Raw genomic sequence first — 72,089 nt, forward strand, 5'->3', positions numbered from 1 at the left:
CGTTAAAATTTTGCATTGATAAGCGTGATAAAAAAAACAGATCAAGTAAAAAAGAATGGAGGAAGTAATATGTCAACAATTCTAAAAATTAAATGTATTAATTAACTTTAAAATTTGCAATATTTAAATAAGTCACTTTGACCCTAATATTTTAATATAAAATCAAATATTAGTACTTCCTCTGTTTCTTTAAAATAAGTGCAACATGTTGACTTTAATAGTGTTCATATAAAATTGTTCGACCATCATTTGTGACTTTCAAATTATGAATAACATAGTCATGCGTGGTCTTGTCTCGACATGTGCTTTCCAAATATCAAAAATTATAAACTTTCAATCAATCAATATATCTATATTTGTAACTATAATAATAATTCTTTGGGGTTTTACCCTTCTCATACATACAAATGAGAATGGAGATAACAAATGGCCATACCAAAAGCCGACACCTGGCATCCGACTCGGTTGTAAAAAAAAAAAACAATTTGAGCATAACACGTGGCCTAAGAGAGGCATCAAATAACGAAAGGCTCAAAAGCCCATAAAGCAATAAATCACATATAACGGCGCACTTCGAAGATGATGGAAATAGAGAGCTAAGATGACAAATAGTTGCAAAATTCCTAAAAGAGAATGACATTACAAGTTGAAAATGCAAAATTAGAGAATGAAGACCTAAAGAAATTTCAGGGTAAGAGTGAGGAGGGAGAGAGAGACCAAGAATTTATGAAGGTATTAAAATAGAGCAAGGATAGGAGGAAAAAAAGAAAAAAAAAAAAAAAAAAAAAAAAGTGTTTGGGGAAATAAAGGAAGTTCCTTTGCATGTATGCACCTTGTACAAATACTATTTGAAAAAGGAAAATCACATTGCTACAATAACACCGACTCTTGATAACTTCCAATAAACATATCAATAATCACTCTCATCTCTTTAGCTCTAATCTTTTTAATGTTGTTTACTTAATCAACCCTTTTATAACCAACCTCTATTAGCATTACGATTTTCATTAATTGCTCAAGAAATACTATGTTGTTATTGCATATAGTGATTACCAAAGACAACCGCAATTAAATTCCTAGAAATTAATTTGGCCAAATTGGGGGAGGGGGTAGCGCACTCCCACAACTAGTTCAAAAGAAAAGTGAGTTACAAAGCATCATAGCAAGACAGCGTTGAACCCCTACCTTGTTTGATACACAGCAGAAAAACCAACTGTTATTTGTTCATGAGAGCTTCAACATACTCAAAGAAAAAGAATGTGAGACATTGCAGATATGCAAGCAAAATTTGTACCTCTTAGCAAAGGGCCTTTAGAGAATAACCTAATTGCAATTATCTAAAACCAAGCTGCCCTAAATAAAAAGATTAGTTGATGCTTTATCATACTTAACTATGAGCCAGATGCGTCGGATAGGAGTGTTGATGGCTGTAGAGAAGGCATCACCTCCTTATCGCGTTGTTGACCAACAAGACAACAAATGAAACACCTTTTGACCTTCAGTATGTTCACACCATTCTTATTACAAAGATTTTTTATGAAGTGATTACTCCATAGCAAGGGTAACATAAGTTGAGAGGGAAAGGCCAATGAGATGCAGTACCTGCATGGCATACAAAGGGGTGTGAAATTGTTATCACCAGATAGCACTAACTATTACAAGTATAAACTCAATTAAACTTACTGAAGCCCAAGTCATAAATAAGAAACTAGATTTATTCATTAACATATAGGCTTCATTTGTTTTGACGGAAAACAATTTCCAAGAAAGTCATTTTCTGTGGAAAATAATTTTCAAGGGAAAACACAACTGTAAGAATTATTTCCTTTGTTTTCCTCACAAAAAATATATAGCGGAAGAGAAAAAAGAGAGTAGAAGGATGAAGATGGAAGGGAGAAGATGGAAGAGAGAAGAGGCAAAGGATGTTAGGGGCAAGGAGGAAATGTCTTCTACTCTAGGGATAACAATTTTCCACCTATGGGAAAATTATTTTCCACACTTTCCCAACCTAACACTGGAAAATGGAAAAATGATTTCCGGAAAATGTCTTCCATCAAAACAAACGGAGCCATAGCCACCACTATGATACATAATTATAGTAAGCTAAAATGAATATCTAGAAAACAAAATTTTAACAACTAAATAGTAAAGGTAACCCTGAAGGAATGAATAAGAGACAGGTAAAAAACTTAACAAGTATAAACAGACTTAGTGATAAACGTTAAGCCTTTATTGGGAAAGCAAGGTTATACATTAAAAAATAAAAAAAGAAAAAAAATCTATATCCATGTACAAAACCCCAAGAGCAGAATTTGCAACCCTAGACAAATGGTAAGCAAGAAAGCTAATCCTAAAATCAGGCAGATAAGTAAGCTGCAATCAGATACAACAGTAGAAAGCTACAATTTGTAGATAGTTTCAAGGCTTATCAACAAATTAATCTAGAAGTTACATTTCATATTATGGTGGTTCTTCAGTTAAAAACCCTTCCCCACCATTTTCATCTTCAATTGAGTTCACATATCCTGAAACTAACCTAAGACATGATAGATACGTCCTCTTTTCCACAAATATTGCAACATTTGGATTTTTACACTATTCACACTCTCCTTTGACCATCTATTGTAATGTATAAATAAGAAAATATTTAGTCATGTCTCAAATTCGTCTTGGATTATACTTTTTTAAATACCTGGATATTATAATTACTTATTGGGAAAAATATATTAATTTTTAAAACTGTGCGATGGGAAGCATAAAGCTCTGATGCTGCAATATTTATAGAATGAAGAAGCGTGTAAAAATATTGATTGCACATTTTGTTTTGTTTTTTTTTTTTTTTTTTTAAATGCCATAATACGCCTATGATAAACAATATAAAACACAAGAATCAATTAGAAAAGAAGAATCCTTAGTCTAAGAAACATGGAGGGTGGAGGACAATTATAGTCTCATAGAACCCTTAAAATGTTTGTGAATGGTCTTTATCTAGGCCACTACTACATGTATATTTATTTTCAATCATATAACTGTGGTTTGTCGTTATATACTGAATTTAATTTGATCAGGATTCGATTTTTATTGGAGCCTGTTAGAGAAAATGTGGAATTCTGAGATTCAATATCATGCATTAACTCAATGCATCAAAGGAGCTCAGACATACAAGTGGAAACATACTAAAAGGTCAGAAATTGAAGCTAAAGCCATAATGATAATACATAATCACTGATGTAAGGCTACAGAGTTCAGTTAGAAATTTAGAATATTATTATATTTTCACAAAAAAATATGCAAAAAAAAAAAAAAAAAAGAAGCAAATTGTGATGTGAATAATCAACAGAATAAATAAAATAAAGGGACAAGTTGTCAAATGTCTCTCCGTCACTTGAATACTTTTCACCAAGATTCCAAGGAATAGAATTTCAAGCTTAATGAAGAAAAAAGATGCAGGACTCAAGAATGTGGGTAAGATTGAGTATTAAATAAACTCTAGAATGAAGTTTAGGAAGATAGGCATGTCTAAGAACTTTTAAATCGATGAGAACAATAAAATGCACCTACCTCCACCCCCATACAAAAAATAAAATAAAATAAAATCCCCATGAGTGTCCATAATATGTGAGAGAGCCTCATTAGAGCTATTCGTCAAGGGAGTTTATATGAGTAATTGACAACAACAGGATTTCATTTAGTTTGTTGAAATAGCACAAGTCTTCTCAACCAATGGTCTCATTACAGTACAATACAACCATCCAAATACGAGGTTCAAAATTATAAACATAAAACCCTGGACTTGTAAGGAGTGATGGAAGAGGCACTAGGATAATGCATAGCAGAAAGCTTTGCCCTACAAATCAGATTGACCGAAATGCCAATCCTCTGAACAAACCGAACTTGAGGGTATCACAAGAACCCGGGTGAAAAAAAATATATGTGTCCTATCGTAATTGGCTTTTGTATGTTGTGAACAACTTAATTAACAAGTGGTAATTCAATGAATGTTGAACTTCATGATAGGCTATGTTACTCAAACATAAAGTACCAGGTCAAATCCTTGAAAATCCTACATGTGTTTGGACACTTAACAAATTCATTTAGAACCAAAAACATGAAATTATCTGAGTCTGACAATCATACATATACTCGTAAATGAATTAACAGGTCTGAGGTTATATCTTACATGTCAGGAACTCTTGAAGCTGATCATACAGATTAGACTGCTAATGTGCATTGCAAAAAACCACTCGAAGACAAATCAGGACTACCAACCCAATAATCATCTCACCTCATGCTGATGGATGACAAAGTTTTACGCTACCCCAAGTCCCCAACCCTCTCCCTTACCCGAATGAAGCTTAGACAGCCAATGAGTTAAAATATCGGTACAGAGCACTCATAGGCTGACCAGTAGCCCAGTAATGCAAACTTCAAATTTTCTTTAAAACATAGAGATTTCATGACCACTTAACACCAAATTAACAATTTCAAAACACACTCTTCTTTACGTAACTGACAGGAACAAATCATAAAAAGGCCCAACCGCACAATCTACACATTATGAAAGCCAGTATGGATATTTTCACACTGACTGGCACTTTTCTTTTTCTCTATGCAACATTATAAGAAAATCAAAAAGAAATGAATACAAGAGGGTGAAATTTACCATGTATACTCCAGCCATAAAGCAGCTGAACAAAAACTAGATTAATATGTTCGCCGCATCATATTTTTTGGCTTCTTTACGTAGCTCAAATGAAGCTTCCTGAGGTTTTTCCTTTTCAATGCCATCTTCTGAGGCAATGTCAAACGCTTCTTCCCTTTTTTGATAACCTTTGGCTTCTTTTCAAATCTGGGATCCACCTTGTAAACCTTAGGCTCAATTGGAACTCCATTACGAACAGCTTCATTGAAAAGAGCCTTAGCTTTTTCAGCATGATTATGAGCATACAACTTTTCAATCAATAGGTCATAAGTCTGGACCCCTGGTTTACACCCATCCACTTTCATCTTAGAAAAGACATTTAAAGCAGGATCAATCCTCTCTATTCCACAAAGGATCTTCAAAAACCCATAGTAAGCCTTCTTATCAAGAGCATCACCATACCCTGCCGATTTCATCCTATCAATCATCTCGTCTCCCTCCCCAACCCTCGCAGCCTGATACAAACTCCTAGTGAGGATAAGAAACGTCTTTGCATCAGGATGACACCCCCACTCACCCATCCTATGAAACAACATCATAGCATCCTCTGTATTACGGATTTTACACAAATTCGACATCAACACATTAAAAGTCTCAGTGTTACGGGGCACACCAGCCGCATCCATGTCAACCAAAATGCTATCAGCCTCAGACTGAACCCTAGAAGGATCCTTCTCCCTACAAAGCTTACAAACACAATCAAGGATTGCATTATACGCCACCGTACCAATCTCAAATCCGCCCCTATACATCTCCCTAGCTAACCTCCTAGCCTCCTCAAGTTTCCCATCAACACACCACCCTTTAATCAACACATCACACACATACTCATTAGGGAAAAACTCATTAGCAAGATTCTTAACCATTTTCTCAGCATAACTAGCATACCCATGATCACAAAGCTTAGTAACAATATACTCTAACGATTGCCTATCCCTAGAAATTCCATATTCATTTTCCATTCTATCGAAAAACGACACCGCCTGCGTCGCTCGACCGGCCCGAACAAGACGGTCGATCGACGCAGCGAATGTTTTAGCTCTAACAACACCATTCCCATCAACAAGAACATCATGAATAATCTTAAAATCCTTCCTTCGACCGAAATAATCAACAAAATAAGAGAATACCTCATCAGTGAGCTGAAAATGATCGGATTTGGAAGAAACCCATTTGAAGAAATCGAAAGCAGAGCGACCAGCATCAGGAGAATTGTTGAGAATCTGAAGAATCAAGTGAGAAGAGAGAGTAATGTGGGAGAAAGAGAGGTCAAGGCGTTGAGAGAGGGAAAGAGAGTCGGGTTGTTGAGAGGGTTTAAGGAGTTCAGAGGAGAGAGAAAGGGCAATTTCGTCATTGTTGTGGGAGGGTTCAGAGGAGAAGGATCTGAGGGGGAAAGGGAAGAGAGAAGGAAGATGGTGGTTGTGGTGGTGGGGGGTTAGTGAGGGAGATGAGAAATGGGGTTGAAGGGAGGTGAGAGAAGGTGGAGGAGAGAGAAATGGTGAAGAGGAGAAGTGGCGGAGGTGGAGGAGACGCCGGAGATGCGGGGGGATGTGCATTGTTGGTGGTGGGGGAGTGGGCGGACTGCGGAGGAGGATTTGAGTGAAGCAAAGCAGTGTTTCTGGGGTTGGGCCGTTGGGGGTTCTGTAATTGTTCTGAATGAAAGATAACTCAGTCAAATGTCAGAAACCCTAAAACAAAAAAAACGAGTTAATACATGTTACTTTGAGCCGGCCCCCATTGATCTTCAAGATTAACATATTATGTTTATCTTCTGTACACTTCGGCAGTCCTTCGTCCACTTGTTATTCTTTGGTGGAAGAAGTTGCGCTATTGTGTTGAAACATTTATGTAATAAATGTGCTTATAAATATTTTACATGTTTATGTTGTTCGGTGTTGTATAGTTAAAACGACATAGTATAATTATCTAATGTACTTAATAAGTTATAAGTTGTGTAACTTAAGTATATTATTGCCTATTGATGGTATTAAACGTTTATGTTTTAAAAGTAATGTTTTTTAGAAACATATCTTTTAATGAATATTAAATGTTTAGGTGCATGTTAAAAACAATGTATTTATCTTGAAAAAAAACTTATCTATAAATAGAGAATGTCGCATTTGTGAAATGTATGTCATGGAAAGTATGTCATTCTCTTGCTTCTCTCTTATAAGTTATTCTCGAGTTTTCTTCTAAGAGATTTGTGATAAGCATAAAACACAAACCATTGTTAAACTAGCCTTGTAAGAACAACCAAGCCTAGTTGGTCTTCTTTGTATCTCAATAGTATTACCGTGTTAACTCCGTTGTTCCAAGTGGGTCGGTAAATTACTATTAGGAAAGCGGCATTCAGTTACGTGCCTAGAAGAACATACCTGGTTCACCCCACGTTACTTTTCTAACATGTTAGCGGCAAGTGGTATAATTAACGCCAGCTATATGTTAACTCTGTTTGTGGCTTATGTGACGCTGTGATGATACAACAGTTTACTATAGTTTACGCTGTTTGTTAACCATGTTTGTCATTATCGTCACATTTATTACTCACCCTCATGTACTGGTGGGGCTGGTCTTGGGTTCAAACTTCAAACAGCACACCATGAACATCTGAATCCGATTCCTTGGTAATCTGAAGGTCACAAATTAAAGGACAGAGGCAAGACAAGGTTGTAGCTCCTCGTCGTGGTGTGGTTTCAGGTACGTTATACATAGATCTTTGTAATTTTAGTTTAATATCTGTAAAACTATACTATGGATTGATCTATTACGTCTATCTTTGTAATTTTAGTTTAACATCAGTAAAACTATATTATGGATTGATCTATTGCATCGAATGGAAGCTTTTTCTATGAATGATGCTTTTTTTCATATGGGCTACATAATTCTTTATATTATGCATGTAGTTTATGCTTGGATCACGTGTAATTACAAATTCTTGGATCTAGAAGGATGTTGTAATTTTAGTTCAGCATACGAGGGTCGATTGAAAGATGTTTTGTGGGTCGATGCTCATTGTTTAGGGTAAAAATACCCTATGCCACGTGGCCCAATAGCATGATGACACGTGGTAGCCCACCAGAGGCCCACCGGGATCCAATTGGATGCTGACACGTGGCATCGTACCCTCAATGGGGGAGCAGATCCTCATCTGCTATAAATAGAGGAAAATCCTCATTTATTACACATTCATAAATACATACACAAAACTCGAGCAATATTAATTGTTGAATCTCTCTGAATCAGTGAGAAAAACCCATTTACTTTTCGCACGTTTACTCATCCGGAATCGTACTAACTTGGTCGTCGGAGGCGAAACTCCACCCAACCGGAGTTTCGTGGTTTTGCAGGTACAAAAGTCAGGCGCGCATACTCAGTATTGTAACTCTCCCGAGGGACTAAAAACACCCGAAACATTTGGCGCCGTCTGTGGGGAGAGCACTACTAAGATGGCTTCCGACACTGTACCGAATACAGAGGGTAGCCGGCCTACGACTGACCCTGAGGTCCATACGGACCATGAAAGTGGCAGTGGTGACGACTACGAAGTCGAAACCTACATGGCCCCAGACAGGTCATTTCGTTCCAGGCGCACCCGTTCCAAAAAAAAGAAGGAACGGGGCCAAGGCAAAATTGGACCCAGCAACCCAGGCGGCAAGCCTGCTGGGCAACCTCAGGCGGCGGAGGGTAGTGCCCCCGTCACCAGAGACGAACTCATGAAATTCATGACGAGTTTCAAGGGGGAGATAAAAGACATAATCAAGAAGTCAACTAGCCCCAGCAAGGGTCAGTCGGCAAAGAAGGCTTCTGGGAAGAAACAAATAAAAGACCGGGTGCCTACTCCTCACCCCAAGCCTAAGGGGACGGATGGGCCCCTGATCGACCTTTTAAAACTTTTTTTTCCTGAATTAGGGCAACGAAAAGCCATCCGGCATACACAGCCGAATGGGTCCAAGAAGACTTTCTCTGACGCCCGGATGTTCATCCAGGAGAAGAGAAGTCAGAGCATGTCTCAGTCGGCGTTAACGTCGACCTACCCAGACAGTTTCCAAAATGCTTCAATGAAGCATTCGGAGACGCAACAAGGGAGTCAGTCATGCGGTGTGTCTGCGCGTACTGGCCCTCACGTGATTCAGCAGGCTCCGTATGTGCCCCAACAGCAATACGCCCCGTATGGATCTCCATTTCATGCAGTCGGCTCCCTTTGGGGGTCAGGCGGCATATCAGGTCCAGCTTATGGACTGGCAGCTCCGGTTGCTAAACCTTGGGGAACAGCCTTCGGCTTCCTCCCGGGAAATAACCGAGGCGGTACAGCCGGCCAAGGTTAAAAACGTGTTGGTTGGTGCCTACGACGGTACCACCAACCCTAAAGACCACCTAATGGCATACACCAACCTCATGTACCTACAGGGGTTGGATGATGTCGCCTGGTGCAGATGTTTCCCGGCTACGTTGAAGGGCATAGCCCAATGATGGTTTGGCAACCTGCCAGCCGGGTGCATCAATAATTTCAAGACGCTTGCATACCTGTTCGCGTCCAACTTCTCCATGAACATCCCTGCCAAAAAGACAAGTCTCGACTTAGGGGCTATTCAGCAGGGTGACAAGGAGGGACTTCGGTCCTATGTCAAGCGGTTCAATCTGATGAGAATTCAGATTCAAGGGCTGTTTGAAAAAGTTGCATACACATAATTCTTCAAGGGTCTGAAGGACGGGTCAACTTTCAAGTTTGACCTGGTCCGCAAGAGGGTTGCTACCCTCCAGGAGGCGCTGATGGAGGCCGAAGCCTATATACAAGCGACGGAGCTCTGTGCCGTCAAGCACTCGTCAGAACCCAAGAGGTCCGACAGGAGAGACAGCCGACCTTACCAGCCGGCCAAAAAGGAAGAAAAGAAAAGAAAAGAAGTCTGGGCAGCGGACCGCTCTGGTCAGCCGTCCCAGAAAAAACAGAGGAAGTTGGAACTGTACGTCCCCAAGTACGAGTTCAACAAGGACTGCTCCTCCATCCTCATGGAGATAAAAGACCGGTTGACCCTTAAAAATTGGCTGCCATGAAAAGCTCTGTCAAGAATAGGGACAAGAGCAAGTACTGTCAGTTCCATGAGAATGTCGGCCACGACACCAATGGTTGTTATAACCTCAGGCGACTATTGGACCGCCTGGCTGACGAGGGGGAATTGAAATCCTACCTGGTGAAGTCCAAGGGCAACCCCAAGTCAAATGGGGGACAAATGTCAAAGAAGCCGACTACCAGCTCTGAAACTGATGAAGAGCACATCTTCACCATAGCAGGCGGTTTCGCAGGCGGAGGTTCTACCATCCGGGGTACTAAGGATAACATCCGGAAACTGTCTAACCCAGAGGATGAGGGCCAGGCGTTGAAAGATACCTTCCCTAAGGTCTTCATCTCTGAGAAGGCTTGGGGCATGGTCAGGCGGCCCCACGATGACCCTATTGTCATCGAATGCAAGGTTGCCAATCAACGAGTTGGCCGGATCTTAATTGATACCGGGAGCGATAGGGAGTGATACCTCTCAGACGTCAAGCCAACTGCTATTGCAGCCGGCCACAATGAGGAGCCCGTCGACCTTGACAACGAGGAAGCCGCGCCTGCTCCCAAGGCTGCCGGTAAAAAGCGAAAGGCGGACCAATTGGCCCCCGCCAGAAAAACAAAATAGAAATCACTAGCCAGGGGAAGGTCGGATGACTCCCGACCCCAGCCAGCTAGTGAGAGTGTTGATGTCGTCCTGGATGACAGCCGCCCTGACAAAACAGTCAAGGTTGGGACGGTTGCTTTTGAAAAGTTGGGGGCAGACTTGCTCCAACTTCTGAGAGAGTTCAAAGACATATTTTCCTTTGAAGTGGAGGAGATTCCAGGCGTCAGCCCGGATCTAGCCGTCCACAAGTTGGCCGTTGATCCCAAAATAAAACCGGTTAGGAAAAAGAAGAAGGATCATGGCGAGGAGAGGTCTTAGGTGGCAGTCGCTGAGGTCAAAAAGCTCCTGGATGCCAGGTTAATTCGGCAATGCTACTACCCGGATTGGGTAGCAAATGTTGTTCTTGTCAAGAAGCCGAATGGTACTTGGCGGATGTGTGTAGTTTACACAGATCTGAACAAGGCATGTCCGAAGGATAGCTACCCACTTTCTAAGATCGACAGCCTGGTCGACTCTACAGCCGGCCATGCCTTGATGAGCTTCATGGACGCCTACTCAGGCTTCCATCAGATCCCCCTATGGAAGAAGGATCAGGAGAAGACGACATTTGTCACTGATCAGGGGTTGTACTGCTACACGGTGATGTCGTTTGGGTTGAAGAATGCGCCTGCTACCTTCCAACGAATGATTAACACGGTTTTCATCAATTAAATCGGAAGGAATGTAGAGGCGTATATCGATGACATGATAGTCAAATCCAAACTACAGGCGGATCACCTAGCCGACCTCCAAGAGACCTTCACCACCCTAAGGCGGCACAAGGTTATGCTTAATCCCAAGAAGTGTGTTTTTGGTGTTGAGTCTGGGAAGTTTCTCGGATTTCTGATTGATCAAAGAGGCATAGAGGCCAATCCGGAAAAGGTACAGGCGGTGATTGACATGAAGTCACCCCGCACTGTCAAGGAGGCCCAGAAGCTAACCGGTTGCCTGGCGGAATTAGGAAGATTCCTTAGCCGGTTAGGTGACAAGTGCCTTTATTTCTTCCAAGCAATCAGAAAGAGGTCTAGATTTGAATGGGCAGAAGAAGCTGAGGTGGCATTTCAGAGGTTAAAGCAACACTTGCACTCTTTGCCAAGGCTAGTAAGTCCCCTGCCTAAGGAGGTTCTCTACATGTACCTAGCTGTCTCAGATCACTCCCTTAGTGCTGCTCTCCTTGCTGAGAGAGACGGAAAACAGCTCCCGGTGTATTTCATCAGCCATATACTCAGAAATGCTGAGCTCTGGTACCCAATGATCGAAAAATTTGGGCTAGCTCTTTACAAAGCAGTCAAGCAGTTGAAGCCCTACTTCTTGGCTCATCCGGTGATTGTCTATACTGATCAGCCACTCAAGCGTCCAATGACTACTATAGAGTCATCCGGCAGAATGATCAAGTGGGTTGTTGAAATGCAAAGCCTGGAGATAACTTTCGAACCCAGGAGAGCAGTGAAAGGTCAGGCGTTTGCCGACTTCATTGTTGAAATGACTAGGCCGTCACAGCTGGAGAATACCGATCAGGTCTGGAAGTTATTCGTAGATGGAAGTTCTACCTTGAACGGCTGTGGTGCAGGCGTAATTTGCAAGTCTCCGGAAGGAGACACATACGAGTATGCACTACGGTTCAAGTTTCAAGCTTCAAATAATGAAGCTGAGTATGAGGCCCTGTTAGCCGGTATACGCATGTGTAAGGCGGCAAGGGCAAGAAAGGTTGACGTCTGCTCTGATTCTCAACTGATCGTTAGTTAATTCAATGGTGACTGCGAGGCCACCCATCCGGCAATAATCAAATACCTGCAGGCAGTCAAAGATGAGGCGGGGACATTTGACGAATTTCATCTAAGTCAGGTGCCGCGGTCAGAAAACAATCAGGCGGATGCGTTATCCAAACTAGCCTCATACGCCACTTGTGATACGCCTAGGTCAGTCTTCTGGGATGTCATGGAAAAAAGAAGTATTGAACATGATCCCATTGGAATTCTTGACCGAAGCTCTACCTGGATGGACCCCATCCGGGATTATTTGGTAGACGGTACTCAGCCGGATGCCCCTTCAGCAGCGGCAGCACTGAAAAAGCGAGCTCTGAGCATCGAAATGTACAAGGGGGAACTCTTTAGAAAGGGTTACCTCCAGCCGTTGCTGAAGTGTGTTACCCCAGAAAGGGGAAAAGAGGTGCTAGAGGACCTGCATGCAGGCTTTTGTGCATCACATATAGGCGGCAGGACTCTAGCAAAGAGGGCTAGGCGGCAAGGCTACTTTTGGCCCACCCTTGAGGCAGACGCCATGGAAATGGTGAAGAAGTGTGACAAGTGCCAGAGGTTTGGCCGACTCATTCACCGTCCGGCAACAAACTTGACGGCTATCTACAGCCCGGTTCCATTTGCAAAATGGGGCATGGACATCTTAGGTCCCTATACGCCTGCCACAGGCGGTAGAAGATATATTCTAGTGGCTGTAGACTACTTCACCAAATGGGTAGAGGCAGAGGCGGTCAAAGGTATTAAGACAAAGGATGTCATCTCCTTCATTTGGAGGAACATCATCACCCGGTTTGGGGTTCCTATGTCTATGGTGTTTGACAATGGTCCTCAGTTTGAAACGTCTACCCTCAATAGTTGGTTGGGAGATCAGGGGATCTCACATTGTTTTGCATCCGTTGGTCGGCCCCAAGCAAACGGTCAAGTTGAAGCCTTCAACAAACTCATCTCAGACGACATAAAAAAGAAGATTAAAAGAGCTGGCGGTCTTTGGGCGGATGAGTTACCTCACGTCCTTTAGGCCACCAGAACAACTGAAAAGGGGGCAACCGGAGAAACCCCGTTTCTCATGACATATGGCACTGAAGTTTTCCTGCCAATTGAACTTTATGAGCCAACACTCCGAGTCATGCTCTATGACGAAGAGGCTAACTTGGAGGCCATGCGTCTTGCATTGGATTCACTCCCGGAACGCAGGGGCAATGCCGCCTTGCGTCATGAGATATACCATCTGAGAATGACAAGGGCTTACAACAAAAGAGTACACAAGCGGCCCCTCAAAGTGGGGGACTTTGTGCTACGTAAAATGGAAGCAAACGGTAGGGAAAATGAACAAGGAAAGCTAACCCCCAATTGGGAAGTCCCTTACCGAATTTTTGAAGAAGTTAGAGGCGGCACCTACCGCTTGGAAACACTAGATGGAAGGCAGTAAGCCAGAACATGGAATGTAGATAACTTGAAAAAGTACTACTTCTAAGGAGATTGTAAATACTTTTTGTAAAGAGTAAATGAATGAAAGGAATACCTTATTTCAATTTTTTGTATTAAGTCCCATGTGCAGTGCACAACAGGGCATCTTCTAAGTCCCCTGTGCAATGCACAACCAGACATCTAACAAGACCTAACTGTGCAATGCGCAACCGGGCACCCGTTTGCTCAAAATGAGAAAAGCTAAGTACCTAACTTAGCTATTTAAAGGCCCAAAGCCAACATATTTTAAACCCCTTGCTTTAGCCATAAGCAGTTATCCGGCGACGCCCATCCGGGTGAATTCGTCGAAGAGAACATCTCCCTTTCGGGTGGTACATTGTTCTATGCGTCATGAACTCAAACGGCTTTAACCGGTTAGGTTAAAGATCACCCATGGCTGTTCGAATGACCTATCGCAAAAAACATACACCCGGCTATTGCCCCAAGGCAATACATATGGTGAATTAAATCTTGATTAAGTAGCCGACTTTGCCCAAAAGCACTACAGTCGGCCCCCGCTTCTATCCTGAAGTTCAATCCTAATTAACATCAAAATCGTATCTTAAAAATTGTAACCGGATATTGCCCCAAGGCAATACAATCGGTAAATTTTGTCATATACTACAACTGGCCATTGCCCCAAGGTAAAACAGACGGAGAAATCAGTCGCCAGCCGCAGCCGGCCGTTGCCAAAAAGCAATACAGCCGGCAATAATTTCCATAAATAATTTCCATAAATATGGATTAAACCCTGTCTAGATTAAGAGATACCCGGTTATTGCCCTAAGGCAGTACAGGCGGTAATCTATATTTTTGTACGCATCCGGCTCTTACAAAGAGACATTCAGCCGGATACAATTTGAAGCGCATACGTCCGGCACGTGGCCGTTTGCATGCCACCATAGGCATTGACAGGTACCAAGTGGTAAACTGTAGTCGGGCGAGCGTCAGATTAATTCGGCCGGCGCAGCCAGCAGATTCAACTTGAATCCATCCTGTTGTATAACGGTCAAGGACCGCCTAATCGTTTATCCGGATGCTTATGGATGCCTGTCTGCTTAGAGTTGGTAACTATAAGTAAACAACCATCCAGGGGCAATGAGAGCCAGTGCATTCGGCATATCACAAGATTTCATGCAAAGCAAAGTGCAAAAATTGAAAAGAATCGAGAATATGCAAAGTAAACCGACACAGTCGGTATATACATATATTGAAATTTTAAATTCAAATGTTAACCGGACCCCCGTCTGGGAAAGTGATACAAAAATTCACGGCTCGCAGGCCGGTAAAAAGAAAGAATTTTAAAGATCCTACTGCTGAGGTTGCTGTTGCTGCTGCTCCGGCTGCTGGCCCTGACCGGCATTAGGGGCATCCTGGGTCTGTTGGGGTTGAGTTTTCTCACCCAGCACTTCTCCCTCTGCTTGCTAATCCCCAATGCCAGCCCACTCCTCGAAGGGCGCCAGTTTCTTAAGCCCGAGTACTTGAGCAACAAATACTTCTGTTGCGTATTTGTACCTCAAGTCGAAGAAAGCGTAGTCGGTGTCCGGGTGGATCATGGACCATGCCATCTTCATGCGTGCTTCGCAGTCACGCTCATTCTCGGTGACCAGCCGGGTCTGCTCAGCCGACAGTTGGTCCAGAGCTTCTTTCTTGGACTTAACCAGCTCGTTCTTAGTTTTTTCCAGCTCCTCCCTCAGCCGGGTGACCTCATTCCTCAACCCGACTCTCTCCTTCTCAGCATCCTTCAGAGCCTGGATGTCGGCTTTGAGCTGGTCAATTTGGAGCTGCCGGTCGGCAGCCGTCTTGTTGGCTGTATCAGCAGCAGCCGTCAACTCCTGGATGAGTTCCTCCTCTTTCATCTCCCGGGCTTTAGTTTGGATTTCAAGAATTAGGGAGTTGTATTGACAGACATCAATTAATTCGGCTGCCCTTTACCTTCTCTTGCTTCTTCCGCAAGTGGGTTTTCAACCCATCAACTCTCAGCAACGCCTGCAAGGTCAACCGGAAAAGGAGTTAGTAAAAGTCTTAACAATCTTGCATAAGAATACCTCAACTGGCAAATACGCAAATTGCGTAAAAGTACCCCATCCGGTAACTTACCTCAGCTAGCAGCGAGGTGATCCGGTCAAGGTTGACCTGGCTGATACCCGACACAGCCTCCCTCTCGGATCGGGTTAGGGTCCTTAGCATTCTCTTGGCGTAGTTTTGCATATCCGGCCAACGAGAAGCGGTATCTGCATCATGAGAGATATCGGTTAAGTGTTGGGCATAAACGGCTCCTATATTCAGCCGGTTGCCGACTGAGTCCCTTGACTGAGAAGCAAGAGACTTGACTTGAACTGGCCCAAGCGGCCAGGGGGGTCAAAAGTGAAGTCCATACCTTGGTTATCAGGCTAAGGGGTGCCACCACCCCCAGCCGCATTTGAGCCGGATGCAATAGCAGGCACCCGGCTAGAAGGAGCCTCAGCAGGCTCTGAGCTTAAGCCCAGGCTTTGTAGACTTTTGCCTGCAGTTGTGGGCCTTTCAAGAGCCGGTGTTCTGCCGGCTGAAGTTGGTGCAGGGCCTCTTGAGACCCTGCGCCTCTGCGAAGGTGGTTGGGGGAGTTCCTCACTCGGCCTCCTCACCATCTGGCGTAGGGAGCGAGGAATGTTCTGACTTCCCGTCTATAAAAGACAATCAACAAGTCAGTATCAAAGTTATTTGCTAGATATACAGACAACATAAGATCAGCCGGTGCTTACCCCGCTCGTTCGAGCCGCAAGTTGGGCTCGTTTTTGTTCAAGCTGCTCCTTCCTTATCTCCGCAGCTGACTTAGTCGGAGTCATTTCCGAAGGAGTCATCTCGAGCCCTTTCTCTGCAAAATAACAAAAGGAAAATGTTAACAGCATTCAAACACCATACAGGCGGCATAAATAGCCGGTTAAGCAGTAAACCTTTGTCCCAAAAGGTGCTAAGACCACAGGCAGAAAGGAACGCCTCGTCTTTGAACTAGTCCGGATGAGGGACCCAGAATTTGGGGACAATGATTTGTGTTCCATCATCCAGTGGCTGAGTGGTTTTCTTAAATAGCCCCGGCTCCATAATGGCATCCCAAGCCTCAGCCGACACCCTTTGTAGGGCGCATTTCTTTCCCAGTAGAGCCGGGTTCTTATTATAACGGCGCAGCCAGTGATTAGCAGCTGTAGAAGGGGAAGAGACAAAATAAAACTTTCTCTTCCAGCTCGTCCACTTGGAGGGCTTCTCCAAGGTCATCATAAATTCTGGATGCGTGGTGAGTGTGTACCATGCATTCCAGCCGCCTAGGGCGCGGCTTAAGTAGTGCATGTGCGCGAACGCCTCCCAGCTAGGCGTCACGTCCTGCATCTCGCAGGCGGCAATGTATCCAATGATGTTCACCCAAGAGTTGGGTGTGAGCTGCCAGACACCAAGGTCATAACCCCGAAGAATGGCCTTAATTGTTCTATGGAGTGGGAACCGGAGGTCGGCTTTGAATGCCGCCTCATAGCAGCCGAAATAATTATCGGCATGTTCCATGTCGTCCTCCCAGACGACTGTTGCGCTAGCAGACGGGACGCCAACCTCCCAGGCGGCCCCTACCGGGCGCTTCTCCAAAAATGCCGGGAGGGTTGCGTTTAATGTCACCACATCCCGGGCGCTCATGTGCGCCTCCATTGGATTATTTATTGCAGGCCAGTTATATGCCTCCTCATCATCTTGAGGGGCATCCGACGTCATAGTGGAATTAGAAGATCCGGTTTCTTGATCAGTTCCCATTCCGCCTGAGCTACCGGATTCTTCCATAATCTCATCACCAGGCGTACTCGGAACACCCGGTTGATCAAAGGGATCATCTTCAACCGGAGTTCCGGCTGAATCATCTGACTTGTACTCGGGGTCAACAACCGTCTTCCTTGTCCGAGCCATTCTGTCCTGCACATGAACAAAGACGGTCGGATTCGCAGAAAAGTAAGGGTGTTCCAAACACCCCCAGACGGCATCCCCAGTCCTAGATTCAGCCGTATCCGGTGACCGGTTGACAACTGCCTTAGGCCGTGCCGTGTGTGTATTGGGAGAGTCCATTACTCTAACAACCTATACAACCGGTAAACTCAAAAGGTTACAAGGGGGCAAATGTGATACCTTGAATTTGTGAAGGCTTGCTGAAATTCCAAAATGTGGCTTGAAGAGGCCACAGGCGGAGCAATCCGTTTGTGTGTTAAAATCTGAAGCATAAAGACATACAGTAAGGAATTTTAGAGAAAAATCACCCAAAGATACCCCAAGTGGTATAATAAAAGCTTGCCCAAAGACCCAGACGGTATTAGAGGAATTTGCTCAAAGATACCCCAGGCGGTATCGATGAAGATTGCTCAGAAGCCCCCCTGACGGCGATAAGACCGACTGAGGGTCTTACGAAGCCAAATTAAAAATAAAATAAAATAATTTTTACTCAGAAATGCCCCAGGCGGAACATTTCCTCCTGAGGGTCAATTGAATGGTTTAAAAGAACGACGAGGATACCACAAGCGGTTTCCATGAAAAATTGCTCAAAGACCCCCTAGGCGGTCTAAGAACCGGCTGAGGGTCTCACAAGAGCAGATCATGAGTGAGTTATTAAGAAAATTGCTCGAGCATACCCCAGACGGCATATGTCCGGCTGAGGGTATGATAGATCCCAGTTGGAAGAACAATTGTTTGAAGATATCCAAGACGGTCCATAACCGTCTGTAGGTTTAGTTTTGAAGAGCAATTGTCCGAAGATACCCCAGACGGTCCAAAACCGTCTGTGGGTTTATATGTGGAGATCCTTTGTTTCAAGGAGCCCTAGACGGTTCCTAGCCGACTGAGGGTCTATGAAATGCAAGTTATGATGAGCAATTGTTTGAAGATGACCCAGGCGGAATATTTCCGGTTGGGGGTCTATTGTATGCAAAATATTAAGACTAGTGTCTGAAGATTTCCCAGACGGCATGTAGCCGTCTGTGGGTCTTTTGAATGCAATCACTTGAAGACAAGTGTTCAGAGATGCCACGGGCGTTATATTACTGTCTGTGGGCCTATGGAATGCATTATTGGAAGTCCATTGTTTGAAGATACCTCAAACGGTCCTTTACCGTCCGAGGGTTTGCTTTTGAAGACCATGGTTTGAAGAAACCCCAGACGATCCAAACCGTCTGTGGGTCTACCAAATGCAAGGAGTGAAAGAAAGGGCTTAAGGTGCCTTACACGGTGTAGGACCGTCTGTAGTTCTACTTAAATCAAGAGAAAATCAAGGGTTAGACGGTACCTAAATGGGTGATTGAAGAAGCACTCAACCGGTATCCGGATGCGTTCGAAAGAGGAAGCTGGTTGCACAAGTAAGCAGCCGGTATCAGAGCTCTTAAGAAATTTTTGCAAAATTTGTAATGTGAATACGAGAGAGGGGGTGTGTCTCTATTTATAAACAAACCCCGAAGGCGAATCGCCACCTTCTGCCTCAATCATTTGAATTCGAACTTAAAGAAAAAAGGCGGGAAGCCGACCAACCGTCGCCTCCCGTGTGCTTGACACCTGTCACAGGTCACACGTGGCTAAGCCACGTCACACTTATGAGGGGCAAATGTTTAGGGTAAAAATACCCTATGCCACGTGGCCCCATAGCAAGATGACACGTGGTAGCCCACCAGAGGCCCACCGGGATCCAATTGGATGCTAACACGTGGCATCGTACCCCCAATGGGGGAGCAGATCCTCATCTGCTATAAATAGAGGAAAATCCTCATTTATTACACATTCATAAATACATACACAAAACCCGAGCAATATTAATCACGGAATCTCTCTGAATCAATGAGAAAAACCCATTTACTTTCCGCACGTTTACCCATCCGAAATCGTACTAACTTGATCGTTGGAGGCGGAACTCCACATAACCGGAGTTTTGTGGTTTTGCAGGTACAGAAGTCAGGCGCGCATACTCAGAATTGTAACTCTCCCAAGGGACTAAAAACACCCGAAACACTCGTAGTTGGGTCGCATATGAAGAGTTTGGAGGTGTTGTATGTTTTGATGCAACCTATTTAATTATGAAAAAATCATTTAGGCATCGTTTTATTTTATGTGTTATGAATCAAAAATTTGTGTACATTGTTGGGACTTTCTATGTCAATGTTTGTGACCTTTTGTAATGTTTTGGTATAATGAATTACGAAGCACTTCCTTTATTGTATATTTATGTTTAATATATTGTATTTTATTTTAATTTCGAAATCGATAGTGGGATTATATATTATTGATGCTAAAGTATAAGTTTGTCATTTTTCAAACCATAAAAAAATAAAAATAAATAAAAACTTGCCCATCAGTTTACTGCACCTAAAAATCATTGTCACTTCCGATATCAACACTTATGGGGAATTGATCCCTAGACCATCAAGTATGATATTGTGTGCTTTGATATATGCCATATTACCATTGGGATGGTGCCTCAACCGTGTTCATATTGCTGGAGTAATTTTAATTAATACTCCCTCCGTCCCTAAAAGAATGACCATTTTGGTCTAATTTTAGTCCCAAAATGTTCATCCCATTTGTTTTTCCTAACAACTATTAATACCATAAACTTACCCATATATCCTCAATTTTTTTTGTCTTTTAGCTCATTCTCCCTATTTTACCCTCATAATTTTTTCAGATGTTTGTGCTAAGTACTCCCTAAATTTCTACACTTTTTTTTTTCTCTTCTGCCATTATATTTTCCTGTCCCCTCTTACTCTCTCTTCATATTTTCTCTAGTTTTGGGTTTTTTCTCTTGAAGAACCCTAGTTTATCTTCTTCTCTCTCCTTAATTTAGCCACTTCTGTTGACAAATTAGGGAAAAAAAATCCAGATCGGTGCTCGCATAATCCTTGCGGATCAAAGCCCCAAAAAATTGCTAAAAAAGATCCGGTTTATAGCACTTAGTATGCATATCTTACCCTCTACCCCTGATTTTAATTTTTTTTTTGTTTTTGCTTTCTTTAATTATCTTAGTTTCATAATTTTGTAATCAATGATAATGATTTTCATTTTGATATGATTATTTTTTAGGTTAGGGTTTTGAATTTTAATTATATGGGTCAGGGTTTTGAATGTAATTTCATTGATCTTGATTTTCATTTTGATATGATGATTTTCTGGTTAGGGTTAATTTTTTCTGGAAACGATTTGTTTGTTGAAAACAGAAATGAAGCTAGGCTTCAACAACAACATTCAAATCGAAGAATTTGGCATGATGATGGTGGATTAATTTTCAAGCTATTTATTTTAGGGTGTTATGAAATGTTTACAAATATTTTTAGTGGGAATGAAATTGCCAAGTTTGCAATCTCTGTACTTTGATTTTATTGGATGTTGTAAAAAAAAAACACTCAAATCTTAGTGTTAATACCATTTCACATGGATTAGTCCCTTCTTATTGCATTTTGATTGTACATGGAATAAAGATAAAAATAAAAATAAAAAACCCAATTCCCAAGGAAGCCCACCTTTCCTAGGTTTCCGTAACCTAGGATGGCGGCACACATTTCGAGACCTATAAATAGGGAGATGTTCCCATCATGGGACACATTCAGAAATATTCACAAAAAACAGAGCAATCATTAATTGCAGATATTCTCTCGGAATCCGAGAAGATACTTTACTTTCCGCACTTTTTACATACTCCTTACACGTTCTAACTTGATCGTCAAAGGAGGAACTCCACCGAATCGGAGTCTCCGTTGTTTTGCAGGTACAAGCGTTCAGAGACCAGTCTTGGAATTGTAACTCTCCCGCAAAACATTAAAAAACCTCGAAACATTTGGTGCCGTCTGTGGGGAGAGTACTTCTAAGATGGCTTCGCATGAGTCTGTACTGCCTGCTAATGAGAAATGGCCTTTGGCCGGAGTAGAGGTCTATACAGACCTAGACAGTAGTTATGACCTCGATGCCGACACCTATGTGGCCCCAGACGGGTCACTCAGAGCAAGACGCACCCGTTCCAAGGAAACAAGGGAACGGGGCGAGGACAAAGCTGGTCCAAGCAACCTAACCGTCAGGCCGGTTGGACAACCCCAGGCGGTGGATGGTGTTGTCCCCGTTACAAGTGACGAACCCATGAAATTCATGACAAGTTTCAAAGGGGAAATCAGGGACCTGATAAACAAGAAGACGACTGGCACCAACAGGGGTCAGTCGGCCAAGAAGCATTCTCCCTCAAGGAAGAAGCATGTGAAGGATCGTGTGCCTACCCCTCACCCTAAGCCAAAGGGGACGGATGGGCCCATGATTGATTTATCCAAACTCCATTTCCCTGAAGCAGGAAAAAGGAAAGCCATCCGATAAATTCAGCCGAATGGATCAAAGAAGACTTATTGGGATGCCTAGATGCTAATCCAACGAAAGAAAAGTCAACAGCTATCTGAGTCGGCCTCAACGTTGACTTACCTAGACAGCTTTCAGAATACTTTAATGAGGTATTCGCAATCAAACCGAGAGGGTTAGTCCGGCGGCCTGTCCGTTCACTCTGGCCCTCAGATAATCCATTCGGCTCAGTATGTGCCTCAGCAGCCATACATGCCGTATGGGCAACAATATATGCAGCCGGCTCTCTTTGGGGGTCAGGTGGCACAGAATGTCCAACCTTTGGACTGACAGCTTCGTCTGCTCAAACTTGGGGAACAACCTTCTGCGTTCTCCAAGGAAATAACCGAGGCGGCCCAGCCGACCAAGGTTAAAAATGTGTTGGTGGGTACTTATGATGGTACCACCAACCCTGAAGACCACCTGATGGCCTACACCAACCTCATGTACCAACAGGGGTTGGACGATGCCACTTGGTGCAGGTGCTTCCCGGCTACATTGAAGGACATTGCCCAGCGATGGTTTGGAAACCTGCTAGCTGGGTGCATAAACAACTTCAAGACGCTGGCGTACTTGTTTGCTTCCAACTTCTCTATGAACATCCCTGCAAAGAAAACAAGCCTAGACTTAGGTGATATACGGCAAGGAGATAGAGAAGAGCTAAGATCCTATGTCAGGCGGTTCAATTTGATGAGAATTCAGATTCAAGGGCTGTTTGATGAAGTGGCTTACACAGACTTCTTCAAAGGTTTAAAAGACGGGTCGACCTTTAAGTTCAACCTTGTTAGAAAGAGGGTTTCCATCCTCTAAGAGGCTCTGATGGAGGTGGAAGCCTATATACAGGCGATTGAGCTTTGTGCCATCAAAAAGCCGTCGGACTCTAAAAAGTCCTACAAAAAAGAGAGTTGGTCTGCTAAGCCGACTAAAAAAGAAGAGTGCAAGGAAAGAAAAGAAGTCTGGGTGGCGGACAATTCTGGTCAGCCATCCTAGAAGAAGAAGAAGAAAGAGTTGAAACCATACGTTTCTAAGTACGAGTTCAACAAGGACTGTTACTCCATCCTCATCGAGATCAAAGACCAGGTGACTATTAAGAAACCGGCTGCAATTAAAAGTCCTGTCAAAAGTTGGGACAAGGACAAATATTGTCACTTCCATGAGGATATAGGCCATGACACCAATGACTGCTATAGCCTCAAGCGGTCGTTGGACCGTCTTGCTAACAAAGGGGTACTGAAGTCCTACGTTCTAAAGTCCAAGGTGACCCTAGAGACTAACGGTGGACAGCCGTCCAAAAAAGCAGACCAACTTGCTATTAGTTCGGACACTGACGAAGAGCAGATCTATACTATAGCAGGCGGTTTTGCTGGAGGGGGTCCAACCATCTGGGCCACCAAAGACTATATCAGGCGGCTGGAAGTCAATTCATCATCACTTATGAGAAGGACAGGGGTAAGGTCAGGCGGCCACATGATGACCCCATAGTCATTGAATGCAAGGTCGCCAACCAAAGAGTGGGCCGGATCCTTATTGACACCGGGAGCTCGTCTGAGCTTATCAGCTGTAAGTGGTTGGCGAAGCTCAAGTACAAGCCCAGCAGCATGCACAAAGTCTCTCACCCTTTGGTTGGTTTTGGGGGTGGAGTAGTGCATCCGGTGGGGAGGATTGACCTACCCATCCGACTAGGAGAGAAGGGGGAAGGATGCCATATGGTCATCAAGTTCTTGGTTGTTGAAGAATTGACTACCTATAACCTGATATTAGGTCATCCTGCCCTCAATGAATCCAAGGCTGTCATCATCCCATTCCAAATACTTCTGAAATTTGAGAGGGATGACGGGTCAGTGGGATCACTGAATGGGGATCAGAAGACGGCAAGGGAATGTTATCTCTCAGATGTCAAGCCTACTGTGGCCTCATCCGGCCAAGGCGAAGAGCCCTCTGACCTGGATGACTTCATGGAAACTGCGCCTGCTCCTAAGGCAGCCTGCAAAAAGAGAAAGGCGGACCAGTTGGTGGCTGTCAAAAAAGAAAAGCAATAGCAATCACTGATCAGGGAACGGTCAGATGATCTCCGTCCCCAGCCGGCTGGTGAAAATATTGACATCGCCCTCGATGATACACGTCCGAAGCGAACTGTCAAGGTGGGAACGGTTGCTCTTGCGAAGTTGGGTGCGGGCTTGCACCAACTGTTGAAAGAATTCAAAGACATTTTTGCCTTTGAAGTGGAAGAGATGCTAGGCATCAGCCCGAATCTTGCTGTCTACAAACTCGTCGTGGACCCAAAAAAGAAGCTGATTAGGCAAAAGAAGAGAAATCACGGTGAGGAGAGGTCTTAGGCGGCTGCCGCCGAGGACAAGAAGCTGATGGACGCTTAGTTCATTCGGCAATGTTACTACCCGGATTGGGTAGCAAACGTTGTTCTTGTGAAAAAGCCGAATGGTACATGGCGTATGTGTGTTGATTACACAGATCTAAACAAGGCATGTCCGAAGGATAGCTATCCACTTCCAAAGATCGACAATCTGGTCGACTCTAGAGCTGGTCATGCCTTGATGAGCTTTATGGACACCTACTCAGGTTTTCATCAGATACCCTTTTGGAAAAAAGATCAAGAAAAGACGACATTCTTCACTGATCAGGGGTTATTCTGTTACACTATGATGTCGTTTGGCTTGAAGAATGCGCCTGCTACTTTCCAACAAATGATTAACACAGTCTTCATTAATCAAATTGGGAGGAATGTAGAGGCATACATAGATGACATGATAGTCAAATCCAAGCAACAAGCAGATCATCTTACTAACCTCCGAGAAATGTGCACCACACTCAGGCGGCACAAGGTCATGCTCAATCCCAAGAAGTGTGTCTTTGGTGTTGAGTCTGGGAAGTTTCTCGGATTTCTGATTGATCAAAGGGGGATAGAAGCCAACCCAAAATAGGTACATGCGCTAATTGACATGAAGTCACCCCGCACTGTCAAAGAAGTTCAAAAGTTAACCGGTTGTCTGGCGGCATTGGGGAGGTTCCTCAGCCGGTCAGGTGACAAGTGCCTTTATTTCTTCCAAGCAATCAAAAAGAAAACAAGATTTGAATGGGAAGAGGATGCTGAGGCGGCATTTTAGAAGTTAAAGGAGCACTTGCATTCATTGCCAAGGATGGTAAGCCCCCTACCACAGGAGGTGCTTTACATGTATTTGGCCGTCTCGGACCATGCCATCAGTGCCGTACTCTTGGCTGAAAGAGACAGTGTTTAACTTCCGATTTATTTCATTAGCCATGTTCTTCGAAATGCTGCACTACGGTACCCCATGGTTGAAAAATTTAGGCTCGAACTTTTCATGGCAGTCAAGAGGTTAAAACCTTACTTCCTGACACATTCGGTTGTGGTCTATACAGATCAACCTCTCAAGCGGCCAATGACAACTTTGGAGTCATCCGGTAGGATGCTCAAATGGGCTATTTAAATGCAAAGTCTTGAAATCACTTTCAAACCTAGGAAGGCAATGAAAGATCAGGCGTTTGCTGACTTCATTGTCGAAATGACAAGGTCGGCTGAGCCGGAGAATCTCGACCAGGTTTGGAAAGTGTATGTAGACGGGAGCTCTACTATTCATGGATGTGGTGCAGGAGTTATATGTCAGTCCTCAGAAGGGGACAAGTATGAATATGCGCTACGGTTCAAGTTTCAAGCCTCAAATAATGAGGCAGAATATGAGGCCCTGCTAGCTGGTATTCGAATGTGTAAGGCGGTAGGGGCAAGAAAGGTTGACGCCTGTTCTGATTCACAACTGATTGTTAGCCAATACCATGGTGACTATGAGGCCACCTATCGGGCTATGATCAAATACTTGCAGGCGGTCAAAGATGAGGCTGGATACTTGACGAACTTCACCTGAGTCAGGTGCCCAGGTCAGAACACAATCAGGCGGATGCTCTTTCTAAACTGGCATCATCCGCCTCTTGTGATACGCCTAGGTTAGTCTTTTGGGAAGTCATGGAAAAGAGAAGTATTGAACATGATCCCATAGGAATTCTTGACCGAAGCCTGACCTGGATGGATAGCATCTGGGCTTATGTGACAGACGAAACTTTGCCGGATGCCAATTCAGAAGCGGCTACAATGAAGAAACGGGCAACAAGTTTTGAAATCCATAATGGAGAACTCTTCAAGAGGGGTTACCTCCAGCCGTTGCTGAAATGTGTTACCCCAGAAAGGGGGAAAGAGGTTCTAGAAGATCTGCACTCGGGCTTTTTTGCATCACATATAGGCGGCAAGACTCTAGCAAAAAGGGCCAGGCGGCAAGGCTACTTTTGGACCACTCTAGAGGCAGATGCCATGGAAATGGTGAAGAAGTGTGATAAGTGTCAAAAATTCGGTAAACTCATACACCGTCCTGCTACTGATCTGATGAGCGGCATTTATGCCACCGTTTCACCCTCTTTCATTAGAGAATTCCCCCGATTTGCCACTTGTTTATGCCTCTTCTTAGCACTTTTTATTCTATTTTAGTTACTTTAGCTCCTTCTCGTGTTTCTCCCTTCGCTTTTATCTTTTCTTCCACTTTTTACCTTTTATTTGTGTGTTTTGATAGCTCCTAGAACTCGTGCGCGAATTATGGATTGCCAGATGGAGTGGAGATGCTAAGGAAGATTGCCAAGGAAGTGGAGATGCCAAAAGGGAGAGGGCGCGCTGATATGCAAGGCCGCGGGCGCGGACAGGGATGTCTAGATCAAACGCGAGTTTCTGGAGATGGCGAGCCGCGGGCGCGGCGCAGAGGCCCGCGAGCGCGGAGTTAATGGCCGCGGGCACGGTAGAGAATACCCGCGGGCGCGGCAACCTGGGTCTGGCGAACCTCCTACCCAGCTTGGAGAGGGTGCATCAGCCTGTTTGGAGAGCCCTCTCCCTTGCCCATTTTCCTCATTATAATAGAAGACTATAAATAGTCTTTAGCTAGAGTTTTCAAGGGGATTCACTATTCCATTGGCATCAAAAACATTTGTAGAGAGAGAAAATCCATGTCTTTTAGAGAGAGAAAACATTAGTCTTCAAGATTCAATCTTTGTAATCAAATATTCAAGCTTTCTTCTAGATTGTTGCAATAACTTTGATGATTGGGTAATCCTTTAACTTTTATAATAGTAATCTTTTCTCTTATTTCCCTAATACTTAGTTTTATTGTTTTTACTCATGTTTTCCTCATAAATATTCATGCTTTATTAGTTTCTTTGATTTCTCTTTGACTTAGAATCATGCTAGGTTGCATTAGGATTGAATACTTATTTAGCTTGGTTGTCATGGGTATTTTCCTTTCTCTAGCTTAGATTTTTAGCTAGGGAAGGGGGTCAAAATCATGTTTATTTGAGTTCCTATTGATTATTGATTGGATTCTACCTTGAGTTGATGATTTGTGCTTAAGTATGCTTGGAGTTATTGTGTACACCTATAACCCCATTGTTTAGTCCTAGATTAGATGCATGAGAATGATCTAGTTTAGGGTTGATTGATTTCATCAAATTGCTTTAAGTAGTTGCATGAGAATTAGTTGCTTTGAGTAGAGTTTGAACTCCTTGGTGTATTTCCTTATTGATTTTCATTAGTGTCTTGTTGGTCATGATTGGAACCCCCTCTCCCTAGTGCTTTTTGCCATTGATATCGCTATAATCTTGTCCTTTGTTTTCATTTAGAGTTCCTAGTTCAATCCCTTCGTCTTTAGTTTAACTCAGTTCCTGTTTTTGGTAATTAGTTTGGTCATAGAAGTCTTAAACATCAACCCATAATACCCCTTTTTCTTGTCACTAGCAACTTGTCCTAGATATCGTATTGATTGTGCTCAACCCCCCGTTTCCTTGGGAATCGACCCTAGCTTGCCCCACTATCTTAAGTGAAATTGATAGAGTTGAGTTAGGAGATAAAAATTGTAAATTTGATCTAGGATAGTAGACCAACGACTTATTGTCCACCGATCATGATCTAACGGCTATCTACAGCGCAGTGCCATTCACCAAATGGGGCATGGATATTCTGGGTTCATATACGCCTGCTTCAGGCAGACGGAGGTACATTCTAGTTGCCGTCGATTACTTCACCAAATGGGTAGAGGCAACGACGCTCAAGGGCATAAAGACAAAGGATGTCATCTCCTTCATTTGGAGGAACATTATCACCCGGTTTGGGGTACCTATCTCTATGGTTTTTTTTACAATGGCCTTCAGTTTGAAACTCCTACCCTCAAGAGCTGGTTGGGGGGATCAAGGGATCTCACATTACTTTGCCTCAATCGCCCGTCCCCAAGAAAACGACCAAGTTGAAGCCTTCAACAAACTCATCTCAGACGACATTAAGAAGAAAATTGAAAGGGCTGACGATATATGGGCAGATGAGTTGCCTCATGTCTTATGGGCCATCAGAACAACTGGTGAAACCCTGTTTCTCATGACATACGGTACAGACGTCGTCTTGCCTATTAAGCATCATGAACCAACTCCTCAAATCATGCTCTATGATGAAGAGGAAAATTGGGAGGCCATGCGGCTAACATTGGACTCACTTCCTGAACGCAGGGGCAATGCTGCCTTGCGTCATGAGATTTACCGTCTGAGAATGACAAGAGCATACAACAAAAGAGTACCCAAACGACCCTTAAAAGTGGGGGTCTTTGTGTTATGAAAAATGGAGGCAACTGGTAGGGCTAATGAGCAAGGGAAGTTGACTCCCAACTGGGAAGGCCCCTACCGGATCTACGAAGAAGTAAGAGGCGGCACCTACCGCCTGGAAACTCCAGAAGGCACGCAGCTAGCCAGAACTTGAAACGTAGACAACTTGAAAAAGTAATACTTCTGAGACTTGTAAATTTTTTGTAAATAAAGTTTATCAATGAAAAGAAGCTTTATTTTCACTCGTTTGTTGCTTTCTGCATATTTACCATTTGTACAATGCACAGACGGACTTGTATAAATTCTTTACGTGTGCTCCAACATGAGTGGATAAGCTAAGTCAAATACTTAGCAGCTACTGATGAGGCCAATGGCCAGACATCCTTGAAACCGTCACTTGCTCCAACATGAGCAAGCAACCGGCGACGCCCATTCGGGTGAATTCGTCGAAGAGGACATCTCCCATTTGGGTGGTACATTGTTCTATAAACTATAACACAAACGGCCCTACCGATTGTCTAGATTTAAGATAACTCGCAGTCGTTTGAATGATCAATTGAGACCTGGATATAACCGGTTATTGCTCTAAGGCGATACAAACGGTAACTAATATCTTGGTTGGATGTAACCGGTCATTGTTCAGTAGCAATACAAATAGTTATCATAATTGAAAATTTACGTTAAGTCAAAACCTTAGCAGCTAAAACATAACTTAGTTATGACACCTACACACGGTCAATGGCCACTTGCTATTAGATAATTGGAAAAGACTGACAAACCCAAGAGGTAAGTCATAGCTGGTTGATTAAAAAAATTCAAAGTTGGAACCCAGGCGCCATAGAGAAAACCGCCTCTTATTATGAATATTGAGAATTGATTCGGAGACAGTCAGTGACCGCTTGGCGTCGATCCAGATGTTTATTGGACGACTGTTCGCTTGGGTCGGGACAATTACCAAGCAAACACCCGTCTAGGGGCAAAATACACCTGTTGTATCTGATGAGCCGCATGCATTATGGTACTTAACAAAAATGCCAGAAAACAAAGTGCGCATCCGTCCAGGGGCAAATTAGCCTGGTGCAACCGGTTAACCGCATGCATTCTGGTACTTAACAAAAAATGCTAAAAAACAAAAACCCGCATGCATTCGGATACTTAGCAAAATTGCAAGAATTGAAAGATTGACGCAAGATTTGACAAATACCGACATAGCAGCCAGTAGAAAATTTCATTAAAAGTAGGCCAAAAGGACAGGAGTGAAATTGTTAATCGGATCTGCATCCGGTGAAAAAATATAAAATACATGGCACGTAGGTCGGAAGTACAAGTAGCTTAATCAGTGAGCTGGGGTAAAGGTCGCATCCTTGGCAGGTGGGACCAGGGTAGAGGTCTCCTGAACTTCCTCATGATCCTTCTCCTCTTTTTCAGAGTCCGCCTCCTCCTCCTCCTTGACGGCTGCGGATTCCTTCTTCAGCCAGTCCTGGAAGGGCTCGGGCTCCGGCTGGTTTTCTTCCTTAGCCAGAATAGCGAGATCGGCATATTTGTATGCAAGTTCCCAGGTGCTGTACTCCGCCTCTGGACTCAGGAGGGACCAGGCCATCCTCATGCGGTTTTTCACAGTCGTGCTCATTCTCCTCGATGAGCCGGCTATGATCAGCCTGCAATGTGGCTCTGAAGTTTTTCTCAGTTGTGGCCCTTTCCTTCAGCAGGCAGTCATTGTCAGCTTTTAAAGAGGTGTTCTCCTTCTTGGTTTCATCCAAGGACTTGAGAGCATCATCTTTCTTTTTCAGCTCGAGCTCAGCGTTGTCAACTGCCGCCTGCAGATTATGGATTTTGGTGTTAGCCTCATTGAGGGATTTTAATTTCAAGCCGCTTGAGGGATTCCACCTATTGCAAAAGCTCGGACTTAGTCATGAGGTCATGAATAATCATTTGATATTGAGCAACATCAGACGTGTCAATAGTGGCTCTTTTTGCCCGCCTTACCTCTTCCTGTTTTCGAGCATACGACTTCTTCAACCCCTCCACCCTCAGCATCGTCTGTACATTAAAAGTGTTAAAGTGCAGCCGGCTAATACTAAGAAGTCAGTAAAACTAAAAGTGAAACATTCATACCTCAGCCAGTTGGGCTAGGATGCGGTCAACATTGAACGCATATATGCCTGGGATGGCCTCCTTGTCTTCCTTGGAGACGGCTTTCAGCATGGCCTTAGAAAATTGTTGTACATCCGACCATCGGGGAGACATATTTGCACCAGAAAGAGACGGTGAGAAAGCAGCGTAACCGCCTCCAATAGATTGTCGGTTGCCAGGGGAACCTTCTGACTAAAGACGAGAATGTGACTTGACCCGCATGGGTCAGCCAAGCTCAAGGGAGTTGAAGAATTCAGTAATACCTTGGTGAGGCGGCTGAAGGCTCAGATCGCCTACATCCTTAGGAGGCAGGACACCAGACGGCGCTGCAACAACATCCAACTAGGAGGCAAGGTCTAAGCATATTTGTAGACTCTTTCCTCCAACAGATACCCGGGAAGCCGTTTGAGCAGACGAGGTCTTCCTGGATTTCTTGCCAGAAGTCTCCTCACCAAACCTCGGTCTGATGACCCTGGAAAGGGATCTAGGAGCCTTGTCTCCCTCCTAGAAAACAAGTGAGAAATTAGGCATGAAGCTGGGACCAGGCACAAGCTATACAAACGGTTTACCACCGTTTGCACACAGAGAACTAAAGCAATAAATTGGAAGTTAGTTCAGGCGGTTAATACCTTGTTTTTAGCCGCCTGCGCGGCTCTCTTCTTCTCCGCATTCTCCCTGCGGATGTCTGCGGCGGACTTAGCAGGCGTTTTGTCCACCAGAAGCATGTTTAATGCAGTTACTACAAAAGAAAACCGTCTGTTAGATCATCGAGCAAGAAAAATACAAGTCACAAAAGATAGAGACGGAAAAATCATAGCCGGAAAAATAATCTACATACGTCTGTTAAATTAGGTGCTCAACCCACAAGTAGACAAAAACGCCTCGTCCCTAAAAAATTCATGTTAAGGTACCCAGTTTTTGGGTACACTAATTAATTCTCCGGTTGAGAGAGTGGTGGTTGTAAGTTCAAAAAAACCCCGCCTCTATTATTTTTTGGTAATCCTCATCCGGGATTTGAGGCAACTTGCACTTCTGTCCGAGAAGGTCTAGTTTCCGGTTGTATGTGCGAAGTTCAAAGTTTTCTTGCTTAGTAGGGGCAGAAACCAGATAGAAGTGGTTTTCTAGTCTGACCACTTAGACGGTTTGTCTAGGGTCATCAGGTATTTTGGGTAAGTGGTTAAGGTGTACCATGCCCTCCACCCGCCTGGACTTTGGCTTAGATAGTGCATCTTGGCAAAGGCCCCCCAGCCGGGATGAAGACCCTGCATCTCGCAGGCGGCGATGTAGCCCAAAATGTTAACCCAGGAGTTTGGGGTTAACTGCCACACGCTAGGCCATACCCTCTAAGGATAGCCTTTATTGCATTATGAAGGGGGAAGCGAAGCCCAGCCAAAAATGCCGCCTCATAGCAGCCGAAGCATTTATTGGCGCCTTGCTGGTCGGCATTCCAGGCTATGGTCCCCAACTCAGGCGACACCCGGATGGTATATCCCGTACCCAGAGGACGCTTGAGTTTAACCGTCTCTAGGTGCCTCTCCATATTTGCCCTATCTTTGGCTAAAATATGGATTTGAAGTGGATCCCCTTTATTATTCCATGTTGGCCTCTCTTTTTCCTCACTATCCACATCTAGAGTTAGAGAGCTGCTTGAGGCTACAGAGCCAGACCTAGAGGCGGATTCACTCCCTCCTCTCTCAAAGGCACTCCCATCCGCCTCCTCCTGACCAGATATGGAGGCGGCCTCTCCCCCGTCTCCATTTTTGGACTCTAGAATCCCATCACTGGGTGTGCTGGGTGTGCCCATGGAGGATCTCCATCTCAGCCTGATCTCCCTTAGGCGGCTTTTCTTTGGTGCTCTCCTCCCTATACTCCGGATCTATAGCCGTCTTCCTAGTCGTGGCCATACTGTCCTGCACAGACATGGAGACGGTCGGATTGGGAGATGAGCAAGAGTGATCCAGGCACCCAGAGGCGGCTCCCCTGGTTCTAGACTCAGCTGTACCAGGGGATCGACTGCCCTCTAAACTATGTTGTGCCGTGTGTGCTATTGGTGAATCCATTAATGGAGCAAAATGTACACAAACGGAAATATTTAAAAGGGTTGAGAAGAGGTGAAGTGGTACCTATGAGATGAGCTGCGAAGTAGTCTAGCGGTGACCGGCTGAACTAACAGGCGGAAACTGAATAATAGCTTGCAAGATGCCCAGGTGGGGGACCGGTTGTACCCGCTTGAAATGCCAAAGCTTGCTTGAAGGGTACACAGGCGGTTCTAAAGAAGAGATAACCGGATTTACCCCTTGGAAAAAGAATAACTGTTTGCAAACTACCCAGACGGTGTACCGGCTGTGAGTAGTGAAATGAAAGCAACTGCTTGCAAGGTATACAGGCGGTTGGCAGAGTTTATCTCTCTAAAAAACGGATGTCTCTCTCTAAGTTTTGGAAATATCCAAAAAAGGGAGAGGTAAAAAATCTATTTAATTAAAGTCCTTTTTCGATAAAACATAAAACGATAAAACATAAAACATTGATAAAAATAAAAAGGTATAATCATAACACTGATAAATGAGGTTTGAAGCGAACAAAGTGAAGTATATATGAAATTATTATTCTTAATTGCGCCCCTAATACTTCGTGATATCTAATTCATATTGTGATATTTGAGTAAATTATCGAAAAGAACCAACAAAATGATGACACATTATATTAATTATGTGCAATTGTTATTTATCAACAAGCTTGATGAAATTTGGTGATTAACTTTCGATATCATTTGGTTAAAACACCGCAAAAAAAATATTATGCTGCACTAAAAAACACTGTTTACTTCATACTTACAAATAATCATGTATTATGTTTGAATTTGTTTAAAATTACGTGTCTGCTCAACAAGATATTTCTTACTTTTTATTTTTCAAAGTTCTATTTTATGTTTGTATTCATTAGTGGTTTATTCACATTTCAAAACAATTGTGATGTACAAACAACATAGGAATTTGAATTAAATCCATTTAAAGTGTCATTCAAACGTGTAGCTAAAATATTTATTAGTTAAATAGTCGTTTTTCGTTGATAAATAATATCAAGATGATAAACTATTTTGTTGTTTGCTTCACAATTTAATTTAGTTGTTTGGCTCACTAAGCTTTAATAGTTCAATGTGACTCTGGACAAAAAAGGAAACATTAAACATACATTAATATATGTCACCAAACCATAGAATACAAACTTAAAACATAATATTTGTATCCAATTAACACATTAGGTTTGGCGTACATTTGTTCACATATAAAAACAACTTATAATTTAAAACATAAACATTTATCATGTAGTACTTAAACACGTAGTACTTGTTGAACATAAACATTTATCACTTAGTAATTAAACAACTATTTATTCTAATACTGACTACTATTAAGCAATCATCAAGCAGGCATCATCACTTGATACATCTTAGTTGTTATCAACCATTTGATTCTTCACCCCTTCCTTGAACTTGGCCCAGCAGCTTCATGCTACATTATTTAATTATCATAAACATGTTATAATATTTTGAATCAAATTAAAACATAATATTATATTAAATCAAGACTTGTGTGAAAAATAAAATATCAAGACATAAACACAAACGATATGAAAGATACTCGATACCTTTATTGCCCCAACACGACCTAAAACGCGAAGCTCATGATTTGGAGAGTCTGATACAAGCATTTCAGCTTGAACCCTTTTAGCATCCCACATGATAATAGTCCCACCACCAAGGGTTTTGGTCTCTTTCACTTTCCACGACATAGCAGTCTTGAGTTTCTACATCATCCGCTCACATGTAATTTTCCACACTCGAGCTTCCGTTATAATGACAAGCATTGGGTTATGCATTTGAACAGCCCAATTGAAATCAATCTCAAATAATGGGTGTGTAATGCGCTTAGCATTTCACAAAATTATACTTGTACCCCTCTCTATAAGCGGCATACGTGATTCATTTTCTAGAGTCACCAGGATGACATGGTAGCGGCTTAATGGGTTCGTATCTATAATTTCGGCGCGGAACACCATGAACGCAACGTTCGTCACATCGGCACGAGCATTTAGAATCTGGAATGCATCACTTAAGCATCCATCTTCCGTGTTGTATGCTGTACAAGTAAGGGAGTAAATTGGACCCTTACGAGATATGACAGGCTTTGGGTCGATTAAATCAACCAAAAACTTAGGACTGAGCTTGTTCACCCCTTCATACTCGGTGGGTTCGAATTCTATCTACGGGATGACTCTTTGTATCTCCGGGAGGACTACGACATCGCCAGTGTTTGGCAAATGAGCGGGAACGACCTTCCCAGACTCATCTAGCATCATCAGCTTATCCATCCTGGCCAGCATGACCTTATCAAGATTTGCAATTGCATTCCGCAACACAAATCAGATAAATCTACCTCGTTAGGTGAAATACAACCATTTTCACTATAGAAATAAAACATAGTTGTTAAAATTGATTTTCGGACCAGATTTCTTCTCCCTGGCCCAGAAATATGTAGTGCCTGGAGCAATTTGTAGGTGGTAACCAATTGAAAAGGGTGGTAAACTAGGCATTTCAATGGATCTTAGAAGAAAAAAAAAAAGGATTCAAAAGTGGGGAGATGGTTGTGTGGTGAAGGGCTAACTACTTACGTAGCAATCATTTATATAGGCAACATGTAGGTGCATGTTGGTCCCACTAATGAACTAATACATTCAAGTTGTTGAAACAATATTCGTCTAACCTTGATTAAATCCCAACTCAAATCGAGTTAGCCAAGGGTTTGCTCAAATTACAAAATGTGTTTATTTGGTCAAAACTCGACCTGCGTATGCTCGACTCAAACTGTTAGTCGAGTAATTTATTACTCGATTCAAAAACTCATAAGAAAGTTGCATTCAATTTTATATTATATTTACACAAAAATAGTTTGCTTAAAAAAAAAATTGTTACATATATTCATATATGCTCTCGTATAATCATATGTATACCTCCCAAATGACATTGATACAACAGAATGAAGAGATGTTACATTAAATATGGAGCTCTATGTAATACCCCGTATTTTTGAGATGTATTTTCAAGTTAATTAATTAATATTTTCTAAAAAGGGTATTTTAGTAATTTATTTTTATTTGAATTTTGGAGCCAAAATGATATTTGAATTTTGGCGCCAACAACATTTTAAAACTCAATTATTATTTTGGATTTTGGATAAGATTTATTATCCATATATTATTTAATAAAAACCGAAAAATATATATATATATATATATTTCGGATATTTTAATTAAACAAAATTATATTTTAATTATTTAAATTAAGAAGTTCGAATTTCCTAAATAATAAGCTATGATTTTCGGATTTTCTAAGTGTAGAAAATATGATTTTCTTAGTTAATTTATTTAGTGAATAATTGTTATTTTCTTAATTACTTATTTTATACAAAATATATTATTTACGCAATCATTTTATTCTTTAAAAACTAGCAAAATAATTGCCTTAATATTTAAAGGGAGGTCCGAAAATATGAGCTTAGGAAAGCTCAAATTTTTGGTCACTATATTGTATTTTGAGCAAAATTAATTTGGTAATTTTTGTATTTTAATTATCTTCCTCAATTCTATTATTTTTCTTAATTCTTATTTTTCATCTCCTAAATATTTGATCATCTTATTTCCCTACCTTAAATCATTCTTGATTATGCCCCAAGCAAAGTCATTTACCATTTAATATTTCATGACTACATACTTACCTTATTTCTTCATTAATTAATCACCATAACCTAGACTTTCCATAATTCTTTAACTCTTTTACTAGTAGAAAAAATGAAAAAGACACCCCTTTCGCACCGGTTCTTAAAAACCGGTGGAAAAAAAAATTGGGCGGGATTTGGATAATTACTTTTCGCACCGGTTCCTTATAAACCGGTTCTAAATCTTGGTTTTCGCACCGGTTTGAATCGGTGCTAAATGTTTTTATTAAAAAAAAAAAAGAGGGAAAGAAGGATTTCGCATCGGTTCAGACCAAACCGGTGGGAAAATTCATTTACAACCGGTTTCGAACCGGTGCTGTAAATTAAACAAAAAAACCACTTAATCGTGAAATTCGATCTTCTTCTTCCTTCAATTCAGTTTTCATTCCCCTTCTAGCTTTTCCACATTCAATTCGCACCCCCCTCGTTGTCGCCTACCTTCCCTATAGCTATACGTCCTCCATCGAAGCGCATTCTGGGCTTTCTCACCTCCATTGCCGCAACTCGTCTCTTTCTCTCCATAGCTCTCCTCCATTGAAGCGCATTCTGCTGAGCTTTCTCACCTCCATTGAAGCGCATTCTGAGCTTTCCAACTCTATTGTAGCAGCTTCGAGGTAAGATTTATTTCGTGGTCTTCCTAATCTATTGAATTCCTTTGCAATCTAGGGTTAGTCGTTGATTTAGGGTTTTCTGTTCTTTGTGGTTTGCTGTTGTGACTTTAATTTCGAGTTGTGCATTCAACAATAGTAAATTGTTTTAGGGTTTTGATTGTTGCTGTTGTTTATGAACTTGATGGTTCTCGTTTGGGCATTTGTTTATGAACTTGATGGTTCTCCATTGCTGGGTTCCTCAGCTTTCTGATTTGGCGCTCAGCATATCTAACGCGTGTACTTAGCTGGAGAAACAGATTCTATGTTGCTGTAAACTGGGCAACCACTCTAGTTTTTGGCAGGGATATTTCAAAGATAGGAAACTGAAGATATTAGCTTCAAATATTGCTGTTGTTGTCCCTATTGCATTGAGGTCCTTTTACTTGTAGTTTGTGCTAAAACTTTGGACGTTATTTGATTTGTTGTAATAAAATTTTGCGAAACTGAATACTTCTATATATGATACTGATATTATGATAGAATTACAGTATTAATCAAACAGATCAAGGTCTTTTGAACTAATTAAGTGCGAAATACAAAAACTGATTAGTACTCCGATTTATGTAGTTTCTCAATCTTATATGGCATCTAAATGAGAATGTGCTGATCTTGGTAAAATTGCAAGAAATGAGATGAAATTGTGCAAAGCTGTTGTGGTGTAATATTGGATAAAATTGCAAGGAATGAGATGCAATTGTGCAAAGCTGTTGTGGTGTAACTAATTTCAAGAATTTATGTTAGGTAGAAAGTTTGTTCTTATTAAACTAATTTCAAAGTTGCTTGTAAGAGTTGTAACAAGATTGTTTCGTATTAGATCAAGATATTTAAGAGTTTACTGAGCTTAGAAGAATTATGTGAGAAAGATAGTCTTCAAAAACAAAGTTAAAGCATTTGTGATGGTAAGGGTTTAGAGGAAGAAGTGACTACTGCCACACTCAATGCTACTTGTGCAGCACAAAGATTAACCATAGTTAGGCTTTCCAAAGGTAAATTGCACAAGAGCTCACTGTGTTGAAGGCTTGAAGCCCAGATTACCATTAATATGGTTTCATAAACTTCAATGTGCTCTATTTTTTCTTCTCTCAAAATTGATTTGGAGCTAAAAAGTTATAACAATATTCATGTGAATAATGCTCTTGGTAGTTAGACCTTTTTTCTGAAAAAGAAGAATCCCCTTCTGCATTTGCATGATTACTAAATTTTTTCATGCATATAGTTATTCTGAACAAATTTTGACAGCCGAAATGCATATACTAAAGACTATTGTATCGTTTTAATATCTTCTAAAAGTATCTTTGCTAACTCGGTAAGTAGTAGTATACCCTCTATGGCTATTGCCATCTCTAATCAGGAAAAGCTTTAGATAAATTAGTACTTGATTCTTGTATGGATTAGATTTCCTTCATGGTATTTCTTCCTTCGATATCTCGTTTTTATGGTAATTCATCCTTCGTAAGCAATAGTATACCCTATATCATACATCTATACAAGCTTTAAACGTTACACAAAGTCATGCTCAGCTTTAAGTTTGGTTAATCCCTGGCTAGAAGGTCCCTCTAACTTTTATTTTTCCTTACTTTATATAGAGTACTTCGTATACAATATAAAAATATAATCATTTGAGCTAATCTATTACATGATCTTTTGCAGTGATAAATATACGAGCATATGCATCCTGGGATAGCTTCTCTCATTATCCGGTTTGGCAAGGTATTGTTGCCTGCAGTAATGGCAAATGATCAAAATTTCAATTACTTTTAAAAATCTTAAATGAACAAATAGTTTGAAATTATGATGATACTTCTTCTTGCATTAGAAAGTAAATTTAATTGCTTGGAAACTCATGATTATGAATATTCACACCTCTTTATATATCAGTTCACCGTTCTCTTCAATTCATTGCTCTTCTTGCTCGTCTTCCAAATAGCTTCCCAGAAAATTGAATAGTTGCCAGCTCCATCCTATGAGCTAATTTAGCTAGCCATAAGGGTATAAATAACTGATTCCAATGTATTATCAGGTTAATAGTCTTTAGAATTAGTATAAATAGAGTGAGGGGAGAAAGGAGAAAGAGGCAGAAAATTTGGAATCAACAATTCACTTCAGGCAACAATTAACTGAATCAACTTATTCCCCATTTTGCTGTCTGGCACTTACAGCAGATATGGTCGACTTCATATCTTTTTATCAGTTTACTCAACATTTAATTCTGTGATGATAGTTATACCATCTAATATGCTATAGTTCAATTTGGAGTTGTATGTTCATGTCAGTTGATGTTTTCTCTGACCAGGAAAGAAGCAAATGAATTGATAAAACTTGTCAGGTCTCGTGTAGTGGACAACAATGGAACTTTTGGTAAATTGCTTTGCAAGATTTTGATCCTGATATTGACAGCAATGTCTACGTAATTGCTTGATACAATTGTTTTGTTTTTTTTTTTCCTGAATTTTTTCCTCTAGGTGAAACTACTCCAAATATGCAGAAATCAGCAATTATGGAAGCTAGGAAATGATAAGATTTTCAAGTGTGACCGATCCCTCTCTACTCGGGGAAGCAGGGGAGCTTGAAATACGCATCAAACCTGATCCAGATAATGGGACCATCACGATTAGGTATGCATTCATTCCGTCGATATGCTGTAATTTCATTAATTATCGAATTCTGAGTTTGTATGTATCTCAATCTTTAAGGATACTGGTAATTAGAATGACAAAAGAGGAGCTTGTTGATTGTTTGGGAACTATTGCACAGAGTGGCACTTCCAAGTTCTTAAAAGCTTTGAAGGTACTCGAAACCTTTCTTGTGATATAGTCGTATGTTTTAATTAAAGTAGTCTTGTTTTTTCTAGAAACAATCTGAGCTTGTCAGTGTAAGGTTTTTTGAATTGAGAAGAGAATATGTGATGATTGATAAGAAACTGATGGGATGAACCCTCAATCATCAATAATTGTATGCTAGCTCAAAAATGTGTACTCTGTTGTCATTTGAGTTTTCTTTCTATATGATTAGTTCCATATTGTTCATGGAATAGTTATAGTGGTTGAATTCTTTTATTTCAGCTATACTTTTCATCGCATTGATCTTCTTCGACGTGCAATGACCCATGCTTCATTTTCTGAGGAGAACAACCGAGCACTAAGCATTCTAGGCACGAGCATCATAGAAACATTTGTGTCCTTTAGGTATCTTCTAAATGATATGGATATTTATTCAAAAACTCTGAATCGTGTGATAGCAGAGGCATGTAATGTGGAGTCCTCATGTCCTGTGGATGGGATGAGGTTGGGATTGCACAAAATAGTCAGAGTCTCTCACAATACCAACTGTACCACTCCTGCCATAGTCTGTGGTGCTTTCCGTGCAATATTTTCTGTTGTTGCTCTCGACTCTGGAAAGTCAGATGATGCTTCAAAAGTGTCCTGGAATGTCCATACTCGTACAGGTGAAATGGCTGCTGCATTTTAGGTAAACCTCAGAACTAGTGGTGACTGCATCCTACTATGAACTCATGTTATATGAATTCTTTGTTAGGGTGATGGTGTTTATATATCGTATTAACTTTATGTATGCTCTAGAACTAGAATGGCTCAATAACTGTGCTACATATATGTATTGCTCCTAGGGAGGGGATAACAGAGTTTATCAATGGTTGTTAATAAAAGTATGGTTGTTTTATATGTGGATCCAAGTTTGCGTTTTATTATAGATTGCAGAAAGCCGATCAATGTCGATGTCAGAATCGTTTGTGATCTTTGAGTGAAAAATTTATTGTGATCATCCTGCATGTCACCTTGAAAATGACACTTTAGATTCAGAGAACTGCCAAGACGGCCCTTGTTGTCAGTTGTATGTTGAGATCTGTTGGGTTTATTTCAGTCTGTCTCCAGGTTGGTGGTGAACCAGGAAACAGGCCATTCACCATTAGAAAAGTACAATACAGCATTACAGCTCAATGTTGCAAGCTTGCCGAACTTAATTCCTTTAAGCTGAACAAGTCTAGTAGTGACTAAATCCTGTTTCTGCCTTTTCATGTCTATGTTCATGCACATGATCAGCACTAAATTTATAATGACTTATCGGGTTTCTGTGATTCGCTTGCATCTTGGAAATGATCTAGCTAACTTTAACTAGTATTATAAAATGAAGCTAATCAATCTTACAAGACTTGATTCTCATTTCATGTGACCAAAAGATTCATTATTAAATTATTATCTGTTCCAAGTGGCCTGAATTTCAGGTTTTTAGTACTTTATTCTTGTTTTTTTAGTTACAAAAATGAAAGAAAGATTATGAAAAATGTGGGTGAGAAATTTGTCTTATTGATAAAGCCACTTGGAAAATGAGGCTTGAGATTTGGTATGAACTGGAAATATCTTTGGCTCGCAAGAAAGACAGACACCCTAAAGTCAGCTGTATAATGTACTTGTCCCCCCCACCTTTAGTTTAGTTGCCGAACCCTCTTTCATTTCTTTATGGGATTTTGTTTCTCATTTGTGCTATAACTGTGCATTTTGTAATCTATTATCTTGGGTGGTTTGAGGAAAAAGGAAAGCAATACCCTACCCCTGCGCATCTGTTAAAGAAAAACTGACATTTAATTCCCACCTCTCCAGTATTACAGAATTACAGATGAATACTCTATTTTCCTTATCAGAGGAAGGAATGATTACTATGGAAAATTGTTCCAAAAGCAACTTTGATGACTTGGAAACTGATCCTTTTATGTGGAAGTTTTGTATATACCTTATTCCTAAAATCACTTGTTCCATTGAAGAGCTTCTCAAATATATGTGGCGTGCTTTTTCTTGCTGATTGACTAAGATTTTGGCCTTCAGGTACCATTATGACCATATCGAAGGATAGGGTGAAGCCATCTCCTATGCCAGACAGCTGCTGGAAGCTCTCTGAGATTTTTGCCACTGGAATTGTCATTGGCAGTTCTTGGCAATGATGACGGTGATATGTTTCTGGGCAGCATATGAGGCTGATTTCTTTCCGGTATGTGGTTGTGCTTTAACTAAACATAGTGTTGAATTTCTACTTTTTCTCTTATAATTTTATATTTGTGTAGTTGCATGTTGTATCCACATTTCTGCATTGATTTTTCATAGCTCACTAAGTTGACTAAGTTTCCTGGCCATTCTGCAGAGAATGTTTGGGGTTTCACACTTAAACAGACAATCAGCTACTACTGAAAGTGCTACTACTTAAACAGACAATCAGCTGCTGTAAGTGTACCCTACTGTAATTTACTCCTACATATGTAGTGTGTTTGTTCTGATTCTTTTTCGTGGTTCTGCATGTTGATTCAGGCAGAAGTACAAACCAGCAATGGCAGCAGCAGCACACAACCAGCAGCATAACCAAAGCAGCAGCAACAGTACAACAGCAACACCACAAGAGAAAAACAAACAGATTTTATTTTATTTTATTGGACGAAAATTGTAATATTACGTCTTTTTTTTAATGAAAATATGTAATTTTATATATATGTTAGTGTTTATATATCAATTTAAGTGAAAAAAGCAAAAAAATTTCTTTAATTTTTTTATTTTTTTTGGGCATTTTTGGCACCGGTTTTGGAAAGAACCGGTGCTAAAAGTTTTTTAAAAAATTCTTTTTGGGGACTTTTGGCACCGGTTCTAACACAAAACCGGTGCGAAAAGTGTGTGTTTATCATTCGCTGGAAAGTGGCCGGGGCATTCTTAAGACCAAACGGCATGACCGTGTAACAGTATAACCCCTGATCAGCGACGAAAGCCGTCTTCTCCCGATCTTTCTCCCATAAAGGAATTTGATGGAAACCAGAGTAGGCGTCCATAAAGCTCATCAAAGCATGGCCGGCTGTTGAGTCGACCAGGTTATCAATTTTAGGCAGAGGGTAACTGTCTTTGGGGCACGCCTTGTTTAAGTCTGTGTAGTCTACACACATTCGCCAGATGCCATTCGGCTTTTTAACAAGCACCACATTTGCAACCCAGTCTGGGAAGTAACATTGCCGAATGAACCCTGCATCAAGTAATTTTTTAACTTCGGTGGCTGCCGCCTGACTTCTTTCTTCGCCATGGTTCCGCTTCTTCTGTCGTACCGGCTTCTTTTTCGGATCCACGGCCAGTTTATGTACCGCCTGTATTTAGCACCGGTTTTCATCCAGAACCGGTGCCAAAAGTCTGATTTCGCACCGGTTTTGAACCGGTGCGAAATGTCTAGGGTTTTAGCACCCCCTCAAATCAGGACCGGTTCAAAACCGGTGCTAAATGGGGGTTTTGAATCGGTGCGGATTACGTGTTTTCGCCTACAAGTAATTTCCTTAAAGCATTTACCATAATTCTTCCTACATTCTCCTACCATAATTCTTGCATGAGCTAGCCTATAAATACCCCCTCATATTCTTCACACCAAAACCCAATTCTCTTCTTCTCTCTTATTCTTCTTTTCCCTAAACCTTTTCATACTTTTCTTTCTACTCTTTTCATACATAATCAGCCCGTATACATTAGAAGCTAATTTTCGGGTACTTCGTATTGGTTTTGGGGTTTTTCTATTTCACAAAAAATTGTTCCTCTTGAAAAATCCTTGAGGTTAGGTTCATGAATCACCCAATTCGGGGTTATATCGAAGGAGTTATGGCCTCTGCAAGTTCTCCCTATTCTTTCCAACACAAATTCAATTCTCTTTAATCCTATTCCCTTATTTTCTTCATGGTTATTTTTCTAAAATATAAATACTTATTTTATATTAAAGTATTATTTTTAAAAAGAGTTTTATACTCCATGAACATTAGATTTGGGTTTATGTTTAAAGATGTTGTGATAACCTTATGGTTATGTTAATTGCAAGGTGTATTCGTGATTGAACTTTGAAAGTGCGAAATGTTGATTGAGATTCGGAATAAAGGTACGTTTAGGTGGCTAGATACCTTCAAAAGTGATTGGTTTGAATAGCATGTTTTATATGATAATTTTAGCATCAAACTGACCAATAGGTCTCTGATAACCAAACAGCTTGAGAACTTGCATCCACACATTTTTACTATAAGCACAGTTAAAGAACAGATGTTGAACAATTTCCAAGTTCTGATTGCAGAGAAAGCAGACAGGGTCACATTGTATATTCCACTTTTGAAGCCTATCTTTAGTCACAAGTCTGTTCCTAACTGCAAGCCAAGTAATGAATAGACTCTTTGGAGAAGCAAGATTATTGCAAATGATCCTTCTCTAGGGAACCTTAGAAGCCTAAGTAGTGATGGCCTGGTATATTTTCTTAATCTTGACCTTACTTGCACTACAGTACCCCAATTACCAATACCATCAATTATAGCTCTACACTTCAGGATTTTTGTAAGCACCCAGGAGCACTTCTTAGGAGCAGACATGCCCCACCAAGGCTTATCCTTAAAATAGTAAATATGAACCCATTTCACCCAAAGACTGTCAGCTTGTGAGCCAGATCCCAGAGAAGTTTTGTGATAGCTGCAAGATTCCATTCAGGAAGAGAAATCAAACTCCAACCACCACTCACTTTAGGAAGACAAACTTGGGACCAAGACACCAGGGATTTCTTATAAGGGTTAGCTTTCCCAGTCCACGGAAACACCCTAAATTTGGATTCAATTTCCTTCAAAATCTTCTTAGGGAGAACAAAAATGTGAGCCCAATAGGTTGGAACACCAAAAAGAACACTTTTAATAAGCTACAACCTACTAGCATAAGACAGATTTCTTGCATTCCACCCATTAATCCTGGCAGTCACTTTGTCAATCAAAGGTTTGCATTGAGCAGTAGTTAACTTCTTAGAAGAAAGAGGAACTCGAAGATATATAAAGGGGATTGATCCAGGAGCAACCCCAATCAAGGCCTTGAGAGTAGCTTGCTCATCATCAGAGAGACCTCCAAAGTAGACTTCACTCTTATCCGGATTAGCAGAAAGCCCTTAAGCTTCAGAGAACTTAGTGAAAGCCTGGAAAAAAAGAGAAACAAAACCAGCATCTGCCCTAGAAAACATCAGAAGATCATCAGCAAACATGAGGTGAGTTAATTTCATTTTCTCACATCTAGGATGATAGTTAAAGTCAGGGTTCTGGTGCAGCTTAAATAAACATCTAGAGGGCACTCCACTCCAATTGCAAAGAGGAAGGGTGACATAGGATCTCCCTGTCTAAGGTCCTTCTTTGGTTGAAAAAGGCATAGTAGGAGCACCATTAACCATAATTGAAAAGGAAATAGTAGAAATACATCCCATAATCTAAGCAATAAATTGACTAGGAAAGCTGAGTTCAGCCATAACAGATTCTAGGAAACCCCATTCAACTAAGTCATATGCCTTTTTTAAGTCAATTTTCAGCATGCATCTAGGGGTGATATGCTTATGACCGTATCCCTTAATCAATTCTGATGCAAGAAGGATATTATCCCCAATATGCTTACCAGGGATAAACCCAGCTTGAGAATCATCAATAATCTCATGGAGAACTAAAGCAAGCTTTGCTGGTAAAATTTTAGAAAAAAACTTATAAAGCACTGTACAACAAGCAATGGGCCTAAATTCCCTAGCATATGAAGGATTTTGCACCTTAGGAACTAAAGTAATTGTAGTGCAGTTCCATTGCTTTAACAATTTACTAGTGCTAAAAAAACTCCAAATCACCTTCATATACATCATTCTTCACAATGCTCCAAGTTTTCTTAAAGAAAAGGAGTTAAAGCCATCAATACTAGAAGCTTTTGTATTATCATTTCCCTTAAGAGCCATATCAATTTCTACAGCCGCGCCCGTGGCGGCCTGGGCTGCCGAGCTGCTGGCTGTGCTGCTCTTTGTTGCTAACTTCAGCTGCTTGAGGTGATGCTCGGGGTGCTCGGAGGGTTCTTGCCTTAAGTGCTACAATTGCTCAACTTCTTCGCTTCGTTCTTAGCTTCAAGCTTCTTCTATTGAACTTTCTTGCCTTCTCTCGGGTCATAAGCATTGAAGAAAGTGTGAAGCACCTACACAAATAGACCAAGAGAGAAAAGAGTGAAAGAACACATAGAAAAACACGCAAATCAAGCTAGAAACCGAGGAAAAAGCATAATATTCACAACTAAGGCCTAAAACTATAAACTAAGACAAAGATAACTAAAACAAGACTAAAAGGAACATAAATAACAAAGAAACAACGAAATAAACCTAAAACTAAGGGAGAAAAATGCCCTAAAATGTGTCATAAAATGACACTTATCAGCTGCTACCGGAGCGATTGGTGAGGATTGGCAGATATATAGTTATCCCGACCGTCCATACGCGGAGGTGTTGCTTCCTCGGCTAGCTGCGCCACCCTACTACGAGGAGGAGGTTTGTCATTTTCAACTATCTAGTTCATTTTTTTGGTAGCCCCCAACGGTGTCGTACCGTTTTATTTTAATTGTTGCTGGAGTCGGAGGAGATCGCAGAGTTTGTACCTCCGCGGATGTCCATCACTTTTCAAGGGACCTATGGACCTGTTGAGGAGCTGATTCCTTTAGCCCCAAAGGAGTGGTTATTAGTATCCCAGTCTATTCCTTGTCACAAGACTTGGGTGAGCTCCCACTCTTCTACTTATTTGGTGTACATATTTTATGTTTTGCTGACTTTGTCTCTTTTGCAGTTCTCTCGCGAGGTGGTGATGAAGATGGCAGCGGCCATGGATGCCTTCCGGTACCAGCTGGTGAGATGGAGTCACCGAGCGTCGTGTCGACGTACTGATGGCGTTGTGTCGGTATGTCTTTGTGCATTTGCTTTTATTTGTTCATTCTTGCTTTTATATGCCTGACATGTTTTGTTATTTTTATTTCAGCTTGCTCCTCATCTACGTACTCGTTTGAGGCCAGAGAGCTCGAGGGAGCAAAGGGGATCAAGGCGTCGTCATACCTCTTTCGAGATTCCTGGTAGAGAGGAGACGCGCAGCCACGCAATGGTTGAGGATGAGAGCAGCTCATCGTCAGGGGATGTGAGGCCACCTGGTTATGTTACTCCTGTGTTTTTTCCTCATGAGTCCCTGAGTGTTTTTAGAGCTGTTCCATCATCTCGGCCCGGTGGTGGGACGTACGAGGTAAGCTCGTCATCGCAGCAGCCAGAGCCTACTCCTTTTGTTTGTGGGAGTTTTTCAGTATGGGCCACATGGAGGTACTCAGTGGACTGGTCTTACGATCACGATCCCGACGACTAGTGGTGCTAATACTAAGGAAGCATTGACTCCACGCGGCTCACAATTCTATGATACTTTTGGAATCTCTTGGGATTTGCGTCCTCCAGTGCCATAGCTGTTCCTGCATGTATCTGTTGGACTTTCCAGGACTTTGCTCGTACATTGTATATTTTATTGACTCTTTTATTAGACTTATGTGTACGCAATAGACTTTTATGTACATTTTTAGTCTTATTTATTTTCTTTGCATTTATTTATGTGCATGTGTGTGATTTTGTGAAAATTTGAAATTTTTGCGCAAAAATTCCGTCATTTTTATTATCATTGGAGGGTATTCGACTTTCTCACAAAAAAGAAAAAATGAAAAAAGGAAAAAGAAGAAAGTAAGTTTAATTGGAATTCCTTAAAAAGAAATTCCCTAAATGAATCAGGATTTTAGCGAAAAAGGGTTGAATATTTGTGGGAAAGGATGAAATAATGAAGTTAAAAGGGTTAAGATTAACCGAAATCGAAAAAAATTAAAGTACAAATCCGAGTCAAAGTCAAATCAATAAGACGCATTTTATATCGCCAGGGCTGGAATTATCGCGACGCGATATTTCTATTGCGGTGCGATGGATCTGGGAAAACCGAGTCCGAACAAGACTTGATTTCTGCTTTGATTTTTCTTATAAAAAGCTCCCAAATACACCATAGTCAGCATTATTCGAGTCATTAGCTTCTAAATCTTCCCTTCACATTAAATTAGTAATCATGTCTAGGAATTTTTATGACACAACCCGTGAGTGGTGTCGGTCCTTGACTGCTAAGGAGAGAAAAGGGATTGACTTTCTTGATATGGGGGGTTTATTTGGCGTTAAAGGGGTAGATCTTGATAATGAATTTATTCATGCCGCCATAGAATAATAGGTCCCCAACTCCCATTGCTTTAGGCTAGGTAATGATGAAATTATCCCCCTACCGGAAGAATTTGGTGTTATTCTTGGTTTTCCCTCCGTAGACCTTGCAGTGATTCCCACGGTGTGTGAATATTACTAAAAGATTTTGAGCATTATTGTAATATGAGGGAAAATGATTTAAAAACTGTAGTTGATGGTAGTGAAGTTCATCTAAGAAAATTTGCATCTTTTTATTTTAATAGACCTAAGTCCGACTCATTCCACATATATAAAAGAAGAGCTTTCCTTTATTGTATGTTTAACCAATTTCTGTTTAATAGTGGTAGTATGCATGTGGGGAAAGCTATTTTAGCATTTGTGATGGAACAAATTGACGTTGGGAGAAGCCTAATGCCATTAATTGTTGGAGAAACTATGATAAGTCTAGATGAAGTAAAGAAAAATCCCAAAGCGCCTCTTCGAGGATCTCCAATATTATTTAAGGTAGAAAATTAATAATTTTAATTACAGAAATAAAAAATATTTAATTTTGTAAAGTAATAACAATTTGTCTCTATTTTTGCAGATTTGGCTGATGGAAAGACTTGAATTTATTAGTCCTCCTGACAATATTGAGAAGTATACTCCTAACTGCCTTGTGAGGAGGAAGAAGCGATTTTCTTTGAAGATGGGACGCCGGGAGTGCAATAGAATCTTTGAAACACGCGACTTCTCTATCAAGTGGATTATTCCTTGGTGGAGAATTGAGTAGACGGTTGGAGTCAACAGTCAACCCTTCTGTCATATCCCAAGCTTGTCAAGGTTGACCTTTTACTACCCTTCTAGGGTAAGGAGACAATATGGTCTTGCTCAAACTATTCCTTCTGGAGATCTTCGTCGACCATATGAGTACCCTGTGTCGCAAAATGTTGAAAGATTTGATGACTACTGGTGTGCTAGACCCTTATGGAGTGTTGTCTCTAATAGAGTTCCTCCTCCTTTTTCTAGGGAATTTAAACAATGGTTTCTTTGGTCGAAACCAAAAGGATAAGAACAAGTTTTGAAGCACCAGCTCTAAGGGTGCAGAGAAGACTAACTGTTTCTTCTAAGGTTTTAGTTAGGTCATCTAACGGTTCCCTATTGGTAAAGGAGCTAGAAGATGACGAAGATACATACAAGAATTGGAAGAGAGCTATGAAGGAGAAGAGGGATTAGAGCATTGCTTTACTTTCAATTTGTTAGACAATATTTTAATTTCAAGTTAATTTTATTTTCTAGCTTTTTAGTTCATCAATAATGTAATTTTATTTTATTCCAATTATTAATGTAAATTTTTCGCTTTTAATTAAATTAACTCTTAGTCTTCAATTATCTCTTTTTTGAACACGATTATAAGCAATGGAAACAACTTGAGTATTTACAGAAGTCGAAAAATCCCCGAAATAAGCCGAAACCTTCGCAATTAATCGCAGTTTTGAGACAGTGAAAACTCGACTCTATCGCGGAGTGATATTCCCATCGCGGCGCGATATTGTTGGCGTAGCGCGATGGTGTTATCGCGGTGTGTTGATTGGTGGTGCGGCGCGTCCTTGGCACGACGCTTTGAATTTTGTTTGCTTTCAGTTAGGTACCCGAGTTACGGGAGTTGGATGAAATGGGTGATATGTCACGTGGTATCCCTCTGCTAATGTGCTTGCAGTTGGATTTGGAGCTTTCCTTTCAAATTCAAAGCTTCATCCAACGTTTCTTTGTTGATTATATACAAAATTTTGAATAATTCTTAAATTGGACTTCTCTTTTTGGGAATCTTGAATATCGATCCAATTGTTCGCCCCAATGAAATCTTAAAAAAATTGTTTAATTACATTTTCATGTAATTTGTTAATTTTTATGTAATTTGTTCAAAAGTGATTAGAATTTCGGAATTCAGAAAAGTTTTGAAACAAGAAGCGATTGCAATCATTTTTGGCTTGATGGGTAAAGCAAAATCTTCCATCGCCGTACAATAATTTTATCGCGGCACGATGGATTCTGACGCGGTGCGTTGGTTTCTAATTTGCTGCGATGTTTGATTTTTGGGATGCCAAGTTGAAGTATTGTCGTAAAGAGGCGGGATTTTGAAAATTTAAAGTGGTCGCACCCTTTAAAAGGGTTTCCAACGTATACTTGGTAAGGAATCAGGACAAACGTAGCTCTCTTGAGTATAGAAATCAGTTAAATCATGGGTAGAACTTCTTGAGTTGGTCAAGATTTGTCATGTTCGAAAATTTGTTACCATTCATATCCGTTAGCTTAGCTGCTCCTCCAGATAGGATAGTTTTGACAATATATGGTCCAGACCAATTAGGCCTAAACTTGCCTCTTTGCTCTAGAACATTCTTTCTAAGTGCTTTTAACACCAAGTCTCCTTCCTTGATGTTTCTTGTCTTGACCTTTTTGTTGAAGTGTCTAGCCATGCGAGTTTGGTAACATTGGGCATAATGTAAGGCTTCTAGTCGCTTTTCATCGAGTAGAATTAGCTCTTCATATCGTGCTCTTTTCCATTCAACCTCATCAAGCTTACTTTCCAGTGCTATGCGTAAGGAAGGTATTTCTACCTCTACAGGTTGTACGACATCCATTCCATAGACTAGGGAGAATGGCATAGTTCTAGGACCTTGTAAACCATCCACGGGTGTGAAGGCTACACCCTATTCACGACCACGAAGATCGCTAACTTCATAGTGGTCCGGAACCATGACTTGATATTCAGGGATGATGATACGAATCCAACCTAAAAGAGATTGAACCCGCCCTAAATCGGTCTCTACTTAATTCTTATGATATTCATGTGCGCTTTCCGATTAACATACACACAACAAGTTAGCCCTAAACCTGTTTAATTTATGTTGGTTGATTATTAATGCACATATAAATCTATTATTAGCGATCACTTGAATTAAAATCATATTAAGACTAAAATAAAATTATTAATTATCTTATTAGGCGTGATTCAAGTACAAATTCACTTTATACCTGCAAGAAAGGGCGTGATCAAGCAATAACAATAAAGCAACATAATGAAGCAACAGAATAATTACTAACACAACAATCATCATAATAATAATAATATCCTCAAAGCATGATTAGCAAGATCCTAGGCATGATATTAAACGGATTAATAACAAACCCTAGCATGCAATGTCACTAAATAATAAAGATCAAAGCTTTAACCTAAATATGATACTAGAAACCAACATGATATTAGGAATATTAAATTAACACCCTAACATGATACTATAAATCATAAAGACATCCTAACATGATACTAGAATCATAAAGACATCCTAACATGATACTAAGAATTAATATAAACTTCTAAACATGATTTCTATATCAAAAGAATAATTAAGATAGTAGATTTACTCACTTTGATGCCTCGTATCTCTTTCTACCAAAATAATACACATGTTAGTAACTTCAAAAAGATATAAATCAAATAATTCAAATAAGAATTGAAATAGAGATTAGGGACAAAACCCTCAGAAATATCAACCTTTGACGTCGAAGTCGAAGGCAACTACGAGAAGGGATTAAAGTAGAAGTAAATGTTACTAGCTAGCAAAAACCTTTGCAAGAAATGTAAAGAAAAAACTAAAGTCAGGAGGTCTTACCCTGCCTTTCTTGGCCTCCTTGGCCTCAACGGCTGAAACACACGTAATAAGAGCCTATATATGTACCAATCTATTCTAATGCGTAAATTAAATCCTTATTCAGTGAAGTCTAAAAAGCACTTTAAGACAAGGAAAGATGACAAGCTTGATACATAATTAGACACCCGCAATAATACCTTAAACAAATTACAAGCCTTTGGCTAACTCAATGACTTTTTTTTCCATACATTTGCATAATATTATTTCACAAGATGTAGAAAGGACAATCAACCAAGAATTTCAAGAGACAACTAATTTGGTAAAAAAAAATATTCATCCTATTATTTTTAAAGTTTTAAGCATAATATTTATTCCCTAAAACAATACTTGTATATCTTCTCTTAATATGAAGTATATAAAGTACAAAATATGAAATACAACACGGATATTTTATGTGGAAAACCCTTCTTCAACAATAAGGGAAAAAAACCACTATCCTAATCACCAAGGAAGAAAAACTTAACCAATAATATTTAGAGAGCAATGATAAAACCAATACTAAATTATTAGGTACAAGGACAACTACGATTAGTATCCTTAATAATGGTACTTATAAACCTAAACAATTTCTCACCATCTATATTATATTTATTTCACATCATAACTACCTTACCATATTATTTAATGCACACATACAATACTCTTGTTATTCTTCTTCTGCTTTCCATTATTCTTCTCTCGATATAACCAAATCATGAATATGAATTTGGTTATCTTTCTTTTCCTTTTCCCTTTTCTCCTTTTCTTTCTCATGTTATATTTTGTTTTAGGGAGAGTAAACCAACATCATATTGAGTTCACTTTAAGAATAAATTTTTAATACTACCTCTGTTTCATATTATGTGCAACATTTACTAAAAATGGATGCTACACTTTATTTGCAACAAATGTTTTCTTTCCTTTTATTGATTGTCAATTCTCTCTATCTCTCTCCTCATCACATGTTTTTTATATTTCTCTCTCCATTAACCACTCACATACAAATTTTGTCTAAGAGTCCGTGTTGATGTTTTTGTTGCACATAATATGTAACGGAGGTATTATTTTCAATTGTAAGTTTCTTGATGTATAAATTAACATCTTATGCTAAAAATATACACAAGAAAAAAAGGAAACGACTTCTCTATAATGCATGTTGTCGAATAATTGAATCTTTTAAGTTTCATTGTTATAATCACTTACATTATAAGTGCAAGAAAAAACGGGTATTTTTCCAATAGAACTTAAGTATTTATATATGATTTTCCTTGGACTACCTACATGCCTTAATTATATGTTTGCAATAACATATTGTCATACTAGTTAAAGCTCTAACAACATTTTTTATGTTAAAATTACAGGTCATTTTTATAATTGCATCGGAGATCACCCCTGACACATGCCCTCTATTAACAAAAATAGCAATGAAGTTTGGACCCTTAGGATCTAGTATAGTAAACCTATTGATATCAAACCATCCATTATTTAGTTGAAGGGTTTCATTTGCAGTTGTTGGGGTTATGTTTTTAATCATCTTCACCTTATCTTTTTGCCTCACTAAAAGCCCAATATTTATGTTGGAGAAAAATAAAAAAGATGAAGCGAAAAGGATTCTCCAACGAATGAGTCGGAAAGATAATATTGAAGAGACATTGGATAAATTGGAGGATTTAGTAATTAGAAGCAAGACAACTTCTTCAATAACACTAATAAAACAGTTAAGCCGTCCACCACTCATCATCACCATTTTTATAGCCACCTTACCCATCTTTACTACCGTTGGCACGATCCAATTTTATGGTCCCATATTATTACAATCAGCCAACATCTCACAGCAAGCTACATACTTACCTCCCATATTCATAGTAGTAATACAAATATCCACTGGCCTCCTAAGCCTGGGCATGGTAAAGATATTTGGTAGAAAAAAGGTATTGTTGTTCTCCATCTCGTCAAGAATGATTTTGGAGGTAAATTTAATTTACTTTCCTTATGATGTTTCATTGAAATACTATTTAAATAAATGGATTTTAGCGTTTTCCAAATGTAAGCATCATATATCTACTAGTTCTGCAATATGATATATCTTATAACCTTAATGGTCGGAACTATTAATGAACGAACCGAATCATAGCGCATTTGTTATTTTTAAAATGGGAAATGACTAGCATCATCTCATTATATCTACCTTTATTTATTTTCATGTGATAAGTCATCATGAAGAAATCTTAATATTACGCAATTGTATAATGAAAAAATTTTCTTACTTGTCAAAAATTAATGTTATCTACAACTTTTTGCAGGTGATATTATGCATTGAATTTTACAAGAATTCTCACGTGTTAACATATTTTAACTTTTCACAATCTACGCTCATCATTGGAGGCATTTACGTGGCGATGGATTCATTTTTACAATTACCAGATGATTGGCTCAGTGGCGGATCTTATACTAAACTATATGGGGGGCCAAGTTATAAAATTTAATAAATTCTAATTAAAATTATAGATATATAACTATTTACAAAAAACAATAATCTGACCGGTGTCAAGTTTAAAAAAAATGACATCAATCGTCCTTACTTAACTATTATAGAGGCTTCCTTCCAAAAAAAAAAAAAAGAACAACTATTATAGAAGCTTGTTATATACAATTAAAATATGATAATTAAATAATAAATTACTATAAGAAAACAATATGCGAGTTTGATCTAAAATTTTACTTTATACAGCTTATATGGGCCAATAGATGCAAACAACATATCATGATACACGTACAATATATGTACAATATATGTACAAAAATAATATAATTATTAAAAAATACATACCATTTTGATTTGTAGTTGTTAAATTGTAAATAATAAAATAAATTTGTAATGATGTCATGATTCGAGCGTAAAAAATTAAGGTCTCGATAAAAAATAAATTTAAATATTAATTTTTCTTAATTAAGTAGTAAAAGTATCTATGTTATATTAGGTTTTAATTTCCATTTATTTGAACCAACTTGAAAAAGTTGTTGTATTTGTCACTAGCTTGACATAATATTTTTATCACGCTCGTCTAATAACTCTTATAAAATTAATAGAGGCCGAACCCTTATGAGCCCTAATGAAGAACCTCCCCTGGTTGACTAAAAGTATCATTCACAACAGATTCAAAAGAAATAGGATCCACACTTGCAATGGCACTAGGACCACTCCAAAACGCTATCTATTATTAGTTTGCAAGTTAAACAAAGCAATTTTCTTTTTATTTATTTTTTGGGATGTCATAGTTGGTTTATTCATAGTCTTCTTTGTACCAGAAACAACTAACATAAAAATTCTGACATAGTTAGCAAGGTTTGGAGTAGGCATTGGCTATGGAAGAGGTATGTTAGGACTAGTGACACATATGAGTAGATAGTGTTATATTACACTACACTATTGTAAACCTATGTCATGTGTAACTTTTCCAGCCAATCCTTGTAGTTTTCTGTCATCTTTTTTATGATCGTTTTTAAATTCTTATTGGCTGCTTTGACTGCACCATCTGCTTGAGGCCTATATGAAGAGGAGTGGTGATGTTGAATTCCGTACTTTTGAAGTAGGTCTTTACATTCTGCTTGAAAGTGAGTTCCATTGTCACTTATCATTTCATGTGGGACTCCATATTTTCATATGATGTTCCTTTCAATAAAGAGTGCTACATGTTTTGCGGTGATTTTTATGTATGACGTTGCTTCAACCTATTTGGTAAACTAATTAATAGCAACGAGGATGTATTCATGACCTCCCGTTCCTGGAGGGGTGATTTTTCAAATGATATTTATTCCCTAACTTGAGAATGGCCATGGAGATGTGTAGGTGTAAAGGAGATACGGTGGAACGTGTTGCAAGTTAGCATATATTTGGCATTTTGCACATCTTTTCACATATTGATGACAATATCTATTCATGGTAATCTAGTAATGTCCTTGGCGCATTACTTTTTGGACTAGCATTTTTCCATTCATGTGTGTTCCACATGCTCCTTTGTAAATAAATCTCATTGCTCTTTGAGCTTCTTTTATACCTACACATAGGAGATCTCTGCCTTTAGGTACTCTTTTATGTAGGTTGTCATTTATGAGCACGAATTGTGAGGCTAAGAGCCTTATAGCTCGCTTTCCTCTTTTGTCAGCATTAGGTGGATATTCCCCTTTAGTGACATATTAAAGGATGTTTGTATACCAAGGTTCTTCTTCTTCTTCTTCTTCTTGGGTTACTTTGTCATGCTTAATAGCTTGAATATAAGCCAGTTTATGCCGTTTTTCTATAGTTAAAGGCATTTGTTCAATTTCCTTAGGAATTCTAACCATTGATGCTAGTCTTGCCAAGGCATCAACAAATTGATTTTCTTCTCCTGGTAGACATATGTATTCTACCTTTTTCGAGTTGATCAATAAGTGTTTCCAAATAGGTTTGATAGGGAGCTAGACTTTCACTCCTCACCTTCCATCTTTTGGAAATCTGGTTAATAATGAGGGATGAATCCCTAAATATTTGAAGCTTCTTCACTCCCAATGCCAAGACTGTTTCGAGGCCTACCACACATGCTTCGTATTTCGCAACGTTGTTGGTAACGTCGAAGTCAAGCTTAATTGAGATTGGGACATGTTCTTCCTTGGGTGATACTAATAAGACTCCTACACCACACCCTTTCTAGTTAGATGCGCCGTCAAAATATAATGTCCAAGTATCATCCTCCGTGACCGTTAATTCTTCATCTGGAAAGTCGTCCCCCTGTGTTGGTGTTGAATCCTCAATTAGAAAGTCCGCTAAAAAAATCCGAGACTACAGATCCTTTGATGGCTTTTTGAGGCATAAATCTTAAGTCGAATTGAGCTAAGTTGACTATCCATTTGGGTATTCTCCAATTGAGTGTGGATTTCTCAAAGAGATACTCAAGGGGACCTATTCGAGATACCACATAGACTATATGGAAGAGCATATAATGCTTTAACTTGGTTGTGGCCCACACGAGTGCGAGGCACAACTTTTCGAGTGGTGTGTAGCGAACTTCGTACTCAAGCATCTTCTTACTCAGGTAGTAGATAGCATTTTCCTTCCCTTCTATTTCTTGTGCAAGCATAGCTCCCATTGTTTCCTTGGTAAATTTCAAGTATAGGCGAAGAGGAATTCCTAGTAGTGCTGGTGCTAACACAAGAGGATTCGCAAGGTAGGCTTTGATCTTATCAAAAGCTTCTTGACATTCATTGTCCCATATTATTGGTACATTTTTCTTAAGTTTCTTGAATATTGGTTCACATATCGTGGTAAGCTTTGATATGAACCTACTTATGTATTGCAACTGGCCAATAAATCCTTGAATTTGCTTCTCGGTCGTGGGCGGTGGCATTGACATGATTGCCTTGATTTTAGTGGTATCTATCTTTATTCCTCTAGAGCTAATGACATAGCCTAAGAGCTTTCCGGAGGTAACCCCGAATGCACACTTGGCAGGATTCAGCCTCATGTTGTATTTTCGAAGCCTTTCGAAGAATTTTCTTAAGGCTGTTTGGTGTCCGGGGCGATCCTTTTATTTTGCAATCATGTCGTCTACATAGACTTCGACCTCTTTATGCATCATGTCATGGAGTAAGGCAGTCGTTGCTCTTTGGTAAGTGGCACCCGCGTTTTTCAATCCGAATGGCATTACCGTGTAGTAGTAAGTGCCCCATGGTGTTATGAAAGTTGTTTTCTCCATGTCTTCTTCTGCCATGAGAAGTTGATTGTAACCCGCGTACCCATCCATAAACGAGAGAAGTGCATGATTGGCTGTATTATCTACTAAGATGTCGATGTGTGGTAAAGGGAAGTCGTCCTTTAGACTTGCCTTATTGAGATCTCTATAGTCGACACACATTCTTACTCTACCATATTTCTTGGAAACTGGTACCACGTTGGCAACCCATTCTGGATACTTTTATAAAACCTATAGTTATTTGCTTTTGAACTTCTTCTTTTATTTTAAGAGCTATGTCGGGTTTCATTCGACGCAACTTTTGTTTTACAGGTTTCATTCCCGGAATTAGTGCTATAGTGTGTTGAGCAATTTCTCTGTTTATTCCTGTCATATCTTCGTATGACCAAGCGAAACATCGATGAATTCTTTAAGTATATTAATTAGTTGAGTTCTTTCCTCTTGATTAAGATTAAGCCAATTTTAACTTCTCTCTTAACGGTAGGATCCATTGAGATGTTAACTGTTTCAGTTTCTTCAATTATCGCCGTTTTATTCTCAAGCGTTTCCATTGCTTTAATTATTTATTTTTAATTTTCATTTAAGTCAAAGCATGGAGGTTCTCATGGCATTAAAGTCAAAGCATGGAGGTGCTCATTCCTTATAAACGGGAGCTGGGATCTCGTCTAGAAAATTGCAATCTAAGAAAATTTCAAACCCTGGTTGTCGTATCCCATTTCTAACAAGTGGTTCTGGTAATTCGTAGCATGGGTAATCTTCTCCCTCTTTTATAAATTGTCTATTTAGAGTGAGAGGGTAAGATTCCATTGGAATTGCATTTTTCTAGGTACGAGCTTTCCTCCGAGCATTAGACTTCGTCTGGGCTCGCTTAAGGTCCTCTAGAGTTAGTTCAAAACCAAGTCCAAAAGTATCCATTTTAGGGAGGCCGAGTAGTTCCATTTGTTTAGCTATCTCTTTCTTGTTCCCTAGAGTCATCCAGGAAAGTGTCCTTGTCTTTAAGGATAGCGTTAATTACAAGATTTGAATGAGGGTTGTAATCAAGAGGGGTCTTTTCATCTTCTTCGATTAAAGAGACCTCTTCAGTGATAAAGCCCTATAAATCTTCATCATTCTCATCGTGCTGCACATTAATGATGGGTTTATCCACTACTTTGATCCTCATAGGGGAAGCGTCGATTGTGACATGAATTCCTCCAACAATTGCTTTTACTTGTTGGTGGAGGGATGAAGGAACGACCTTAAGGTCATGAAGCCAAGGGCGTCCCAACAATAAGTCAAATGAAGCCTTGATGTCTACTACCTGAAAAGTATTGCTATGTTCAATGACTCCTGCAGTGACATTCGTGGTGATGGTTCCAAGAGCTTGACGACGAGTATTGTCGTAAGCCCTTATGCCTTGCGTGGATGGAGACAAGTCTTTGTCCTTTATTCCCAACATTCTTGCAGTACGAAGTGGGCATATATTGATTTTTGATCCATTGTCTACAAGGGTCATTGGTACATTCATTCTTTTGCAAATCACCGTGAGGTTTAAGGCTTTATTGTGTTTGTCACCTTCTGGGGTAAATCCTTGTAAGAAAAGGTGATCAAATTAATGGGATTGGGGAGATCACTTGTAAGGAAGTTAGCTAACCCCTATGGAGTGGTCTCAGAATCTATCCCTACTTTTGCTAATGCGTCTATCAGTGCGACTCTATGTTCATGTGATGAAGCTAAAACCTTCCAAACATTCATTTCGACCTTAGTCTTGAGCTGCTTGACAATATCATTATCCTCTATAAGAGGTGCTGGAATTTTTTGAGTGGTAAGGATAGGTTCGTTTGTGACTGGTGGTTTCACCCTTCTGAACCTTGTAAGCATAGTAATTTGGGATTCTTCGTCCTCGTCCCAAATATCATCAACTAGGTAAAGTGCAGGAAGTGGCGGTTCTTCCATATCTTTGAGGTAGACGTCCTCAACATCACTGCCCTAAACCCCATTAATACTGACATCTTTATCCGAAATATCCCTTTTTGTTGGGATAAGTTTTCCACTGTCTATGAATCCTTGAACAAGATCTTTAAACTTAAAACAATTTTCTATTGTGTGCCCTCTAGATTGTTAGTATTTGCAGTAAAACCGGTTTATACTTTTGAGGGATTCAAATAGTCTTGGTTTGAGACGTTAGATTTTTCCCATTTCGAAGAGCATGTTGAACATCCTCTTATAAAGGACACCAATATGTATAAACTTTGTTATTCCTTTTCATTGGTGGTGTAACTACGTTGAAAGTGAATGATTTCCTCTCAACGGTGTTTGAAGAAAAAGCTTATTTTCAACTTTTTTTGCTTTTTAGCGAATAGCTTGAAGTTCAGGCCTTATCTCTTCTAATGTGTTGATAAGGGCACACACTTCTCCTCTAGTGGCAGCCTGTTCACCAATAGTTAAGGGTTTAGCTTCTTCTTGAAAGTTGCTTATGGCATCAAAGAAAGTCTCCTCTTCCTCTTCAATGGCATGAATCTCTTCAATTGGCTTAATGAGGAGTGATGGATCCATGGGATTTTCTTCGTCAGAAATTGCTAAGGAATCCGAAAGTGGAGAGTTATTGATGCTTGGCTTCTTGCTAGCAAATCTCAGTAGAGTGGCCCCTACCTTGGTGATACTTTCAGTGTGCATTCGAATTCTAACTAGATGTTCTCCTTTCAACTGGTGGATCTTGCATAGGTCCAATAGGAGTAATGATTCCTTTGGCATGAAGACGGTCAAAAGCAATATCATAGCTCATCCCAAAGGAGTGAAGTCTCTCCTAAACTGCTTCTTATGTCCTTGATTTTTCATGGCGAGGACATCATTTAAGTTAAAGGTGCTAACTTTGTGACTAGAATGGGTGGCTTTGGAAGAAGAGGGATTGTCATTCTTCTTTCCTTTCCAGCCGTTGTTGTTGCTATTGTTAGCAACTTTCTAATTTGCAAGATCATCTTCAATTTCAATGCCTATGTTATAGACAGCTCTGAAAGTGTTTAAATTGCATTGGTATTTCAAATGCTTTTGATATTTGTCTTGGAGGTTCTTAATGAACATCCTTACAGATTCTTTCTCGCTTGGAGCTTCGATCATTTTAGCGGAAGTTTCCCTCCACTTATTATAGAAAGAAGTAAATCTTCGTTTTCTTTTGGTTAAAGTATTTCAAGTTCCCTATGATCAGTTTCTACTTGGATATTACATTTGTATCTATCAATTAAAAGCATGTGTAATGGATTCCCAAGTATCAATCTTCTCTTTATCTATGGAAAAGAACCATTGCTGATATACTGTTTCAAGAGAAAGCGGGAAGAGTGAAGGGAAAACTCTCCAATCAATTCCCTTGATGTCCATGATTGTTTCAAAAGATCTTAAGTGAAAGTAAGGATTGTAAGTTGGCTTGAACTTAGGGATGTCATTGGCAGAGAACTTTTGCGGAAGAAGTTCCTTATCCACTGAGACCCCTTTGGAGCTAATCCCATGGTACTTGTAGTCATTAGACATTTGACTCAAGCTTTCTTCTATGCGCTTGATGGTCTCGACTGGTGCTTGTTTTCTAGGGTCGTTAACCTGAGTGGTGAGCCCCTTAAGAATTTCGGCGAGGCCATTAACGGTTTTATTAAGTTGGTCAACTTCTTCTTGACTGACCATTATTCTGAACTTTTTCCTGTGTCGAATCAGTCTCTCGAAGAGTAGTACTTGAACAAAGGTGTTGTCTCTAAATAAACGCCCTTCTCTCTGAAAGGAATAGTGTCCTTCCAACAAGTGTATTCTTCCGATAGAGGGTTCAGAATTATTACGGAGCTAATTCTTTAGTAAGGTCAAGTGATCGGAATGCCTAGGTGGAGGCCGCTTCCGATCAGTAATATCAATGTACAATTGATGTTACAGCTTAATCTTAACTGAACCCTTCGGGTCGAACCCAATCGAATCACCGATCCGAGACGACGAATTAATCCGAAAGGATTTAATGAGTCGACAGAGTTTTACGAATACAGACATCGGATATCGAGCCAAGGGCGTCGAGACCGAGCGTCACAAAATCACAAAGCGACAAGTATGAACATAGCCCTAGCAACACACTGGCCTAGCCATGTGGATGTTAGGCTAGTGGCAGCCCATCGCAGCTAGAAGCATGCTAGCATGGATTCCTGGGTGCGCATGGCAGCCTATCGCAAGCACCACAAGCACCAGGCAGCCCATCGCAGCTAGGAGCGTGTTAGCCTGGGTGCTTGGGTGCACATGGTAGGGCCACACACGCACCAAGCACAGCCATCGCAGTGCTAGGCACTGGCGCATGTGCATGTGCGTGTGTGCGTGCCTCGCACCAAGCATCGCAGTGCTAGGCACTAGCTGATGCGTGTGCGAGTAGTGCGTGGTGCATGGTGCGTAGCGTGGTCTGTGGTGCGTGGTGCGTAGTGCGTGGTGTGTAGCATGATGCGAGGGAAAGGGGCTAGCAAGTGTGGCTCGCTAGCAGCACGCATGCTGGCCATGCTAGCAATGGTGCGAGAGATGCGAGGCATAGCACCAGCGCATGGCACTAGCACGCACCGGCGCCAGCACACAACACCAGCACCAGCCTAGCAGCAGCACGCACTGGCTGGCTTGCTGGGCAGCAAGGCAGTGCTAGCTGGTAGCCCTAGCTGGCAAGCTAGCTAGCAGCCAGCTAGCCTTCCTTGACCCGGTTTTGTGCATAGGATGTGGGGACCAAATCAAGGCCTTGGGGAGCAAGGCATATGGGCCCCCACCTAACCTTGGCCACCACTCTTTTGCATATGATCATGCCACTTGTCGAAATGTGATTAACTTGATTATTTATTTAATTTGGAAATTAAATAAATCATTGATATTCAACACTCCCACATTGGTGGAGGATGAAAAATCAAGGGTTCATTTCCCTATATATACCAAGCTTGGGTATTTAGGAATAAACAACCTTGAGTGGAATTAAAAAGGCAACTCTAATTAAGAGTAAACCTTTGATTTGTAAAACTCATAGTTATTTTGTCCGGGTCTTGACTAACCTTCAAGACTTAGGACGCTCGGGTCAGGTCGAGGGTAGGATCCGTCGGAGATCTCGTGTTTTCGGGATTTTGAAGTAAGAGCTCTTTGGGAGCGAAGCACGCGGCAAAGGTATAATTCTTGTTTGGTTAAGTTTAATATGCTTGTTAATTGTTTTAATTAAGGGGCGGGTCTTGGTGGGTTTCCTTTCGCGTAGTGTTGGGTCACTACGAAACCGTACACTCTCCTTGACCAAGTTCTGTAAAATTAAACCATTGACTCTTTTAATCACTTGACTTGAATTGACTTTTATTTTTATTCTGGTTGAAAAAGCGAAAAATGGGTGCATATTTTGGGAATTTTATCAAACATGGTTTGTGTTGGGAGGATAATGTCCAACTTACCCCCCTAAAAAAATGACAGAAAAGTGCACACAAGACTCTAGACATGGTCGCGACATATACAAAGTGTGTGCATTGACTAGTGAGTGGAAGTGACAGGCTCAAGACTCGTGTAATGACCATGGGACTATGTGATTAGACTCAATCAAAAACCAAACTAAGACCTCGGTTATATAAAATAGTTAATCAAAAAAATTTAGACTCGACGTGGAGACTTAGAAAGGAAAACCAAACCATCGCATCGCGCTGGTTCTATCGCAGCGCGATATAAATATCGCGTCGCGATAGAACTAACGTTTTGCATTACAAGTCAAACTTTCACGCTAGAATTGGAATGTAAGTTTAACTTTTTTTCGGTAATTCTTTCAAGAGGGAAGCCTATAGTCTTAGTAGGTCAAGTATGTTTAGATTTTATTAATCCAATTTGATTAATTAATAAAGTGAGCAAAATCCTTTTTTAGTCATTGATTAGTTTGTTAAGAGTAAATAAACACAAGTTAACACAAGAGGTTAGTTTATCACAAGCAAGATAAGCACAAGTAAAGAATTGACAACTAGTCAAATAGTCACAATATGATGCAATGAGTTTGCAACCTAACCATGGCTCTAGTTCTCTAAAGTTCAAGGATTATAGTAGTCAAAGAGGGTCCATGGTTATGAGTCCAGATGCATCGCGCGGAAGCCTTACCTTTGGAAGGGTTGGCGCGTATGGATGGGACCCTGCAAGTTAGACTTGCTTCCATGGTTTGGTGAATTCACAAATTCGGATGTACCCGTCGTTGCACGGAGCGTTCGATTAGGTAGATGGAGCATGAATTCCTAGGGCTAAAACCATATGTAGAATACATATGGGTTCAGAAAAGAAGGAAAAACTTAATCTGGAAGTAGAATCGGCCAAATAGTACTAGAATCGGTTAAAACAAGAAGGCAGATTTCTTGCTCGATGTTGGAAGAACTCGGCTTGAGAAAACAGGGTCCATCGCACATGAATGACCTCATCGTGTAGCGATGAAGCCATCGCACGGCGATGGACACTGTCGTCTCGCGACAGTTCCCACACTTCGCTGTAGCTTTCTGTGTTATAAGATTGGTCTTTCCAATGCGGACCTTTTTATGCTTATGGCACAATGTTAATCAAAGTTACGCACAATGAATATCTAGAATCTTTAAAGTCTCATCCACTCTTTCTAAAATCAATTGCCAACAATAATTTTTAGGAATCAAAATTAGAAATCCTCCCCAGTGGAGTCGCCAAAACACTATAGGGAATATTTCAACACTCAACTTTGAGCCCCACTGTGATCATGCACTTAAGCATGGTGACGTCCAAAGGGAAAGAAGCTAGAGCAAAAGAGTCGCCAACAAGTTTTAGGCTAAGGCTAAGAAAGAGAGAAAAGCTTATAGAGAGGATTAGATGATGATTGTTAGTGAATGAAAATGGAGGAAACTGACCCTATTTATAGAGAAAAACAAGGAAAAAGATCATAAAAAGAGTCAGAATCCGACTCGGAGTAAAACGCTTTTCATCGTGTGACGATGGATCCATCGCTGTGCGATATTTCCATCGCTGCGCGATGCTTTTCAGATGATAAGATCTGTACGGAATTTGATTTCCAATCAAATTGGGTTAGTTGAATGTCCGTACTTATCCTTATTTTATCAGAATTAAATCTATTAAAAACAAATGTTTTATCCGAAGTAAAAACCCTAGATTTTATCTTTTCAAAAACAGGACAAATTAGAACCTTCTAGAAGATTCTAGAAGCTAATAATAAATCCTAAGGGATTTAGGACTCAAAACAACCTTTTAGGTAATTCTAGAAGCTTATGGTAAATCCTAATGGTTTTAGAAATACAGTTAAGATAAATGGACCCTCCACATGATCATTAGGTCCGCAGATAAGGCTCGGTTTGGACCCAGTTTAGTATTTTTGCCATAACTTCTTCGTTATAACTCGGATTTGGGATTATAATATATCGTTGGAAAGCTCTTTTCAAACCCCATCCAACTACCCAGTTATTGGACCCAGATTATGAACCAAAATAAACATTTTTGGACATTTTTACAAAAATGACACGAAAAGAATGATTTTTAAAGACACGAAATGAATTATATTGGGTTAAAACATTTTAAGAAAGGTTAGAAATGTGGTCAAGGTTAAAGAGAAATTCACGAGACTCTTCAACTCTTCACTGGGTTTGGTTTTGGGGAGACACAATCCGGTGTCTACAATACCTGTGCAAATAATTTATGACAATTTTGTTCTTGTAGCACAAGAAACGGTGCTATAAATCATACTACACACTAATCTCACGTGGTCATTAGTCATCCAACTTTAAAATGACCTCGATTAGGGATAATTTTGACATGATATTCAACGTTCACTTAATAGGTGTTTCTTTATCTAAGACATTGTCTTGATACCCTATTTTGATTATTCTCAAATTGAATGGACTCATTATTTAATTCTAACCACAATTATATAGAGTTGGAATTATAATAATTTGCGAAAAATTAAATAACTCTATAAACGAATGGTTTAACATAGTGTTGTACATTAAAATCTCTGAAATTAATTAAAACACATAAACAGGGAAATCAAAGTCAATGTCCAATATGCTTGATTCCCATTGCCTCAACGTGCTTGTTGTGTTTCACTTGAGGCAAAGGTTTAGTGAGTGGATCGGCTACATTATCGTCCGTTCCAATCTTACAAATTCTGATTTCGCCCTCGGACTTCCATTCCGTTATCATGTGAAATTGCCTCTGGACATTTTTGACTTTCTGATGTTCCCTTGGCTCCCTAGCCTAAGCAATAGCTCCATTTTGGTCGCAATAGAGGTCTACCTGTCCCTTTATTGAGGGGGCAACACTAAGTTCACCAACGAACTTACTAATCCAAACTACCTCCTTAGCCGCTTCAGAAGCTGCCCAGTATTCGGCTTCAGTTGTAGAATCTGCAGTTGTGCTTTGCTTAGCACTCTTCCAACTGAACGCTCCTCCATTTAGACAAAATATGTACCCTGATTGCAACTTGAAGTCGTGTCTATCAGTTTGGAAGCTTGCATCGGTGTAACCATCAACAACCAAATCCTTACTCCCACCATAGACCAGAAATTTATCCTTGTTCCTTTTCACGTACTTTAGGAAATTCTTGGCCGTAGTCCAATACGCTTCTCTAGGGTCTGATTAGTATCGGCTCGTAGCACTCAAGGCATACGACACATCCGGCCTAGTACATATCATGTCATACATGATCACTACAAGAAAAATACCTTTTCGTAGCGATTATTTTAACATTTCGTATCGATTGTAATTGCTACAAAAATAAGAAAAAAACCCTACGAATGGTTATTCGATACAATATCCGTCATTACCATAGCTTTTAGTAGTGTTTTTCGCTTTCGCTGGGGTTGTCATTTATCGATATGGAAAACTACATTCAATTATGGTGATTATTGTAGCGATTACAATTGCTACAAATGTTGAACTCATTTTCTACAAAAAAATAAAATAAAAATATATCTACATATAGTCTATACAAGATTCGAACATGCAACCTCAATCTCTAATATTAAATGATTATCCAATAACTTATGATATATTTTATGTTCTCTTTTTCAAACAAAATTTTAAAATCTAGTGTAAAAAAGGTTTTTCGTATCGATTTTTGGGTTTTAGTGGAGATTGTAAACAATACGCTTTTACGTAATTTTATAAATGTGCACAAAAAAGGTGAAAAAAATATTATTATGTTTTTCATAACGATTTCATAAGGGTTTACTATGTCGATTGTAAAATGATACAGATTCCTCTACTATTTCACAAACACATGTGCATTTTGTAGTGAATGTACAATCGCTACGAAATAATCGCTATGAAAAGACAATTTTCTTGTAGTGGATCGATCCAATAAGCGAAGCATATGGAATCTAACTTATCCTCTCTCGCTCATCAGGTATCTGCGGAAAATGTTTCTTGTTGAGAGTTATGCCATGAGACATGGGTAGGTGGCCTCTCTTGGCTTCCACCATATTGAATCGTACCAATACCTTATCGATATAAGTACTTTGGCTTAATCCAATCATCTTATTATATCTATCCCTATAGATCTTGATGCCCAATATGTATTGTGCTTCTCCCAAGTCTTTCATTGAAAAACACTTTCTGAGCCAAGCCTTTACAGACTCCAACATTGGAATGCTGTTTCTAATAAGCAATATGTCATCGACATATAAAACAAGGAATGCGATGTCACTCCCACTGACCTTCTTGTAAACACAAGATTTATCTGGATTCTTGATAAAGCCAAACTCACTAATGGCTTCCTAACATTGTTTGGATCAACAATACTTTTCGGCTATGTCATGTACACAGTTTCTTTCAAAATCCCATTGAGGAAGGAAGTTTTGACCTCCATTTGCCATATTTCATAATCGTAATATGAGGCAATTGCTAGGATAATCCGGACGGACTTAAGCATTGCCACTGGTGAAAAGGTTTCATCATAATCAACACCGTAAATTTGCCTGTAACCTTTTGCCACCAATCTAGCTTTGTATACACATACATTTCCAACTATGTCGGTTTTCAACTTGAAAATCCATTTGCAACCGATAGGTATGTAACCTTCGGGCAAATCAATCAAGTTCCATACTTGATTTTCAAACATGGAGTCCATCTCGGATTTCATGGATTCTTGCCATTTTGCAAATTCGGGGCTCGCCATAGCTTGTTTGTATGTCGCTGGCTCATCTTCATCCATAATTAGGATGTCTTGATTCTCGGTTAAGATAACACCAAGGTATTTGTCTGGTTGAGATCTTGTCCTTTGCGACCTACACAGGGTAAAAGATTAAGCATTTACATAGTCATTTTGACTTTGAACATTTTTGGTTTGACCTTGACTGTTATCAACAGCTGCTTCCAAAGCACTTTGATTGTCAGTTTTGTCAGTTTGACTTTGTTGCTCATCTTCTCAAACTTCATCGAATTCGATTTTCCTCCCACTTGTCATTTTGGAAAGATGCTCCTTTTCCAAAAAGTCACCACCTCGAGCAACAAATACTTTTGTAACACCCCTAAATATCTCTTTACGGAAATACTAGTATAATACATATAATTATACTGTAGAGATAGACTTAGGCGTATTACCGCAACGTGATTACGCAAGGCTACTCAAACTACTAACCAAAACCAATACTTTGCAGCGGAAATTCAAACTATTTCTTTATTAATAATAATTATAAATATCAACCATTGTCATGAGTACTCATAATTAAACAAAGACCAACAATCCTAATTCTAGGTGAAAAACATTCCTGGGACTCCCATATGCTCAATTATTGACTCCACTTGAAAATAGTCAACACTGCTTACCATTAAGGTAAACAGGGAGAACCAAAACAAATAGGAAATACGGATTAGCAAAATATGCTAAGTACGATAAGTGCAAGATAAGTAAATTTAATTTATTTGCAAACATGCTTTTAAAAACCAATTCCAATGTTAATCCAATAATTTCAAAACTCATGATTCAAAACCAATTCTCAAATATTCTAAAAATAATTCCAATAACTCAATAACTCAATAATAATGATTAGTAAAATCAATTATTTTCGAAAACTCAATCTATTGGGTTTCGTAGTGTCCGACACTACGCGGAATGAAACTCGCCCAAGACCCGCACACTAATTAATGTAACTAAACATGAAATCACATAATTAAACAATAAAAGAGAGAGAAAGAGAAAAGACGATCTTACCCTCGACGCGTGCTTCGCTCGCTTACGAGCTCATACTTGAAAGCTCTAGCTTCGCAAGTGCGTAAGCCTCCGATGGCTCGCACCCTCGACCCGACCCGAGCGGTCTCTACCTCGAAGGTTAGTCGAGGCTAGACCAACAAAATACTAGAGTATTACGAACTTAAAGGTTTTCTCACTTATAAGGAGATGCCTTATTGAGTTCAACTCAAGTGCTTTTCCCAAACCTAAAACTTGGGTATTTATAAGGAAGGGAGCCTTGATTTCCCATTTCCCATCAATGTGAGAAAATTGCATTTTGCCCAATTTTTTTAAATCCAAAAACAAATTAAAATGCAAAATGAATCAACAAGCGCCAAGTGGCAAATGGTGAGCAAGGGTAGGTAAGGACCACCAAAGGAAGGAAAGGGGGGGACCATACCTCAACTTGTTCCCCAAGCAAGGCATCAAGACCGGTCTTCCCCTATGACCGTGAGCTGACCCCCACGCACAACTTGCTGGCTACCCAGCTGGCGCCTAGCACCAAGGCTGGGCTGGCTGGACAGCCCGCATACGCAAGAGCGCAACAAGCAAGCCACGCATGCATTGCGGGCTGCTGTTGCTGTTGTTGCGTTGCATGTGCTAGCGAGGCCCAGCTGCTGCTTGTGGCTGGTGTTGCTATGATAGCAAGCACGCACAACCATAGCTTACACGCATGGCACGATGCTTGCAATGCTCATGATGTGCGATGTGCGACTGCTGGGCGATGCCCACCATGCTAGCATGCATGCGGTTGGTGACCTCGCCTAGCGTAGCACTCGCACAGCTAGGCCAATGCAAGGATACGGCTTGGCTCATACTTGTCACTTGCTTGATTCCAGGTCTCGTCGAATTCTAAATTCGACTTGACTTGTGACGCTCGGTTTCGACGCTCTAAGCTCGATGTCCGACGTCTTTGTTCGTAATACTCTAATGACTCATCTAATCCTTCGGATTGATTCATCGTCTCAGATTGGTTATTCGATTGGGGTGCGACCCAATCGGAAACGGCCACCACCTAGGCATTCCGATCACTTGACCTCAATGAAGAATTAGCTTTCTAATAATTTCGAACCCTCTATCGGAATAATACACTTGTTTGAAGGACACTATTCCTTTCACAATCTCCTGTCTAAGTGTGCATACCCCCTAAGCTATTCTCCTACTATTTCAAGGCTATTCTTTAGGAAAGACTAGGTCATACAAAGTCCATAGTCTTCAAAGAATCCACATAGTGGGATTAATATAATAATCATGCTTGTAAAGCTTTTTAATAAAATTCTCTTTAAATTCCTCTTTAAATGAAATCAAACTTTATAATAGAATAACTTAAAACTCCTTTTGTATATAATTCAACATACTTTCAAAAACCCCTTTTTAAAAAAACTCTTTAAATCAATCCAACATACTTTTGAAAACCAAACTCCTTTAAACAAAATAAATAATTTCAAACCATTCAAAACATGATATAAAATTAATCCTCCAGTTTTATCAAAACTGTTTTTTTTAAAAAACATGATTTATTCCATATATCATAATTTATTTCAATTTAATTCAATCATCATAAAAATCATGTAAAACATGCTTATTCAATCCAATAAATTTCATAGGTATCTAGCCTCCTAAACGCACCTTTGATCCTTGCTAGCAACACAAAAAGAAACTTCTCATAATAATAATAATTAATTAAATAAGAGAAGAGAAGAAGAAGAGGTAGAAAACCAAGGAAAAAGAGGAAGAAAGGTGGCGTAAAGGGAGGTGGCAGCTGCGGCTACCGGCGGTGGCAGGTGGCTGAGGGTGGTGATCGGTGGTGGTTGTGGTGTTTGGTGGTGGTGATTGGCGCAAGAACAAGCTAAGAGAGAAAGAGTGAAAAGAAATTAAGAGAGAATTAGAGAATTTGGTGTGAGTGTTTAGCCATGAATCAATGGAGGCTAGCTCATGCATGAATTATGGTAGGAGAATGTAGGAATAATTATGGTAAAAAGAATTAAGGAATTACTTGGGGAAGAGAATTAAAGATTTATGGAAAGTTTTAATATTAAGGTGATTATGAATAATTAATTTTAGGAAAATATGTTTTCATGCATGAAAAATAATATGGCAAAAGGGGTTTACTTGGGGAATAATCAAGGATGATATAAGGTAGGGAAATAAGATGATCAAATATTTAGAAGGTGGGAATAAAAATTAAGGAAAATAATAGATTTAAAAGAGATAATTAAAAATACAATTTTCCAAAACAAATCACCCGAAATCTAACCATGGTGGCCAAAATTTTTGAGCTTCCATAGCTCAAAATTTCGGACATCCTATGTAGTATTTATGGAAATATTTTGCTAGATTTAAGGGATTAAAAATAATTATGCAAATAATATATTTTTAATAAAATAATTGATTAAGAGAATACCAATTATTCACTAAATAAATTAAGTAAGAGAATCAGGTTTTTCACACTAGTAAAAATTCGAAACCCCTAGCTAATTATTAGAAATTTTCGGACAAAATAATTTAATGGGTATTTTCATTTTTACCACCTTCAAATAATGACTTTGTCGAATTTACCACCTCCAAAAAAAAAACATTTACTTTACCACCTCATAAAAAAATTAAACATCAGTATTACCACCTCATCTGAGCTCAGGTGACGGAAAACGCATGTGGGGCCCAGCATAACGGCTAGTTTTTTTATTTTTTCCCAAATTTCTCTCGATTTCCCTTTTATTTAAACCTAGTTCTCATTTGTACACCAAATTCTTGCAGATTGGAGATTAATTTTTGCGATTTTCTTCACAAATCAGTATTTTTGGGCAACCTTAACAATCCCAAACCCTCTAATTATCAAACAATCAATTGAACTCCTCGACAACAAGCATCAAATAGGTAAGCCATTGTCGTTAATTCTCTAGCAATTTTCGTGATTTCTGTTGTAATTTTTTGGCAATTCGTTGCGTGATTATGTTGCATTTGGTAAGAGTAATTGAAATTGGGCGTTTTGTGAGGTCAATTAAACCCCAATTTGAATTAAAATACTTAGGGTTCATGTAAGATTAAATTAGATTGGGGGTTTTTGTTATGTGAATTGGCTACTGAAATTAGGGTTATATTATGGTGATTGTGTTCAAATACAATTAATTTCATTCTTGTTCTTACTGAATTTCAGAAGGGAATGTCTTCAGTTAGCATGTCACCCTCAAAGGAGAAAAAATGCCAATGTGGAGTTCCAATGTCTAGGCTGAGTGCTTGGACTAGGGAGAACCCAGGACGCAAGTTTAGGAC

The 72,089-nt window shown here is 40.1% G+C and overlaps 3 protein-coding genes and 1 long non-coding RNA gene across 4 annotated transcripts in view; 3 read left to right on the forward strand and 1 right to left on the reverse strand.

Moving 5' to 3' along the window:
* Nucleotides 1–1,059: 1,059 nt before the first annotated feature.
* Nucleotides 1,060–6,519, reverse strand: LOC110702975 (pentatricopeptide repeat-containing protein PNM1, mitochondrial-like). Its single transcript, XM_021880734.1, has 2 exons — nt 4,664–6,519; nt 1,060–1,602 (listed from the first exon to the last, which is right to left on the reverse strand). Exon 1 carries the CDS (start codon nt 6,256–6,258, stop codon nt 4,705–4,707), a length of 1,554 nt encoding a protein of 517 aa, XP_021736426.1. The 5' UTR covers nt 6,259–6,519; the 3' UTR covers nt 1,060–1,602; nt 4,664–4,704.
* A 30,437-nt stretch (nt 6,520–36,956) lies between these two features.
* Nucleotides 36,957–39,976, forward strand: LOC110702976. Its single transcript, XR_002507642.1, has 5 exons — nt 36,957–37,155; nt 38,842–38,901; nt 39,485–39,549; nt 39,654–39,806; nt 39,885–39,976. It is a non-coding gene; the product is annotated as an uncharacterized LOC110702976 (long non-coding RNA).
* Nucleotides 39,977–40,290: 314 nt separating this feature from the next.
* Nucleotides 40,291–41,204, forward strand: LOC110703025 (protein NUCLEAR FUSION DEFECTIVE 2-like). Its single transcript, XM_021880782.1, has 2 exons — nt 40,291–40,636; nt 41,071–41,204. The coding sequence occupies exons 1-2, from the start codon at nt 40,291–40,293 to the stop codon at nt 41,202–41,204; spliced, it is 480 nt and encodes a 159-aa protein (XP_021736474.1).
* A 30,311-nt stretch (nt 41,205–71,515) lies between these two features.
* The window catches only part of LOC110703026, a 938-nt gene continuing 364 nt past the window's right edge, over nt 71,516–72,089 (forward strand). Inside the window, exons 1-2 of the mRNA XM_021880783.1 lie at nt 71,516–71,693; nt 71,974–72,089. The exon at nt 71,974–72,089 is cut by the window's right edge and continues 364 nt beyond it. Coding sequence (XP_021736475.1) covers nt 71,980–72,089 — 110 coding nt within the window. The 5' untranslated portion in view covers nt 71,516–71,693; nt 71,974–71,979. The remainder of the gene's footprint in view (nt 71,694–71,973) is intronic.

The sequence above is a fragment of the Chenopodium quinoa genome, unplaced genomic scaffold (genome assembly GCF_001683475.1).
Source record: "Chenopodium quinoa cultivar QQ74 unplaced genomic scaffold, ASM168347v1, whole genome shotgun sequence".
NCBI classification, from domain to species: Eukaryota; Viridiplantae; Streptophyta; class Magnoliopsida; order Caryophyllales; family Amaranthaceae; genus Chenopodium; species Chenopodium quinoa.

What these genes read in the sequence shown, in the direction of transcription:
- LOC110702975 (XM_021880734.1), bottom strand. Translation starts at nt 6,258, where the DNA reads ATGCACATCCCCCCGCATCTCCGGCGTCTCCTCCACCTCCGCCACTTC.
- LOC110703025 (XM_021880782.1), top strand. Translation starts at nt 40,291, where the DNA reads ATGACCCATGCTTCATTTTCTGAGGAGAACAACCGAGCACTAAGCATT. An exon ending in GAATGTCCATACTCGTACAG is followed by an intron (nt 40,637 to 41,070) that starts GTGAAATGGCTG and finishes GGTTTATTTCAG; the next exon opens with TCTGTCTCCAGGTTGGTGGT.